The sequence below is a fragment of the Alosa sapidissima genome, chromosome 12 (assembly GCF_018492685.1).
Source record: "Alosa sapidissima isolate fAloSap1 chromosome 12, fAloSap1.pri, whole genome shotgun sequence".
NCBI lineage: Eukaryota > Metazoa > Chordata > Actinopteri > Clupeiformes > Clupeidae > Alosa > Alosa sapidissima.
Window position 1 is genome coordinate 23,343,942 of NC_055968.1, and position 72,089 is coordinate 23,416,030.

Below are 72,089 nucleotides of genomic sequence, written 5' to 3' on the forward strand. Positions count from 1 at the left end.
CACAGAAAGTTGCTAGGTCGGTAATCGCCGATAGAGGGCCGCTTAGGAACTAGTGACACCAGTGTATCCATGGTTCATTTCCCTTACTGGATCAGTACTTAGGTACTTCACATTGATCTTATTCTGTTGGATACATTTATTGCTGTGGCAAAATATGGCAGTTCAATGTAATAACATTTTGTTGGAAAGAAAAACATGTGTTTGTTTAATTTCATGTTCTCTGGTTTAGTAACTTTGACAAACCCTCTTTTCCTTTTTTATCCCCAGTATACTTGACATGATTAAATTAGGAAAATGGATTACTTAATTGGTATGACTATTTGAACGCAATAAGGTTGTGTTTCATTCAAAACTAGACTGTTTCATGTAACTGTAATGTACTATGGTTTGATCAGTTGGACAGCCCTGACTTTTCCTTTTTTACAGTGTACTTGAGGCCAATCACATCAGACTTCACTGATTGTTCTAATGTAACAAAAATACAATACCATGCTCTTAGTCTTGTTAAAATTGGTCTAAGAAACAGCTAGTGGCTTTACTCTGGTTAGGTTAGTGATGTGTCGCAGTGGTCTGGGTGATGCTGGTGACAATACAACAATCTTCACCAGCACAGGTGAAATTGCCAGATGAAATATTGTGTATCAGTCTGATTTTATACAGACACAATTTTTCAAGTGATGTATGAAGGGCCTGTAGCCTGACGAGCCAGACCCAACATCCACCTTCTTTGTTTTCAAGTAGCAGGGAATTCACGCCGAACCGTTGCAACTCTGCCATCAATCATTATCAATAATCATTATTAAGTGTAAGTTCAGTGTAAATTGACCCATAGTCCTGTTGTTCAAGCTCATTGCATGCAGCCCATAGGATAAAGAATGAGACAATTTGGGACAACATGGGCCAAGTTATGGACAGGCAGCTCAAAGCAGACCCATGGGGGCAGTGGGAAGGTACTTTCAGTTTCAGTTTTGATGCCTCTATATAGGTCTGCTTTAAGCTGCCTGTCCATAACTTGGTCTACGTTGTCCCAAATTGTCTCATTCTTTTTCCGAGGAGCTGCATGTGGTAAGCTTATACAACAGGGCTACAGTATGGGTCAATTTACACTGAACTTACACTTTAAGCCCGTCTACCGACTCTATACACGATGTGATTGGCCTTATCAAAGTTTCATTTTTCCAGCTCGCAAGCCAACAGAGAGTTGTTAGACTATCTTGGCAGCCGCTAGGGTGCGTCTAGATTTCTAGGCTAAAGGGCCTGTGTGATGATGGTGAAATAATTCACCAATAGGTGGCAGTGTATACCAGTGTGTTGTCTACAGATGCTCCTCTCTGATTTTGATGATGGTGGCCCACTGTTTCATGCTATTGCCTAAACCTCTTTGATGCTGAGCATGAAGTAGTAACAAGGCTAGTTTGCACATTACAGATACACAGATATGTCCTTTCTTAGTTAGCTATAGGCATGTACAGTAGAGTGGTGGGAAATACTGTGTTGAGTGAATTGGGAGAAAGCTGTTTTATGAACATGCACTGTTCACCGTTATGTACCTGATGTCATTATACATATGCACAGTGGTATCTGTGTAAGTGAAGTGAAAAGAATACAATTAGACAAGATTACATACTTTTTATGTCTCCTGAAATATTTTATTTTACCATGCATTGTTGTTGAAATCATTTTTCAACAGCATTTATGACGTATGAACATAATAATAATTTCCGGGACTTGCAGAGATTGCACACAGCTTTACATCTTTGTCAACAGACACTGCTCAGATAAATATTTACAGCCACCCATACCTGGCATGTCAAGATACCCTTATTTTGTTGACTTTATGAGAATGGCTGGGTCGTCCTAATCTTGAAAAGAAAACATCCGAAAAGTAAAAGATGTTTGCCTCTACACTACTGTCCTACATTTACAGCCTGTCATATACTTTCATTAGTAGTATGTTAGATCTCAGCCATACAAAAGTGCTGATGATAGAGACAGTGGTTATAAAACCTGCTACATAATCGCTAGACGGATCAGACTGATGGATGAGTAGTTTCATGCAAATCCACAGCAACGGAAAGTACAAAAGGTGATCTTAATATTTCAATCAGTTCTTGTCTAATGCAGCTGTCTTACTCGTAGATTACTCGTAACTTGTAGATGCAATAGAATGCAATATGAACATCCTATTAGACACTTCTTACAGTAGATCTTACAGTGTTTTTTCTAGGCATACTGTCTTCCACCACCTTTTAGGTAAACCCCATTGATAATGTACAGCTGGCACATGCATAGGCAAGACAAACTTTGGTATTGTTATTTTAATGCAATACTTATGATAATTGATTCAGATTTCACCACTGTTTCATAATCATTCTCAACATATACATGTTGGATGTGCCTTAATATGTAATCCTTGTTGTACAACTCAGTTTATCAGACAATGCTGTGGTATAATGATAATGGCTAGTGCCTTTATAAAAGAGAAAAGGCTCACTGTGTGCTGTGAGCTTTGGAGGACAACTCCAAACAGTTGCCGCGGGTACTTTGTAAACCTACCCCATCTGCCCAAGCTTTTCCTGTGCTCGGTGCTCAACAGGGCTTTGTCTAAAGTAGCAAATGCATAAAAAAGCCTTTGATTTCTTATCATGTAGCCAAATTCATGGAGTAGTGTAGTGTTGTATTTTTTTTTACATAATGCATAAGTGAACCTCAGTGGACACATATCTCGTAAAAGCTTGCCATGGCATATTTGAGTATTTGTATTTAAACACAGTGTTTCAATGTGTTCAGTAATGTATGTATTTTATGCAGGAACAAAAAACAATATGTGAGTTTTCTTTTGCAGATGGTATCAGTCTACTATATATTATACTGATATGTTTAGTAACAATGTCACAGTTGTAGGCTATGAAATGTGATGCAATTTGAATTTGCTTGTTCGGTCAAAATACAAGGAAATTTAACGATACAATTTACAATTTAAATATTTTATTCTGTTTTCCATTAGAAAGAGAGATGAAAAAGTATTGGACATCTTTTCCTATCTTCAAAGACATTTTCAATCCACGTTCAATGAGCTTTTTTCCATGACTTTATAAATACATTAATAAATAAATAAATACAATTCTATAAAAAAAATCAAAGTTATGTATATGTGTACTCTAGTCTATATGGAGTGCTTCAAGCCTCCATCTTTCAGAGTCCTCCATTTTAGTCAGCTTAGCAGCTTCTCTGGTTGCATAAGTGCTTTTCCTGTTTCAGAACATTCACTCTGTTTGTGCATGTAGGAGGCAGCAGTCTTCGACTCTGCTCCATCACCACTACTTCCTGTCTCGGCCGCTCTTCCCCAGGCATGCAGGTGCTGTCTATCTCCACCTGTCCCATCTTTGGTCAGCCATTGTCCTCGAACCTCCAACTGTCCTCGTAAAACCACCATCCTTACGACGACCAGTGATCCTCTACCATCCTTGTGTCCACACTTCTTCTCTGTTGGACTCTGCTGACCTCTTTTTCTCTTGTGATTAGAAATGATGATTGTGGTCACCTGCTTGGTTCAAGCCTTTTTCTGGCACATCGGACGCTGCTTGTTGAGTGTGTGCTGGTTGACGAGGTCTCGGTATACGGATGACCGCAGGAACCGTGGATAGCAGTCTTTCTCCATCAGGATATAGATCCGGTACTGCGCCATATCAAAGCAGGATGTTGTGGGGTGAAGCAAGTTGGCTTTGGTGATCTCCTGGGTCTCATGGTCAATATTAACCTAGCAAGAAAGGAAAAGAGAGAGAAGGAAGTCTTTAATACAACGTGTCACTTGTCACACACACACACACACACACACACACACACACACACACACACACACACACACACACACACACACACACCACACCTCTGAAACGGAAGTGTATAATTTATAGATAAAAAGTATCAAATTTACCTCTCTGGGTGCTTCAGTCCCAATGAACTCATTGTATATTCTCTCTGCTTTGGATGGTAGCCTGGCTACTAATTTGGTCTTTTTGAAGTCTTCACAGGCGAGGTAAAAGGCGATGTTCTCCTCACTGAACTCTGAAGTCAAGAAGGCCCTGAAGACATACAATCCATCTGAAGAAAAGATAGGATAAGAGGTTTGGTTAAAGGCAGACAGTCACATTTATTTGAGCTTCCTCTTCAGATCCGCAGAGGGATTGCATGAACCTCTGATGGTAAGACACACTGTTCACTCAGACTGAAAATTAAAGTGGTTCTCATCTTTACTTTAAAGAGCATCTGTACTGCAGTGATGTATTCTTTATCTATGCCGCGCGTGTCTGCTACTGAGGCTGATTTCTTGAGATCTGTACATGTTTGTTTCTACACATTTAATGTGATTACTTACGTTTGCTCGACAGAAGCTTTTCAAAAGATTGTTTCCACTGCAAACATTCCTCCAAGGTAGGTCTGTAGATGAAAGAGAATGAACTGGTTATTATGACTATTATTTGCTGCTTTATTTTTCTCCAGAGAATGTTCATGGTAAAAATGTTAAAGTCAGCAGCTTCACAGCATCTATATTTACCTGGGTTTTCCTCCTTTATAGGACAAGCAGGGACGACTCCAGTCTTGCCTCTTGAGAAGGCTCCTAATGCGAGCCTTAAGTTCTTTCACTCTGTGATAAACAAAAGTAAACACATGCTCATTTCAATACTATCATATCATCATGTAAAATTAAGTAAATAAGTAAAGAATCGTTAGTAGACACAAAATCTCTTAAAATCTATTTACTAGCGTTAATGTGTTCATGTATCCATAGATTTCAATATAAATCATTAACACTTAATAGACCTACTTTACTCTGGACATCTTAATACAGGAAAATGGCACAATGAAGAATTATGTACCTTTCAAAGTATGTGGCAGGCAGCACAGCTAGTCCTTTGCACATTGTGACAGTGGTTATAGTCCTTTCAGCTTAGTGTGGCTGGCAAACAGAGCAGTAATGTGCCTTTGAACAGAGCTCTCAGAGCTTATATATGGCAGACAGCAAGCGTCACCAATCTTCAGCCAATGGCTAGTAAGCTCTGCTCTGTGTGCGTGTGTGTGTGTGTGTGTGTGTGTGTGTGTGTGTGTTAGAGAGTATGCTTTGGCTTTGTGTGTATGTGTGTGTATGAGAGAAAGAGAGGGGGGGATTACTGAGACCAAAAGATACAGAGTTATTTTCCCCTGATAATTTGTATGTCCCTAGTGACAAAACATTTGTCCTTCATGTTGTTTGTTTTTTCAGGTGAAAAGCTCTCCTTTACCTAGGAAGAAAAACAAAATGCTCTTCCAGTCATAAGGGGATTTCTTTTCAGTGAATGATTCAGTGGATGACTGTGTTGTAACATTGCTGTAATCAAAAAAGAGGATGCCCTTCCAGTGAATTGATTTTGTCCACATGTACAGTTACAGGCAGCTGAGCTGGAAAAGATAATGGTCAGAAAAGCCACTTCATACTATCATGCTCTCACTATATTAACCTGAATTGGGTGAAAAGAGCAATCAAAAAAGTTCTAAACTTCTATAAAGATTTAGCACTTTGATCTGACCATAGCTACAACCACTGAAGTAGCCTAATTTGCTACGTCTGCATGGAAAGCTAAGGTGTAAATGTAGTATGTCATCATCACAACCCTAGACAACAGTTAGGGATCTATAGTTAGGATTAAACTGGTTTAGTATGCAGGCTCAACAGTCATTGGTGTACAATGTAAATAATGGTAGACTGGTGACACGCTCAATGCTCCAAATATAGTAATGAGGAACAGTAGTGTTGTATTTACTTTCTGAGATGCCTAGAATTAAGCAGGCCAGAATAGTGATACGTTTTCCATCAACGTCATAACATAGGTGGCTCAACATTCTTAGGGAACTTTCAATCTATTTCTAGAGGGTTTACTAACTAACAGAGATACTTTGAAATTAAAATGAATCATAATGCTTTAGCATGATGCTCTACAAAATATTGACTTTTAAAACTTGGTTGTTTTTATGTTTGTTTGTCCCAGGTTACCGGCTCTATGTTGTTTTCTGTGCCACCAGAAATGCCTTAGGCATTAGGCATTAGTTTGTTAATGCAGTTGAAAGAGTCTATACACAGCCTGTGCTTCAGGAAAATCAGTGGTGGTTTATTTCACATATGGATAGGTTATACACCGTGTGCAGTGACTATGAAAGTAATGGGTGGGTAGGTAATGATTAAATATAAAATAATATGATTCATGGATAGGCAAATTAAAGAAAAATAATACAACACCCTGTGGTATCTGTGGTTCAGTGACACCAATGGTTTCTACTGTCGGATAGTATTTTGTTACTCAAAGGGGAAAAGGACAGGCTTACCTAATTTGCTGTGAGCGTATTCAACACAAAGAACATTTGATTAGGTGTAATTTGATAAATAAAAGTTAGCACGGTGGGTTCCTGCTACCTAGAATGATATTGATGATATTGTCACCAGACTGAATGACTAGTGCGGCTCATGAGCCTTTGGGTGTATTAATCATCGTTATGAAGGAGGCCTGTACAGCTGTACAAGGCTGAATGAAAAGGACAACTACCCAGCCTTGAGGCACCATCCAGTGAGCCATGATGTAAGCTCTGTGCAGTCTCCCCTTTTCCAGGAAATCATTTATCAAAAATGGAGCATAGCAGAGCATGTGAGGTGAGAAAAATAGCCTCTTTGTTTACTCTTTGCCTCTCTTTCTGAACTGAAGACAACATCTTTGCACCCTCACAGAGAGGGGTGAGACCCTTCAGATTAGGAGCCATTGAAGCCTGAGAGAGGCATCTCGGCGGGGTGCGCTTTTTGATATATCTGTTTCAACCCTTGTGTGTGCGGACAGGGGACAGTGTCTCGATGCTTCCCCTAGGATCAGGAAACGGGGAGAGGAGATTGTGTTGAGAGAACATCTCACCTGGCGTGTCTACCAGGAACCACCTCAGTTGATCCAGTCTGAGGTCACTTGCTCAGAGTTCTCATGAGCCTGTGGTTAGGGTTTCCTCAGAAGCTCCCTGACTAAGCTAATGTCGAATTGTGTGAAGAGTTATCAAAGAGCCACAAGATTTATTTCAATCACTGAACACAGTCAGTTTGCATATATTTCATGTTGAAGACCTGGACTTTGTTTACCAAAATCGTTCTCTTAAAATGTCATTAAGTAGTAAGGAATACCTAACTAAATGTTGACTTTTGTAGGTGTGATTTTCTCCTCACAAGATGGCGGCAACCCAAAGAAGAGGAAAGTAATGTACTGACTGCACAAAGTCTTTTTAAATACCCTGTCTTTAGTACAAAGGTAAAAATACTTCAGTTTGTCTGCAGAGACACTCTCTATAGTAGCATAGACATGTAATAATTTTGTGAGCCTAGTGAATGGCTTAAAAGAGTGATTTATCCCCAGAGGCTATGCTGTATTAGCCTGGAAAAATCCAAACTCATTCACAAAGTGAATAGTTTGGTGACTCATGATTGGGATTCCTTGCATTGGTACCCAAAACAAATTCCACTAATCTTCATCTAAAAATAGACCCTAGGTAGACTGGAGTTTCCTACTGTACCTATGCCTTCACCTGAGCATGCAGCTCATAAGCAGGTGAAGGTGAAGGAGAAGAAGGCAGATCAGTGGCCTGAAGTTGTTAAACTGGAGCATTAGTGTGGCTAATCTCAGCATTGCAAGCTGTAGCCTTTAGCCTTTGATCAAACAGATATTATCCCATAATCTACAACAATAAATAAGACACAAGGGCTCAATATTAAATATTTCTGTTGTACTTTTTTTTCCATGGCACTCTGAAAGGCCAAATATAACAACGGTTGCTCATAGGAAACTATTTACAATATTTTACAAATGTGGACTTGGATAGATTCAACCCGCTCATAGTTATCATCATGTCACTATGCTCCTGCTAGCCACGTGTGCTACATATATGATCTATTCACTGCCAATGCAGGAGTGTTGGAGATCACTCAGCTATTAGGTTTATTGTCAGAATGCATGATAATTTTAAATATAAACATAAACAAATGTGACTTCCTGTGCACTTGCCGACTGCATCTTTAACGCAGAGAAAACTCGACTGAATGAGAATCCAAGAATTGGTGTAAATCAATTAGATTCGCAAGTCATCTCTTGCTTAGTGTGTTTTGCCCTGAAGGAGTATTCCAGGAAACTGGTATTGAGTTCCATGAACAGCTGCCACAAAGAAGTCTTTCAGCTATTTATTTATACTTATCCTCAATTGATTCCTGTGATGAAACAGTTGTTAACAAAGTGTAACAGACCATGGTTACAGACCAATATGGTTAGTCACAAGGCTCTCACTTGCTCAATAGACCTCTCTGGAATAAGTCCCGCCTCCGAAACATCCGGATCCACCCAACTTCCGGGCGTCGAATGTCTATGGGAAATAACATGGCGTTTCGAAAATATCATACCTGTCAAACATCTGTAGGTGGCGAAGTAGAAAAAAATGGTGGGCCGATTGGCCTACACACTTCTGCCATCTAGTTTCCACTGGATTTTTTGATTGTCATACTTCAATACCAACTTTACGTCACTTTACGTTCGAAAATCGATTGCACAATTGATTGGACCAAACAACACAAGTTTCAAAAACTAAAATGGGGAATTTTAACTAAATATGTACACTACTAATTTTAAACGAATTAAACAAATAAAAAGGATAGATGTAACAAAATTCACAAACAAGAATATAAGAATATAAAAGAATTTACAGTAAAAAGAAAATTCCCACCAATTTTACGCACCGGAAACAGCTAAAAATGGCAAAGGCAGAGGACAACGTGATCAATCTGTGCGACATGAGAGAGACGAGTGATAGGCCCTAATAACTTGAGGAGTTCGATGTGGAAGTACTTCGAATTTTTGGTATATCAAACTATGGAGAAGAACAAAGCGGTAGGCTATGCAAACTGTGCAATCGAGTTCTACGTAGGTGAAATTTGTTTGACATTTCTAATCGTAAACACAGACACAGCTACGTTGAAGCCTGCAGTAATGTTTGTCACTGATGTAATGGCACTTGACTTATTGTTTTTCGACTTGCGTCTACAAGCGCCCACTTTATGTTCGTCCTAATGCCTGTTAGTTGTTTGTGGATTGTCCTATATTTGGCGTTGAAAATGGAAACGTCTTTAGACATGAAAAATCGATTTTACAATCGATTCAATGAACACTTATGTCTCAAAAATCAAACAGGATTTTTTCACAAAAGTTACAGCCCTAATACCAACAGTGACTAATGTAGTCCAAAATGATGATCGAATGATCTGAAACTCCGAAAAGGTATGTGTGTGTGTGTGTGTGTGTGTGTGTGTGTGCGTGTGTGTGTGTGTGTGTGTGTATGTGTGTCTGTGTGTTGGTAATAAACATTATGAGGTATTAATTCTTTGTAGGTCCTTGCAACAATATAGTGGCAAGGGATGGAATTTTCCAGATCATTCTTTTCTCCTCCGTCTCTCAGTCATTTGAGTTCCCTAGCAACGTGAGAAAAGAGCTTAGTGTGAGTGCTGAGCCACACTCCAAGGTTGATGTTGGCTGTTAATACTGTAAATTAGCACCTAGTCAGGGCAACCATGTCCCGGACAAAAACACAGCTAGATGAAGGTGCTTCCTGGCATGACTCAATGCTCTCTTTGTTTTGGAAAAAGCCCTGTAAACATATTTGTCATAGACGAAAAGCACTCAAAGGAGGCTTTCATCCTTTAATATTAGATAATGTTTTTTTTGTACAGTAAGTTGTCTGAAATACCCGGTAGATTAGGCCCAGTATATCTTTATGATCAGGATATTTTGTGATAGTTATTTTGTGACACTCTGTGGTTGCCTCCAGTCTACCTCCACTCAGCACCTTCTCCTCTCTGGAGGTCAATGATGCCACAGACTCGCTCTGCTCCACACTGAGTTTCTGTCTGGACTAACTGTGCCCTCTTACTACAAGGCCAGCTCGATCCAAACACTCTCATCCATGGCTAAATGATACACTCCGATTGCAGCGCACCAAACTCAGAGCCGCGGAGAGGAAATGGCACAAATCTAAACTAACTGATGACCTCAAAGACGACCAGACACTCCTATCTTCCTTTTCAGCCAGCATCACTGCTGCTAAGACAGCTTTCTATAATGACAAAATCAACACAGCCACAGACACTCGAATTTGAATATTTTCTCAACCTTCAAATCACTACTCAACCCTCAGCCGCCTCCTCCTCTGTCCAGCCTTACTGCGGATACCCTTACCTCATTTTTTACAAACAAAGTGGCGGCAATCAGCAATCAATTCTCTACATGCCCACAAGACACAACAGACTCAGATACTGCACTCCTACAACCTCTAGCGGTTGCTGGAACATCTTTTTCAGAATTCGCGCCTTTCTCCGAGAGCGAGGTATCTAGACTCTTGACATGTAGCCGTCCTACCACATGCTCATTGGACCCTATACCCGGGGTGCGATTTGTGTAAAAACCAGAGGGGGGGGATGATTTTGAATAAGTTTGTAACCCCCCCACCCCAAAAAAAAAAAAAAATGAACGAACGATTCATAGCAACATTTTAGTTTTAGTTTACCGTGGTGTACGACTTTAAACAGCGAGTGTGCTGATGATCAGCTCCTCTAATGCAGGGTAGGACTACGTTTTGACAAGCATACAAATTCACCTTGTTCTTGCCCCATCTGAAATGACTCCTCTACTTTTGCTGCCTCCATCCTTTCTGTATTTGTTGTGTAAAAAAACGTTGTATATGATGGCACTGAAGTCTTAAGTTAGTGAATTGGCTAACAGTGTTAGTTGGTAACCAAATAGCCTACACATTGCGCTACACGCTGCGTAGGCTACGTGCATTCTCTCTCTCTGCTGATTTGCATTCAGTAGCCAAGTGCGTAATATTGCAAAAGTTGAAAAAATAAATGTGTTTATTGTAGCCTACAGAAAATAAATAGCCTATCATACTGTCAGTTAATTGCCTACAGTGCAGTGAAGAGTTTGGAGAGTAAAGTTATAGGGCAACTTGAAGTTTTATGAAAATAATTTACGAACCAGAACATAAAGACCATGAAGCTTCTATTTCTTGCAGCTGTTAAAACACCCGCTAGATAGTTTAAATACCCACCAACATTCGTTTTTGCAGTACAGATTATTTCTAAAAGTTATTTGTCTACTAGGCCTAGCCTACTGGCTGATTTATCAAACGAGTGCTTTCTCGTTCGTCCTCCGCAAACTACAGGTGTTTCGGTAGAGAGCCATTGAATAAGCGATGCCAAGCAATTTCTGTAACACTTTTTGTGACATTCAGCAAATATCTCCTCATTTAATGTAAGTTCCTTCGGACAATTGGCCTACGTTCTAGTCTACGTGCAGTTGTCCTCCATCTCAGTTGCATCAGTTTTCTCATTTTGAAGGTTCTAAAACATTATTATGCTTCACTGAATCCTTCTCGTTTTCTTTCATTTGTCCAGCTAACTTTTCCATTGAAACTAGCCATTTATGATGGATTACACACTCGACATTCTGAAATGTCCTGCACGATCAAGGCCAAATTAAGTTATCACGCCGCCACTGTGTCAGCAGCATGAGTGCTGACGGTGACGGTGCGTTTCTGATGTCAGATTATTATGTAGGCTATATGAAGTAGCATTAATCAATATGAGGGGCAGAGGGGGATAAATGTTGTCCCCACCGGGGATAAAAATAATTTAGCAGAGGTAGGGATAGGAAAACCAGAGGGGGGGAAATCCTCACCATCCCCCCCTACAAATCGCACCCTGCCTATACCTACGAGCCTACTTCAGTCCATCAGCCCGACCATCAAACCAGCAATCACACATGTGATCAATGCTTTGCTAACCTCTGGCACGTTTCCAACAACGTTCAATCCTGCTCAAGTTGAGAACTACCGCCCTGTCTCACTCCTACCTTTCCTATCCAAAGGTATCGAACGAGCAGTCTCCAAACAGGTCTCTGAATTCCTTTCACAGAACAACCTTCTGGATCCAAATCAGTCTGGGTTTAAAAGCGGCCACTCTACCAAAACAGCTCTACTGTCTGTAACAAAAACCTTAAAGGAAGCCAGGGCGACCGCTCGGTCATCAGTACTCATTCTTCTTGACTTATCGGCTGCCTTTGACACGGTTAATCACCGTATCCTTCTCTCTATGCTCTCAAACATGGGAATCTCCGGCTCTGCTCTCTCCTGGTTCTCACAGGACGCTCGTTTAATGTATCATGGCTTGGACAGCTGTCCGCACCTCACTATCTCACCACAGGGGTCCCCCAGGGCTCAGTGCTGGGCCCCCTTCTCTTTGCTATCTACACCACCTGTTTGGGACAGATTCGCATGGCTTCTCATACCACTATGCAGACGACACACAGCTCTATCTGTCCTTTCCACCTGATGACCCCCTGGTCTTGGCACGGATCTCGGATTGCCAGCTAAACCTCTCAAAAACTGAACTGCTGGTCCTCCCAGCTAAACCTACTATAAATAATGACAGCAACATCAAAATTGACTCCCTGTCTGTTGTGCTCACCAGGACTGCAAGAAATTTAGGAGTTGTTCTTGACAACCAACTAACCTTCTCCGATCATGTTGCCTCGGTCGCCCAGTTGTGCCGTTTTACAACATACGGAAAATCAGGACTTACTTGACTCAAGATGCTACCCAACTCCTGGTACAGGCAGTAGCCATCTCACGACTTGACTACTGTAACGCCCTCCTGACAGGTCTCACAGCCTGCACAGTGAAACCCCTTCAGATTCAGAACGCAGCAGCCCGTCTGGTCTACACCCAACCCAAAAGGGCACATGTTACACATGTTACCCCACTGCTCATCCAGCTACACTGGCTACCTACTGTATGGCTGCTCGCATCAAATTCAAGTCTCTAACGCTTGCCTACAAAGTAGTCTCTGGTTCTGCTCCCACTTACTTGAATGCCCTCGTACAGGCATATGCTACCTCCAGAACGTTGTGCTCCACAAACGAACGACGTCTAGCTCTGCCACCGGTACACTCAGGCCAATCCAAACTTTTTTCACCTGTTGTTCCTCGTTGGTGGAACTCACTACCAGTTCTTGCTAGAGCAGGGACATCCCTTTACATCTTCAAAAAAACTCCTGAAGACCCAGCTCTTCAGAAAACATCTACTCTTGTAGCACTACTTACAACTAGTCTTGCTGATCCTAGCACTTACCACCTGACTAGAACTGACTCTTGATTGTTTAAAAAACAGCACTCACTGATGCACTTATTCACTGCACTCACAGCACTCACTGATGCACTTTTTTTTAATTGTCCTAGAATTGTTGAGAAAGTTGCTTTAAAAAGCTTAAACTGTTAACCATATTGTTAGTGGCTTTGGTTAAAAATGTGTCAGCCAAATGTAATGCAATGTAATGTAATGTGATAGTGGTATGGTTACAGTAGCATGAACTGCTTCGTTAACCTATAAGCTTGCTGTTGACTCCATCCCTTTCTTCTCGTGTAGGCCTAAAGCACCAGGTTAGAATTCAGCGGTAGAATGAAAACATTCTTTGACTGCCCTGGATTGTAGCTTTGCTGTGCTAGACACCGTGTTTATGACAGACCTTGTGTTGTTCAGCTGTGTAGCGCATCTCAGGGGAAAGCCTTGCCTGGAGGTAGCAGATGTTACCCATGTTCTGAGCAGTACTTACCTGCCTGATCTCCAGAGACTGCTCAAAACTCACACCCTGAGGCTCCTAGTACGTCCCACTCAATTCCTCAGTTCAGCCATCATCTTGTTCTATTAAGTGCTCATTTCATGTGTTAATGTCCACTTATGGTCTATGTAAACCTTTTTTTAATTCACTGAGACCAGAAAAGAGAATGCACATCCAAAAAGGCAGGTGCACAAAAAAGGCCAATGGAACAAAACTGGTCATACTGCTCCTCTCTTAGGAGAATATTTTTTAAGTTTTGACCCTACTCACTTTTCATCAGACATTGAACAAGATCACTTACATGTCATCATACATACGCATGAGATGCATGCTTCATAAAGAATTATCTATATGTCTCTCAACTGCCTTTCAGGCTATGACAACAGAGAGCACTCTCAACGTATCTATACACATGTGCCGGGTTTTAGAATGTCATGTTTTGAGAGCAGAGTTGTGCAGACGGCCTCAAATCTACAGCAATTGTGCTGCACTCTTGCTATGAATGTGGTTGTGCAGAGAAAAATTTGTTTAATCCTCCTAATTTGACATGTTAGCCTGTGAGAACATTTATTTTTTTTAGATTTCTAGAACATTGTCACAGAGCCATGAATATTGAGCTTAGACTATGAATTAAAAGCTGTGATGTAAAAATGCTAGGGTGCAGGTGGTAACTGAAAAAAAAGATGCGATACAATGAAGGAACAGAATAGGCTTGATGTGGAGTGACCTACATATGTCTCCATGCGGTGAGAAAAAAGTCCCACATTTTCACTGCTCTTTTTCTTTCTAAAATGAGTTGGTTGTGAATGTAAGAGAGGTAAAGTGGTAGACTCATGAGTTGATACAGCCTTGTCCCAGTTCCTATAAGTTACAAGAAAGTTTGCTCAGGTAGTACATTTGGGAGGAGGGCGAGTCTCAGCATAGTCTGATATCAAATATGACAGCCTATGCAGGCAAGCTAAAACAGGAATGTAAGTGGCTCAAAAAGGTCTTTCAAAAGAGGAAATGGTTCGCCATAGTCGCAACTAATTTATATGTCAAAGAGGATTGACAGTGCACATTTTGAGACATGTCTGAATTTTGCTCATGATGTAAAGGGATACAATAGCACTCTCTTTTATTTGTATACAGGCTATATTCCATGAGAATTGATAAGCATGAACGTCATAATAATGATAATAATAATAATAATGTGTTTACCGAATACTTCTTGTTGCAAGCATGTTGAAATAATGTCTTATTTGAAATAATGAAATATTTCTCAAACGTTGCCAAAGTCTTTATTGGTAATGAGTTTAAAGTAATAATATTTACATTTGACTAGCATTTAAACATTCCACAGACAGAGCACGCTCTCGCGTTCGCACACACACACACACACACACACACCTGATGATAATATCTACATTCATGGATCAGTGTTTCAGTCTTTACTATGCACCTTAGTCAAGTCTTACATTGAATGCCTTAAGCAAATTGCACACATAATCCATACAATAACATATGCTTGTGGATGCTCTAACTTAAATGTACAAAATTGTTCCATAAATTCATTCTGATTGGTCAGGGGGGCATGGCTATTGACAAAAATAGATATCAAACCTAAATTGAATATTTGAACCAGCCAAAAATAATACTCATGCCACATTGATATTTCAGAAATGTAAATAATGTTTTTTTTTATGAAATGATTAACATTTTACCCCCTCAGTGATCTTACTTCTGCTCAACCCCAGCCATTGATTGAATATTGGTTGACACTATTTATGGGTTGAAGTGTGGTTACAGATTTACAGAACTCTCCAAGGCCTCAAGAGACATACAAGTGAAATCAAAAGGTTGACAAAAATGTAGCCTCTAAAATGTGTATGACTTTTCTTACTCAACCTCTAAGCTCTAACATTAGTGTGTGACTATTTTAACCATCACTGGTTACATTTTAGATTAGATTAGTATGTACTTGACAAGTCACCAGCAGGTACAGGGTGGGCGTTGACAAATGCTAATGATTGTGACCTGCAACATCAAAAATGGTAAACAATCTGTGGCTTATGTGAAATGTGATTTGCAAATTGTTTTAATGAGGTCAACTGTAATGTGAAGTGTAAGAATCTTGAAGGCATTCGAGAAAGCTATGCTGGCTTTCCCCAAGCTAACTGACCTGAATAGCACATAAATGAAAAAAAAAAGGATTTTGGTGTTTAACGGTAGATTTTCTGTCTGGAAACTCAGTATTGATATCTGGTTTGTGCAATCCAGAAAACATGCAGACTGTAGAAATAAACATTGATTGATCGAAGAACATCTGGCTAGGCTACTATATACAGGCACATTGTCTTATTTCATGTAATGGATGATTGTAACATATTTTTCATTTGTATAGGCTCAAGCTATCAATAATTCATTAAGCAAGAAAAATATAGAAAAAGGTAGCCATGAATATAAAAAAACAGAGGAATGTCATTGAAATATCTCCTCAGATGAGGCCTGTCCTTGACTGATGTATGTGTCTGCCAATTAGAAGGGAATGATGGCAGTTCTGTAGCCTGGAGAACCAGACCCAATATGAAAGATTAAGGGTCTGGCCACAAATGACGTAATGGCCCAACTCGAGGGGCGGCACCAAGCACGCATTTGAGAATCTCACTGCACGCAATTGGATAACACTATACGATCGATGTTAACTGACTGATTCCGGACTTCGACGCAATTGGATAGCACTACGTCTGTCATCTGTTTAGCTCGCCCGTGGCCCGCCTATATCAGATACACAGATATGATTGGTTCCCCGCGATGCAAGGGGCAAAAGTTACGTGCATCATTACTCGTTGCCAGAGTCTCTCGCTAAGCAAATGCTTCTGCGAGAACTCTGGATTCCCAGGGTAGACTTTCTGTCCAGTCACCTTCTTTTGAACTCTGTCATTGTGCTCAGAATAGCTTAAAAAGAATAAGCAAAAACATCATATCTGACTAAACTATGAAAGGCTGACCATACCATTAAAAGCAACACATTTAACAAAACCACGTGCATTTTGTTTGCACGTAACCTCTAAAATAAACAGTTACATTTAAATCAGTTGTTCTACTCTAAATGTGAAATCATCCAAAGATTCAGTTCACCTTTTTTCACAAAATGATCGCTAAAAGGTACAATGTATGGTTGTGATGTTTCTTCTCTAAAATAAACTTGTCAGGATTCCATGAAATGCATTTTCAGTACAGTCAACAATTAAATGAACATGGCACATGGATGCTGAATTTTGTTGTCCATCAGTGATATCCATGATACCTTGAAGCTTTTCCTCAAACTGACTTCCTTTGACAGTGTATATGAGTCTTATTAAGCAAGTCTTGATAGAGTTTGGATCGCAGAAATCGTGGATAAGAGTCTTTCTCCATCAGACTATACACTCTGGCTTGCACCAGATTGAGGCTGATTGGAGTTGGCTCTTGAAGACCTAGCTTGGTCTCCTCTCTTGTCCTGAAGTCAATATTTATCTGAAAATAGGCAGAGAAAAGGAAATGTAATATTCACTTGAATAATCTGTAAACTTACTGTGGCAACACTTTACTTGACAGTATCGACATAAGAGTGACATGACACTGTCATGAACACATGACACTGTCATGACATATGAACTCTAACCCTAACCCTTATCCTAACCTCTAACCCTAATCTTAACCCTAACTCTAACCCTAACCCTAATCCTAACCCTAAATTGACAAAAACCGAATGACACTTAATAAAAGAAATGTTGTGTTATGTCATAAACGTTTATGACTTGTTTATAACTATTATTAATTATTATTGTGTCATGTCACTCTTATGTCGATACTGTCAAGTAAAGTGTAACCCTTACTGTTTTCATTCAGTAGAAATAGGAGTGTGAATTTTGAGTGAGTGACTTTCTGGTCTTTTATGTACAATGCCGTAGTGTACCTCTCTTGGTGCCTGAACATCGATGAACTCTTTGTAAATCTTCTCAGCTTTTGACATGAGTTTTGCAGGTGATTTGATCTTTTTATAGTCTTCACATGCCAGCCAGAACTCAATGTTCTCATCGCTGAACTCTGACTTAAGAAAGGTTCTGAAGGCCGTCAAGCCATCTAAAGCAAAACAAACTAATTATTACGCAAATAACAAAAGCAGTCACATGCAACCCTGGAGAACGGAAATGCTCAACATATCATTTTAGATAGGTCCAGATAGGTGGGAAACAGTTGCTTCATTGACTTCAGTGGGATGCGTGGGATTAGTAAAATAACAGGGAAGCCAGCCTACTAGAGCACTAGAACATAAACAAGCTTCCCCCAGTTCCTGAATGAGCTTGTTTTCCTCATTTATCATAATGAGAAATTAGCCTGTCGAGCACCAGTGATAACAAACCTGTCGAGGTCATGTTTTGGTTGAGAAAGGAGGACAGCGTGGTTCCTCCCATAACCATGTTTACCTAGTGACAACACACTACTCCGTGATTTACTCATCATTTCCCATGGAGGAGTGAATGGAAAACTGCCTACAGGGCCTAGCCTTTTGTTATTATGACAACAATTACATGGCAGAAATGTAAAATCACAAAGATTCCCCTTTCCAGTTTGTAACTGGATTCTGGCTCCATTAGAATATATTCCATTCAGAATTTTATGTATACACCAAAGCAGGAAATAGCATAATAGACAGATATATATATATTAATTTTTCATTGATATGGATAAGTCTTGTATAGTGATATTCAACTAAATGTATTTAATGTTTCCGGAGAGCCTTGTGTAAAAGACCTTCAAAGACCTTTACAAGGAGTACCTGAAACAGTACGTATCCAATGGCAATGACAGTGTTTGCAGAGCAGCCTGATTTGATATGATTAAATCACACAGAAATGGGTTGCGCTTGGGGGAAGGGCAGTTTAAATGTGAGGATGTGGCTCCTCGGCAGAATTCAATAAGAGACCAATTGAGAGGTGAGAACAAAGGCTATGTGTTCCTGCTGTGTCACTGGAACAAACAGTTCTACTTGTATCCAATGGCACCTTATACAATAACAGGATTTACCTTTCCTACTCGACACAAAATCCTCAAATCCTCACAATTTTACCTCAGAATCCAGAACATTGCACTTTAAAATACAGAGATGATGGTGTTACAGAGAAAATATGTTTTGCATCCATGTATTATATTTGGGGTACTATAGCTCAAATCAAATCAAATCTGTATTTCTTGCTTAAATGGTATCCACAGAATTTCTAACTCAATGTTTTTATAGATAATTTGCAACTCTAAATCATGAAGCCACTTAGCAGTGTTACAGTAGTTATGAGATTACATTGGTCAGTGTGGCAAGACAATCAAACCTGTAAAACAGTCAATATAAACTGCATATCTAAAATCCTTTTTTTTGTAATAACACAGGCACAACTCTCCTTCCACGAATACCCTTCAATGAGTGCTTCATGTTCCCTGGACCAGAGAGGTTTATTTTTGGTGTTTCATCACAGACCTCTGGTGTGATTTTGATAGAGGGGACATCTACAAGCTGTCCCTGTGGATGGCAATGACAGACCGAGCAAATTAAACCTGTCATTTAGTGTGTGATCTCCAAAGGTGGTCATAACCAACCATCTGACTCACATTGCTGTGAAGAATCCTCCATAACCAAGGGAAAGGCTCTTACATAACAAAACAAAGAGGTGATTTTTTATTCCCTCATGTGTTTTCTTTTAAAGGAATTATCCGGAGTAAAATGCACTTTAGATCAATTTACGGATGATTGGGAGTACATACGTTGAGTTGACATCAAAATCATGTCATTCGGATGTGTTTTGAGAAAGTTCGATTTTACCGTTTTTAGTCAAAACTCGTTAGCCTGGAAGTGACCAGGGCATGTAATGTTGTTTGGAACTGTAGAAGAGATATAAAAATAGCGTTTTGTAGCGGCGAAATTACATGCCCTGGTCACTTCCAGGCTAACGAGCTTTGACTAAAAACGGTAAAATCGAACTTTCTCAAAACACATCCGAATGACATGATTTTGATGTCAACTCAACGTATGTACTCCCAATCATCCGTAAATTGATCTAAAGTGCATTTTACTCCGGATAATTCCTTTAAGTTACAACATAAAGCACCATTAGCCTAAGTGTTCCAGGACAATATGCATTCTCCAGGAAAATGAGGACAACCCAAGGGCCTTGAGACCTATATATCTGTTATGAAAACACATTTTGTAATGTATGTGTATGCCAACTCACACTTGTTAGACAGAAGAATGTCAAATGAATCAGCCCAGCTTGTGACTTCTTCAGTTGATAACCTGAGAGAGAATGAGACCCAGAAGATTACTATTTCCTTGAAAGCACATCAAACTGTAAAAAAATGGTTAAATGTTACGTAATATGTAGATACTGATAATCCTGTCTGATCACACCAGGCACTCACTTTACACATTTAGCCGACCTGTCCTGTGCAGGTGGCAAGAATTCAGAGAAATCATTACAGGAGTCCGACTTATTGGATAGGCAGCCTAGCCTGGTTTTCATGGTGAGTGATCTGAAAGAAGACAGAATAGATATGTACAGTAGGTTTGTTTTTCCCAATGAAATATCAAATGGCATATGGAACCTCTCTCTTTTTGTCTCTACATTTTTTGGGTGACTTGACATATCAGATAGAAAGATAGATAGATATATAGATAGATAGATAGATAGATAGATAGATAGATAGATAGATACTTTATTGATCCCCAAGGGAAAATTCAAGGTCTCAGTAGCAAACAGACATCACACACAACATGCACTTACAGCAGAAAGGGTAAATATAAGTATATACACATAACAAAACTCCACTGTACAATAGAGACAGCAGAAGATAAGACTAACAAAACTAGAAGATAAAACTAACAAAACTAAATACTAAATATACTATATAAATTAAATTAAAAAATCCACAGTGTGCCTGTGGATGATCAAGCATGAGTCGCTTCCAGTGACAGGGCCGGGACTGGCCTGTAGTTCTGTGTGCATGGTAAGGTGCTCAAGAGAGTGAGTGTCATGGTGAAGGTGCAAAAAGCAGTCCAACAGTAGTCTTAACAGTGCAACAGTGCAATAATAAGGTCTAGAGACCAGCATAAATAATATGGACAAATAAGAGAGTAATGTATAATGTAATGTATAATAGAAGGTAATATAAAAACTATGTAAAAAATACGTCAGTGCAAGAATAGGTTGAGGTAATATGGGTTACAGCCATTCAGTATTGTAGCAGAAGCCATTGGTCATGTGTGCTAATATAGCATGAAAAACAGTGTAGCAGTAAAACAGTAGTAAGACACCAGGTTGTGGACAGTAGTAACACAGTAGTAAAACAGTAGTGGGCAGTCAGTACTCAAACATGGAGAGGGTGGAGAGCTTGCAGCTTGCATAAATGCAAAAAAATATGAAAGTGCTAAGCTGTGACTCCAGGGTAACACCTGGGTTTAAGTAATCCCACATCACCACATCTAAGGACATTTGTGACCTGATGTGTGATCATGACCCATCATGTGCAATTTTATATATAGTGCTAAAACAATTGGCAAAAAAATGAAATTGTGAATTGACAAGGTATTAAAACCTCCTAACAGAGCCTGGACCCCCTAGTGTATGTGTGGGTCCATCTGGCTCATCCAGTCAGCATTTTTGACTTCATCCCCAACAATTTTATTCAAACCACAACCCAAATAAAATATAGTGAAAATATAGCATTTCACTTTCACTGAATGTATCTTCCATTCCAACCTAAATAAAAAAATATACCAAAATATATGAATGTCAGCAATCACAGAACATGGTACTTCTTGTCTGTAAGATCCAGCAGTACTGTTACCTAACAGGTTTTCCGAACAACTTTGGTCAGAAGAGGTCATGCATGCCTCAACTACTTACGGCACAAAGAGCTGAGATACACAGTGAGCTCAACAAATCAATTTCAAGCGTAGCCTACAGTACACTCACACAGGGAACATTGCATGAAAATGTTTTGATGAGGTGAAATTGCCACACTGAAAAGGTGCTCATCGCAGAGGAGCAGAACAGGTGCAAAACGGAGAACAGTTGACCCTGTATCTTAATATCATGGAGGAGGGGAACCTTTAAAGATCGCACTGTTTGCTTAAAATTGATAATTCTTTATTTATATTTGTCTAAATTTGTTTTGTTCACTGTGCATTGTGCATTTGTCCTGCTAAACCCCTACCAGGGGATGCACACTTGAATAGTACTTGACTCTGCAGTTTAATTCATGACCATTCTTTTAATATTGGTGAAGAATGGTACTGGGATTTCAGAGGAAATGTAGTGCATACTACTGAGTGTTAGCAGGCCATCCTTACACCGATAGTCAGAAATTCTGTCAAAGAATTTAAAAATTGATGCAACTCAAAATTATACATTATGATACATCATTATTATTTTGTCACCCTTGTACAAGGCAAAACCATCAACTAACATATTTAGTTGATTTAGTTTAATACAGTATTGTTTGTCCTTTTTTTTTTTAAATCTGGTGCAGCACAAAGAATGCTATGGATAAAATCTAATTTTATTTCTATATTGTGTAGGCAGTCTTTAAACTGTGGTACTGGGGGACTTAAAATGGTGGGAAGCTGGATGGAGAGAGAATCTGGATGTTCTCATTATGATGCTCAGAGGGATATATATATACCAAGTTTTAGTCACATGGATGAATAAAGCTTTTTTCGCCTGCATTTAGCTATTTCTGAGGTTTATTGTGTCCCATTATTATATTCCATATAAAAAAAAACATATTTGCATCTGGAACATATATATATATATATATATATATATATTATTATATAAGCATGACTCAGCACATATAGATATTTAATCAGATAAAAATAAATCCAGCCAGCGACAACATCATGCGTGTTTCGATGGTGCCTATATACTTCTTTTGCTTTCGGCTCTGGAGGCAGCACCCGGCACAGACACGTGCCATACTATTTATAAAATCCTCTGACAAATCCTTGTAGTCAGGAAGATGTCAGTTCATGTAGAGGCAGCCATGCAGAAGAAAAGAGGTCCTGGAGGGGTTGCTATAAAAAGGTCCTGAAATTTCTCACCCCATAAAATCTGGGAAGCCTCATGAAAAATTTAGAATAGTTTAGCATTCCCCCGTCTTTTCCATTTTTTTTTATGTCTAAAGCCTGGCTGTCTGCAAGATGATAATTGTGAATTCTCTTTGATGTGGAATTTCGCATTGCAGATGCTTTACATCACGCTGGATGCTCACTTATTGGTTTCGCTCTACTTTTCATAGAGTGTTCCAGACGCAAATATGTTTTTTTTATATGGAATATAATAATGGGATACAATAAACCTCAGAAATAGCTAAATGCAAGCGAAAAAAGCTTTATTCATCCATGTGACTAAAACTTGGTATAGAAGCAATTATTGTATTTTATAGTGACCCAAATTCATGCTGTGTTAACCTTAAACAAATGGAATTACATATGGCCTTTAGAGACATTGTAATAGCTGTACCATTGCATGAAGGCATAAATGTCACATCCTTGTGTGTGGATATTAATTAATTTAATGTGACAGGAAAGTGCACTGCACTTCCTCATTGGTAAGCACCCCATTGGCACCACCTCTACATCTCCACTGCCCACAGTCAATGTGTCGAGCCATCTGAGCTCCAACTCTTGATGTGGTTATTTTTACATGCAAAAGTGCCATGTTCCCATCTCCTCTCCTTTAGCGAGCCACAGTGTGGCATCCACTTTTCTAAACGATATGCTTGGAGAGTAAAAAAAAATAGGGGCCAAAAATACCTTCAGCTGAACTTTTCCCTGTTGCTTTGTCACGGTCACAGCAGTCCACACTTAAAGTCTCAGCTCCTAGCTGGTTGTGACAGCGTGGGAGGTAAAGTCTGGCCATGTCTCCCCCTGTAGGCTGTGCTGCGCTCTATATTTAACTTGACCTCTGGGCCGTGAGGTGTTTGGAGCAATCTGCAGCACCTTTATCTGCAATAATATTTGCCTCATGCTCGTATTATCTCAGCAAAGGTCAGTGTGTTTTATTTAGCTGCTCAGGACATGAAAGGATTATTGTTTCATGGTGCCCTGATTCTGTATGTGTGACTAGTGCAGTTTATACAACATGTCTGCAACTACATGGCCCAAAAAATACTGCAATCAATTGTCTGCTGTAGTGACCCCCTTTTTTCACACTGGCAACAATTATACATTACAACAACAACAATTATATAGAAATTATTATGAATACACAACCAACTTATAATCGATGGAAGAAAATGTTTCTATTGTGTCCCAATATTTTCTTAATTTCAGCCTGTGCTCACGTAGACATTCATGAGTGGATGTTGTGGATGCAGCTGTGTATGAACACCATCGCAACTCTGTCGTTCCACCCCTGCACTCAAAGATGAATGAATGTAAATTAAAAAACGTAATGATAAGTAAAATGCTCTGTTGGAGGGTGTTCAGGTATGAACATGGAGGGTCAATCTAGTCAAACTAATGCAAAATGTTGACAACCGCAAAATGAACGACTCAACGACTACTCTTGACCAGTAGTTCCAACCACCAAACTTTCCACCCATATTTGCGATTGAGTGTTCAAACTACCGTTCTGAATGCGTTTTTTAAAAATCCGATACTGCATAGCGCAGTCCACCTCATCGAAATCACAGAATTCATAGTTTACCCCCTTCTTATTTTACCACTACATCCCAGGATATAGCCTACAGACTGAAAGAGATACAGAGACAGTTTCTATCCACAAGCCATCAGAATGCTGAACCTGCCATACTCTTCCTCATACCTAATCTCATCAACCTCACACCTCTCTCTTTTTGCCTCTCATACACACATAAACACACACACACACAGGTACACACTCTCCCCCACACATCCCATTACCCCCCACCCCCGTTGCTAAACTTATTGTGCGTCCTCAGGATGTAGTCCCGAGTCCATGTGACAAGTTTGGTGTTGATACGAGAAAGTGTTGCTAACTAGAGTTCCCCTAGAGGCCAAAGGTCGCTACATTTATTGTGTGTCCTCAGGATGTGGTCCACAGTCCATGAACCAAGTTTGGTTTCAATATGTGAAAGCATTGCTGAGATATGAGCAAACCTTATGTAACTCTAGCACCCCCCTAGTGGTCGAAGGTCACCACATTTTTTGTGTGTCCTCAGGATGTGGTCCCGAGTCCATGTATCAAGTTTGGTGTTGATACGTGAAAGCATTCATATGAGCTAATATTCTGTAATTCTAGCACCTCCATAGTAGTTGAAGGCCACCAAATTTGTTGTGTGTCCTCAGGATGGGTACCCAAGTCCATATACCAAGTTTGGTTTCTATAAGTGAAAGCGTTGCTGAGATATGAGCCTACTTCCTGTGATTATAGCGCCCCCATAATGGTCAAAATTTACCAAATTTCTTGGGCCTCCTCCTAATTCGGTCCTGAGCCCACGTACTAAGTTTGGTCTTGATATGTGAAAGCCTTGCTGATATTTAAGTCCACTTCCTGTTTGGCAGCTTTGCCACCAATTTCGATTGGCTATGACGGGCAAATGCTTTGGAATATCAATATGCAATGGAATAACTTGTGTGAGGCATGGTCTGAAGATTATCTACACCAAGTTTCGTGAAAATCGGATAAACTTTGTAACCTGTGAAAACTTTTTATAGTTCTTGATGAAATCCAATATGGCCGCCGGATCAATTAAGTTGACATCACAAATTGGGATGTGTCGGCCTTAGGACCTCCCACAGTATTAACAGACACCACTAGTAAGTTTTAATTCCAAACACATCAACTGTTAGCGCCCCCTATACTGTAGGTCTAAGGTAACCACATTTCCTGAGCCTCTTCCTAATTGGATCCTGTACCTACAGGTTAAGAACAAAATTATTCATACCCCTGGCAAAAATTGATTTAATGTTGATTTTCTCTTGACCAGGGCTCCGAACCGGTTCAAGGAACGAAAACGAAAAACGAAAACGAACGGAATTTTACGGAATTTTACGAGGAGCGGAAATGGAAACGAAAACAAAATTGTCTTCAACTGTTCCGGAACAGAAACGTTATTCTGAAATCCACAAAACCGGTTAATAACGTTTTTTTTTTGTTCTCTATATATTTTATAAAATTTCACAAAAGCATATCCTATGTCAGAGAGACTATTTGCGGTTGTGCGAAAAACAAGCCCGCATCTACACTGTTAATGTGAGCTAACAAGCCGCTATGTAGCCAACTACTGTAGGCGAACAGCCTAATAATTTGATTTCTGCAGTTTGAGAAAAAAAAAAAAAACGAATAAATGGACCTTTGGTCCAAATGTGTATATTTTGTCTTGCTGTTGTAATGTAACCTATCCATCTGCCACTTCGGATCTTAGGCCAGCTCGTAGCGTAGGCTACTGAAACTGATTTGGAAATTGTTTGTAGCTTATGCGTAATAGCCTATTTTGCTTGTCCACGCCTTGTCGTTTTAAAGTCGGGATTTGAAATGTTTGCGCAATTATAGCCTATTCTATGTAGAAGAGTTAAACGGGAAATTTGAGATAGGCCTTGTCAGCAACAGACAGGTTCGTTTATAAACAGGGTTGGAATTATAGCACAACCCTTTGAAGATCTCCATATGGATAAAACTTAGGCTACAACGTATCCAGAAATATTTTTGATAAGAAATTATTTATAGGCATAGGTTAGGCCTACAGTAAGTCTGTAGGCTATGGGATGGATAGCCCATCTGAATGTTTTTGGATGCCGCCTGTGATTTATTATTTTTGGGCATAGCTACGGTATAGGCTAAATCAAGGGGGAAATAATGAGTACGTCTATTCTAAGGTAAAGTCCACAAAAATAGACTTGATAGGCCCGCCAAACACTGCCGGAACTTTAAGAACGAACGATATTTTGCGTTCCGAACCGGTTCAGGACCGATATGTTGGTGGCGGAACGCATGCAAGAACGAAAACGTTAAACATAGGCCTACCTGAACTGTTCGGAACGGAACGTTTGAAAAATAATTTAGTTTTCAAGCCCTGCTCTTGACCAATATGTTTGCTCTGACTGAAAATGACACTGCCACATGCCCATAGGTTGTAAGACAATGTGGTAGAAACATGGAATCAAAAAAATAAGCGTTTTTATGTTTTTTAACATTTTTATGAAAAATGACATGTACACAATTATTCATACCCTTTTAAAATAATCACTGGAAACATCTTTATTTGCAATCAAAGCTCTCAATATGATTCTTATAATATGTACCAAGCCGCTCCATTTCTCCACAATGATGAGTGTTTGAGTCAAAACTGAGTTTTTCAGTTTTTCTCTGGCTACAAGACATGCCATAACCTGCAAACAGTCAACAGATCAATATGCTGACCAGGGGCGGAGCCAGACATTTGAAACATTGGGGGCTTAGCCCAGTGTCACACACAGGAAGGCTAGAGGAGTCCGGGGGCATGTACCCCCGGCAGAAAATTTTGAAAAATAACCCCTTAAATAATGACTTCTAGTGAATTCTGTGTAAACTAATGGACACATTGAGACTTTAAAAATGTGAGACTCAAGGTATATCTGACTGGCACTTTGGGTCTTTCAAAAGGGGTCTATAGGCATAGCCTATCTGATCAGCAGGCACTTAGTAAATTAAGCATTTTTTATGAGTTATGGTTTGTATATTATAGGCTAGTATACTATGCTGAGATAACCCTGATGGGATGCTACCTTGTCTCAATACATTTTTACTTTGAACTCTGGCAAAAGTAGCCTTATGGTCAGGTTTAGCACAGCCCCACACATTGTGAACCCACTTGTTATAATGTTCAATGGAACACATGAAGCTACGTTTAATTCAGGGCTTAAAGGAACCATACAGTATGTAAGATTGTGGCCAAAACTGGTACTGCAATCACTTTCAAATTACTGTAGAGCGGTGTATCCCCTCCCCCTCCCCCCTGACTCGAGGTTGCCAACCCACATGCCAAAACACTACTGACTTCGTGATTAGTAGATAGGTGGAGGGTGGCGCATCAGGCCAAAACACAACATGACAAAACACAACATCAACATCAGTTAAGGGCTGCAACTTCACTTTTTAAATGACAATATCCTGGCCGGTCTACTATTGTCAGTGATATAAGTATTTGAAATGAACATGATTTCTTAATGTCTAGTGACATATCAGGGCCATTTTATGTTTAATTGAAATACATTTCTTACATACGGTTCCTTTAAAGCTCATTTTTCAAAATGGGGGGAATTCTCCCCTTCAGTGCTTCACATAGGGGGACTAATTCAGTTGGGGAGGGGTGGGATACATATACATTTTACAAACTGAAATCGCATTTTCCTTATAGGCCTTACAGGCGTCAATGAGAGAACACTTACACTTACATGATTTTGGTTTCGATTTTCTAATTGGAGTAAGTCTTTGTGACAACACTTCATGATACATTTGATAATGTTTGATCGTTGTTTTGGTACTATGAAGCATCTTTTACGTAATTAATGCGCACTCTAGAAAGTGAAAGTAGCCTAACCTAGGCCTATATGCACTGTGTCTGAGCTGTGTCAAAGTTTTTTTTTTTTTTTTCCCCCGTCATCTACTTCCTGAATTTTTGGTCAACGATACCCGGGACACCAAACCACCGGGCACATGAAATTTGGTGGGTATGTAGCCCCACTAGACTTTTACGGAAAAATTTCGTTTGGTCCCCGGGGGCCACTCCCCTCCGCGATGGGCCCCCCGAAACCCAAAAAATGCAGTTTTTCCTAAATAACTACCTGAACCGTGGCACTGAGGATGAAGAAATTTTTATGGTATGTTGGTCTCAAGGGCCCACATCAACCTAGCCTTATGTTAATAATAATATAATAATATAATATAATAATTATAAGTTATGTGTACATTTAGTGACTGTACACTCATTGGCCTGTAGATGGTGGTGCACACATATACACACGCACACACACACACAGGCACGCACATCAGTATCGGCAATTACAACGGGCGATACATAATTACAAATTCAGCAGGATTAAAGGAAAACCAAATATTCATCATAATAATAATTTGGCTGCATTTCCAGTATTGGCGTCACATAGTCGTTTGTCCACCAGATGGTGCATTGTTGCAGTGAGACGTAATTTTGTTGGAAGTTAATCTAAAGTGGGTTGGAAAGACACTATGCTTCCTACAAGGACAGACTGTAGTTTACCGCAGAGAACGTCTAATAAGGGTAGGATGATTTCTGCATGACATGTAACTCCCATTTCTTCTTGAAGCCGAAATGAATCTGAGAATGTTTATCGGACATGCTTGGTTTTTACCGCAGGTAGGCTACGTTAATCTAAAGTTATATCAATAACCTAGAGTAGGTAAAATAATGTTACCGTTAGCATTGGTTGAGTGATGGAGGCCAATTTGATTATTGATGTATTTGTAGAAAACCATGCGGTTATAGGCTACCAAAAAAATTGATAACAGCACTAATTGCATCTTTCGACTGTCATCTCATTTGCTTATGACCATAACCTAGGCTACTAACAGGAGGTAAGTGAGTTAGCCACAACACGTTCGCTACGTGATGGTTTTCTAATGGAAAATATATAGGCTACCTGAAAGATAACCTGTCTATGATGCATCCTAAACACCTGGCTGAGACATTTAGCTCAAAGTCTCAAAAAGCATCTGAGTCAACGTTCATTCCCAAACACCCATATAGGCTACTTCAATCCTCTATTTTCAAAGGTGATTCAAGTAAGGAAGAGCATGGCTCAAAGTAAAGTAACTAGGACTGAAACTACAGAAATTTCTAAGTGAATAATTTGTGTCAACTCGCCGCAATGTAGATTTATTAACGCACCCGTGATCTACATTAGCCTGGCTAGCGCCACCACTTCTCAATGAGACGTGATCTGGGAACCAAACGTTCATTTTCTCGTATTTGAAAAAAATGCCCAGATCCGTTTATTGGGTGCCACGGATGTCTATCAAATGCGTCTGTGCATAGCTCATCATCGTCTTGCTTTCCCCCCTGTTCTGTGATTGGTTCCCTATCTATCTATGCCTAGTGACAATTTATGTTGTGTAATAGGCCTAGCATAGGGCCAAACTTATATAGCTTATAGTTTGTTAACAGTCACGGTTTTGTCATAACTCCCTCTATGCATTTTTGCATTTAGAATAGCTCTGAAACCCGGGGGCGAACAGATCAGCTTCTCTAATACAGGGTAGGACTACGTTTTGACAAGCATACAAATTCACCTTGTTCTTGCCCCATCTGAAATGACTTCTCTACTTTTGCTGCCTCCATCCTTTCTGTATTTGTTGTGTAAAAAAAACGTTGTATATGATGGCACTGAAGTCTTAAGTTAGTGAATTGGCTAACAGTGTTAGTTGGTAACCAAATAGCCTGCACATTGCGCTACACGCTGTGTAGGCTACGTGCATTCTCTCTCCTGCTGATTTGCGTTCAGTAGCCAAGTGCGTAATATTGCAAAAGTTGAAAAAATAAATGTGTTTATTGTAGCCTACAGAAAATAAATAGCCTATCATACTATCAGTTAATTGCCTACAGTGCAGTGAAGAGTTTGAAGAGTAAAGTTATAGGGCAACTTGAAGTTTTATGAAAATAATTTACGAACCAGAACATAAAGACCATGAAGCTTCTATTTCTTGCAGCTGTTAAAACACCTGCTAGATAGTTTAAATACCCACCAACATTCGTTTTTGCAGTACAGATTATTTCTAAAAGTTATTTGTCTACTACTGGCTGATTTATCAAACGAGTGCTTTCTCGTTCGTCCTCCGCAAACTACAGGTGTTTCGGTAGAGAGCCATTGAATAAGCGATGCCAAGCAATTTCTGTAACACTTTTTGTGACATTCAGCAAATATCTCCTCATTTAATGTAAGTTCCTTCGGACAATAGGCCTACGTTCTAGGCTACTCTACGTGCAGTTGTCCTCCATCTCAGTTGCATCAGTTTTCTAATTTTGAAGGTTCTAAAACATTATTATGCTTCACTGAATCCTTCTCGTTTTCTTTCATTTGTCCAGCTAACTTTTCCATTGAACCTAGCCATTTATGATGGATTACACACTCGACATTCTGAAATGTCGGGCACGATCAAGGCCAAATTAAGTTATCACGCAGCCACTGTGTCAGCAGCATCAGTGCTGACGTTGACGGTGCGTTTCTGATGTCAGATTATTATGTAGGCTATCTAGCCTACTAGACTGTTCTCACATTGCAGCACTTTACTTAAATGAAGTAGCATTAATCAATATGAGGGGCAGAGGGGGATAAATGTTGTTCCCCCCGACGATAAAAATAATTTAGCAGAGGTAGGGATAGGAAAACCAGAGGGGGGGAAATCCTCACCATCCCCCCCTACAAATCGCACCCTGCATAGGCCTAATCAAAGCTTGCTCAAAAAAAGTTGGTCGCTCTATATCCTGCAGGCGGTTGCACTAGTTGAACGTAAGATCCATCTTAGATTAGTTCTAACGTAAACTGGCACTACGTTGAAGTTTACGAGCTACTAAAATGTATCGGGTTACACCACTCTAAATAGTTTCAACGTAACACCAGAGAATCCGTAGACGGGCTCTGGCAACAGTTATGACTTAAACTAGATGTACCGCAGAGCGTTACAAAATATGACCGCCGCCCAGTCCAACACATTTTTTCCACAAAAAGAAATCACGCTGAAAGGCCTATATGATTCTAACTGTCTCACTAAATTGCATTATCCACACTCAATTCTCACTGGTATCTGCTAGACAACAAGTACCAAAACATGATTAGTTCATAGATTTAACATGTAAAATTCATTTTATACAACCCCACCTCCATCTTGCCTGTTCATAATTCTGAGAAATTCTTGATTGTTTGTGTTATGTTTATGTTATGTGTGTGGGTGTGTGTGTGTGTGCGTGTGCGTGCTTGTGTGTGCGCCTGCGTATGTGCCTGTGCATGCAAGCGTACATATGTCTACTGTGTGAGTATGTGTCATACATATGATTACTGTGAATGTATGTGTGTGTGTGTGTGTGTATCTGTTTGTGCACATGTGTGCACATGAAATGGGTTAACATGACCCCTGGAGGCAAAGATACGGGAAAAAAATGGTCATCCTAGGCCCTACAGTTCTCAAGATATTCACAGAAAACTGTGTCTGCCCTACCCTCCTTTCGGGGGGTCCAGTCCAGCGGGGGGCTACAGATCAAAACGAAAAATGACGGTTCCATGCTATCCATGTGGGGGTACATGCCCACCAAGTTTCGTGTACCCCGGTCTTTCAGTGTCCCGGGAATCATTGACGGAAATTTGGGCATGCGAAAAAGAAATAGGCTACCAAAATACAAATAGGCTACCAAATAGCTACCTATCATTACCACACAAAGCATACATTTCATTGCTGTGGATTGATCTGTTATCAGAAATTTCATTAGCCATATTTGAAAGAGTGTTTACGTTACCGTTACCTTCACTAACGTTAACGTTATCCACTGCGGTAGCCTACGTTAGTCCAAGTGGTGGCTGAAATATTCCCAAATACAGTGTTATTTTATTCCATACAACAAAGTAATTGCGGAGGTCAAACCTAAATGTGGCTTTATCATACAGCATTACAGTGAACGTTAACGTTGCCCAGAACACTGAACAGTTTTTTTTTCCTTGCGCCTGCCTTTACTAACATGCAAGTTCACCATCGTTCCTCCCCTTTCTCGTTCCGTGAACCTCTGGAGTCGTGAGTTAAGACTTTTTTTTTTTTAACTGTTCCTATGGTGTTGAGCAACTACAATTCCTGTTAATCCTACAATTTTACATTATAATTTATTTAAAGTGAATAAATTGTAATGGAAAAAAAAAAAAGTAAATCGTAAGTGGAAGTGCATCTGTCAATTCATTGAATGTTCAAAGTATTATGAATCTTTATTTAGAGAAAAATACACATTGGTTGGCCTATTCATGAGCATACATCAGCAATTACACATGTTTAGGGGAATAGGGCATTATTAATATACCATGTAAGGTTGTATGTGCTAGAAATGGGTAAACCACTATCAGTGAGTCTGCCCGTGAGGTGGGGGCACCGACGCGCCAGGCAGTATCCCACATTGTCCCTCAGAAACATACCCTTTGTCCCCCCTTGGGCTTATTAGCAGGTGGTCACCCTAATGAACAGTCTAGCAACGCATTTCATGAAGGCCCTTTTGGACATGTCAGTTATTTGCACCACTGGGTAAAACAGCATTTTGTTTTAGACTACTGGTATTTCATTTGTGCATTGACAATAAAGCTGAATATTATATGAACTAGATGACTAAACTTATGCATATGTAGAAGAAAAAAACATTCACAAAAATCCATGACATGACCTCTCTTCTTGATAGCTGTTGAAAACTGCATGGAACTGACAGGGATTGTTTTGTTTAATAATAAATAAATAAATACATTATACCTTCTGCTTTTCCCAAATACAATGTAGCCTACAGGTGTACCTTTCATCAGTCCAGTTGCAATGGATGGACTGTGATGAACTGCCCTACTTGTGATTGTTTAGATATTTTAAAGGTTTTATAACAATGCTACAAATTTTTTGGCAAGTGCTACAAATCTATTCACCTTTGCAGCGCCAGTAGGCTACTTTGTGTGCGGCCCGCAAACACACATTCCAAACAAGCATACACAAAAGTTTCAAGAGTGGGGGATGGAGTAGAAGATGGAGACAAATTCATTAATATGATTTATTTTCGCGGAATGTAGAGGACTGAGCGGCAGTCATATTTTATACCGCTATGCGGTACATCTAGTTTTCATAATATTGGTTCAGTGAACACATACCACCGTCAGTTTGTTCGTTAACAGAAATGTTGTGAATATGACGTTCAGTCGTTCAGTCATAAGTTTTCTCGCAAACACCACCTACTTGTGGAAGAAGATAGTGCAGTGGTCACAGACATGGGTTAGCATGTGGGAGACCAGGGTTCAATTCCTGTGTGGTGCATTTTGGCAGAGTGAGTGTGCATGTGTACCAACGTCTCTGGAGAGAAGGCGCGCAATTTGAACAAGAAATCGGTTCTCAAACGGAAGTTTTGATTGCAACAATTAGCTAGTTCATGCACCAGGGTGTAAATAGCATACAGTACAATATACACCAAGGTACGAATAGCATCCACTTCTAACTATACATTGATACATTGATCAGTCATACACTGATATTTGTACCAGACGGGGTATTACTGGAACACATTGCTGTGTACACCGGGGTACGAATAGCATACATTGATATTTGTACCAGACGGGGTACTAAAAGAACACATTGCTGTTTGCACTGGGGTACGAATAGCATACATTGATATTTGTACCAGACGGGGTACTAACAGAACACATTGCTGTGTGCACCGGGGTACGAATAGCATACATTGATATTTGTACCAGACGGGGTACTAATAGGAAACATTGCTGTGTGCACCGGGGTACGAATAGAATTCACTTCTTATTGCACCAGGGTACGAATAACATACACTGCTAATTGTACCAGGGGTGCAAATAGCCTTACCCTAAAGTTCTCAAGAAACTTGAGGCTGGTATGAGGGAGTGTATTGTGTGTGTGAGCAACCTACAAGTTACTCATCTTCCTGAATGTCAATATTATGATCACAAAAAGTTATTCATTTATTAATAAAGTATTAAATTATTAATTAAATAAAAAATTCAACGTGTTGCTTTAGGCAATATGGGGCAACTTGTTGCAGGGCAAGCACATAACCAGTTCCATGTGTTCGAATTGGATGAAAGTTCTCAGAAACTTGAGGTTGGTGTGAGGGAGTATATATTGTGTGAGCACCCGTACGACATGGAGGAAAGGAGGAATGTTTCACAGCTAATCACAGGGTAACTGGCAACATGATTGGGTTTAAAAAGAATGTTCCAGAGAGGCAGAGTCTCTTAGAAGTAAATATGTAGGGGTATTCATCACTTTGTGTAAACCTGTGTGAAACAATGTAATTTAATGCTTCTTAACATGAAATTGTGAAGTATTTGGGGAATTCATAATCTACAGTACATAATATCATGAAAATATTCAGAGAATCCAGAATAATTGTATGGGCTCATGAAAACTTCTGATAGCTATTGTCTACGAGCACAGTTTGACACTCAATTCAGAAATGCTAGTGTGAACTTTACCATACAATAGCCACAATTGTATTTAAACATGATGCAGAAATACCACCGTCTTATCTGGGCCTGAACTTGTTTAAAATGGACTGAGGTAGTGAGAAAAGGTCCTGTGGTTAGACCTATCAAAATGTGCAATTCTTTTTGGAAATCATGAACTCATCTGGGCTAAAGAGGAGAGGGCATATCCAAGTATCCAACCTATTAAATTAGTTTTAGTGCTCAGTTCGAAACCCAACATCTATGACGGTGTGGAGATGCATTAGCGCCTACAGCATGGGCATCTTGCACATCTGGCAAGGCACAATCAATTCTGAATGATGTATGCAGGTTTGGAGCAACATACTGTATACTGCCATCAAGGCAATGTCTTTTCCAGGGAAGACCTTGAATATTTCAGGAATAAAATACCAAAATGAATTTTGCACATATTTAAACATTTGATATGTTGTCTATGTCCGTTTTGCTACTAAATATGGGTTTATGAGACTTTTTATTTGACATCCCAACTTTTTTCTGATTTGAGGATGTACAAATGATGTTTGTTAAAACCCCTTACTGTCCCTCAGATCCTGCAGACTGGGCCTTTTGTGTGCCAGAATTTAGACTATCAATTAGGAGTGACCAATCATACGCAGTCAGATTACCTAAGCTCTGAAACAGCCTCCATCAGTGTCAGCTTTTAGCGTTTTTTTTTTTTTTTTTTTTTTTTTTTTACAAAATCGCCCTCCTGGTTCCATTTATATCCCTGCTTATTTTATTTGATATTTATTATTACTATTATTATCTTGTGGATAATTGTGGATATTATTATCTTGTCAACTAGACTGGTCAATGTTTGTGCTGTACACTAATGTTTTACAGAGGGATGTAATTTCGATCACATTGCATTTTCAAGACACACAGATGGAATGAATAGCTACAGCTGAGTCCTACATGGCAGAGTTTCCAGAATCACACAAGCCAGATAGCACTATTGCTATGGCAACATGAAATATTGAGGTACTGGGGTAGTGAAAAGCAGTGTTTTCAGTGTGAAGCTACAAAAATGCAGTTCAGTTCTGCAATTTACCTCAATGCATTTAATACAACTACTCTGAAATGGAAAGTCTACAGAGATTTGATTTTAGAGTGGAGTGCCATGTTGGGGTAGGCTGTGTTGATAGCTATCAAATGAAAGTGGAGGTTGAGGGCTTCAACCTGGCTGGTACTGATAGAAAAGCAGTGGTAGGTAGGTGGCATGTGTGGGGGCTTCAAAGTCACCTCACATCTCTCCCCACTTCCTCATGATGACATTTAAGTGCCCCAGAATCCCTATGGGTGATTACTGGGGGAGTTTACAGGAAGTGAGACCTTGCAACAACAAAAGCATGCACACTCACTCATTCACACACGCGCACACACACACATACATTCACACGCACACACACACACACACAATGCAGTGTGTAGTGCTGTGTACTTTATACACACGAGTACAGATGCACACATGTAAATGATGCACATGCACAGATGGTCACTTACACATGCGCATCCACATGTTTACATGCATGTAAACAAAGAGCCTGGGCACAAAGTGTTCATGCATTTTGCATGCACAACAGACATACACATCAGATTAAGATTAAGATTAAGATAGAGGGAGCATATGATGCATGTGATCGAAAAAGCTCAAGATAATATCACCTAAGTATAATCTCATATCATATCTCAAAGCCATAAGCGATGCTGCTGTTTTTGCACTCAACACATTATGAGAAATCAATCTGAATGATGAAAGGTTTAAAGTACGAGATCTCACTGCATAACCCTTTTACTGCCCATAGCATTACATCCTAGGGCTACATCACAAGCATTTCATACATGAGAGAGGAGAGATCTTACAAGGCAGATGGCGAGAGTGGCTCTGAATTATAAACAACACTGGTGCAACTGAGAGTAAGCAACTGAGTGAGTGAGTGAGCGAGCAAGCAAGCAGCACGAGAGCTTGCCTGTTGAGAGCTTATGCAACAAAATCAGAGTGAATATGAATATGGAGACTTTACCTTCAGTGCGTACAGCCCGGGGAACAGGTGCAAGGTGGGTCTCGGCAGATGTCGGCTGGGAGCAGGAGGCAGAAGCTGCTCGCTCGGCTGTTCCACCCAGCAGCGGTTTAGAGGGCTTTTTTTTTTCCTCTCTTGCGCAGAGCTATCTGTTGTTGCCCGGGAGTGGGAATCAGTACACACGCTGCTCGCATCGGTGTGATAGTGTGAGGGAGCGTGGGATAGGGAGAGAGTGAGAGAGAGGGAGAAGGGGGGCGAACAGCAGGGAAGCAGAGATGCTTAACCAACACACGATTGCTCGCGACGCGTCCCCAAGAGCAGTACCATGGCAGCAGCCAATATGGAAATGTCAGGGGAGCTTGCATTGTGTTAATATCCCATGCAAAGGGGATGACAATAGGGATGCTTTGCAGGTGTGCCTGGGGTTTGTTCAGCACAGCGCAGGGAGAGGTGGCTTGGCGAAGGAGGGAAAAAAGAGTGTGAATGAATCATCAAAGCCCCTCTTTTATCCCGCTCTCCTCCAGCTTGCAGCCGGGATGGCCCTTATCACAGGGACACGAATGAGGACATGCTGTCCTCAATTAGGTCCTGGCGTCAGTGCGGTAACAGCAGCAGTGGCTGGGGGAGCAGGCCCACCAATGCACGGCTTAACTCGGTGTCGCCGAGCTCTGATCCCCCACCCCACCCCAGAACACGCGCTCTAATTCTGCGGCTACAACTCACACACGCTTACACGTGATACCAGCCGTCCTCTCTTCTGTCAAGTCATATGGAGTGGACGTGGCAGAATTAATCTGATCTTTTCTTTTTTTCCCAGGGAGATTTGCTCCTTTCCTTATGTTGACTTTTGATATTCTCTGTGTAAAACCATGTCTCCTCTTTCACACCTTTGACCAGGGGTGCTGAATAACAAAAATAATGGATGTCTGACGATTTCTCTCCCCCCTCCCCTGGACATGTTTAGGATTTTGACTGCTAAATACGTCATTTTAGTGCGGTGTGCGGGTGATAGCAAGAAGTTTTAGAAAAGTCCTGGGCAGCCACAAATTCCAATGTTCCGCGACAGCACTCCGAGTCCACTGCGCCCACCCTAACCCCACAGAAGCGCACTTGACATCGTTAGCCTATTTCAGCCCTATAGCTAAGGAAAATGACTTTTCTGATCGTCAAAACCACACCAGAGATGTTAGGCTTTAAATATAGGCTAATAATCAGGCTGCAATGATCTCGCAAATAATTTCTGAATAGCCTAAAGTGTGTCGTCTTCACAGCAAGCATGTGTCCTAATAATTTCTATCTTAGCGACTAGGATAGTGAAATGATTTCACTAGCTATGCATTTATTATTTTTGCAAAACTGTAAAACACAATTAAAGTTTCTTTCAGCTTATCCATGTTTTTTTTGAACGTGTAAATCGCATAGAATATGTAGGCCTATATCAACCGTAGGCCTACACACTTGATCGCTATCACATAGATGAAACCACGCTACGGTTCTTACAGTAGGCTAACTGACTCACGTTCACGTTGATCTCTATAACTGTTAATTTTTAGTAGCCTATATTCAAACCTATCCATAACCCTTTTTTGCTATTTGACACATCATTTCACATACACAAATATAAATAATGTCAGACTCACTCAATTCACTTCTTGAATTTCCCCTGGGGATCAATAAAGTATCTATCTATCGATCTATCTATCTATCTAGACAGCGAATTAGTAATTATTTAAAAATATATATAATATTTTTTAAAAATCTATATCCTGCCAGCAGGGGGTGCTGCAGCACCCTCAGCACCCCCCTTCCCACGCCCTTGCCCCCCCATCCCCCCCCCCACACTCACACATGCAAGGACTCCAAATGTGCAAGGTGCATCTGAAAAGCTCAGTGTGACAATATCAAAGATTATAGGGTCTGGTTCTAAGAATGTTATTGATGTTGAAATTCATTGTCCAAGTAGTTGTACTTGCATCGGAGAAATGACTTGATGGTCTCTTGCGATTCCACGTGCTTAGATTGAGTCTGCTGGCTCTCCACATGTCTTGGCTTACATTATAAGTCACATTGTAAGGTCAACCAGTGGAATACATAATGACTCAGCCTACCTACTGATACCAAAACTGGCATGTCTATATCGTTGAGGTTAGTCATAAAGCAACACTCAAGGATAGTGATTCATTGTTCAATACATTTATATGAATTATGACTGGAATGTTTTAATCTTTTATTCAAATGCAGACTGTCGTCACCAAGCACAAAAGTTTACAGTGTAACATTTTAAAAATGAATTGGCTGTTGCCAAGATTTTTAGAAGTGTGTGTAAGGCATGTTGTAATACGTTCAAAATATATTGTGCGCAATTAGATCCTTTCCCTATATCTGATTGGTTAAAACACATACTAGGCCATGTTTGTCTGATAAAGACACACCAGCAATATGGTTCAGTTTTCAAATATATTGTTGTTCGTGTTATGTTTACTTAAAGGACAATTCCGGCGCAAAATGAACCTAGGGGTTAATAACACGTGTACCGAGTTCGACCGTTCGCTGGGATTTGTTTTCATGCTAGTCGAATGTGACCAGTTTTATTGCAAACCGCTAATTAGCCCCCACCTTCATTCTGCTAACGGGCACTTCTTGTCATTTTGCTTGGACCCCGACAATCACCGCTTGCAGTTATTATTTATTTATATAACTTGCATTGTTATTTTTGTTTTGTTTGTATGTAATGCATAGTTATTGAAATTAAATACTTTTTCATGTTGGAAATATTTTTTCAGAAAAAAAGAAACATTAATTCTGTCAGCAGCATAGCCAACCCCAGTATCAAATTAATTAGGGTAAGGCTATTTGCACCCCTGGTACAATTAGCAGTGTATGCTATTCGTACCCTGGTGCAATTAGAAGTAAATTCTATTACCCGGTGCACACAGCAATGTGTTCTATTACAGTAATACCTCGTCTGGTACAAATATCAATGTATGCTATTCATACCCCGGTGCACACAGCAATGTGTTCTATTAATACCCCATCTGGTACAAATATCAGTGTATGCTATTTGCACTCCTGTGCATTTACTCTGGCATATTGATCACACAATGTAATAATAATAATAAAAAAAAACAAGCAACATGTTTTTGTTGTTACATCACAGGGTGTGAATAGCTCACTAGACACTCTGAATAATGCTGTTTGTATCAATGTATAGTTAGAAGTGGATGCTATTTGTACCCTGGTGTTTATAGTATTGTATGCTATTTACACCCTGGTGCTTGAACTAGCTAATTGTTGCAATCAAACTTCAGTTTGAGAACCGATTTCTTGTTCAAATTGCGCGTCTTCTCTCCAAAGACGTTGGTGAACGTGCGCACTTACTCTGCCAAAACACATCATGCAGAAATCAAACTCTAGTCTCCCACATACTAAACCATCTGTGACCACTGCACTATCTACTTCCACCACTTGAGGGTTGTTTGCAGGTAAACTTATAGTTTATAGGCCTGAGCGACATATTCACGACATTTCTGTTAACTAACAAACTGACAGTTGTATGTGTTCACTGAACGAAGATTATGAAAATAAAACACAACTTTCCAATCTAAAACTTAATTTGAACAGATATTAGTGCCGAAACCATTCAGAATTCTTCACTCTCTGCTGACGGAAAAACAAATGTCCGCCATGTTTTTTGTGCACGTGAGCAACGTCTTTTTGTTGTTATGTCACAGGGTGTGAATAGCTCAGCTGTGTGGCCAAGGCTATTCGTACAGTACCAGGGGTTAAATAGACACTCCGAATTAATTAATAGCAAAAACAGTCAAAATTTCCTTTAGTGCATGACTCTCACAGTTTTACAAAAAACTGCTAAAAATGGCTCAACCAGCCCCACTCTCCACTGTGTAATGTCAATTTCAAACATGACAAGCTGTGCTGCCTTTCGTGACAATACCTAGAATGTCAGAGGCTCACCCAAGACTGTTACACACGCACTAAAGCTCTACAAAAAAGGAAGTCATATTAAGGCCTCTTGTCAGTACATGATTGTTGGCTTGTAGGTCATACGTTAATCTTTTTGGAATAAAAAAAAAATGTGTGTGTGTGTGTGTGTGTGTGTGTGCGTGTGCATGTGTGCGTAACAACTTTAAGTGCATTGTAAAATTGTACATGGAAAAATAAGCTTTGGAGCTTTGGAGAGGCACAGACAGTGTAGGCATATTTGAGCTTTGGTAAGCAGATCTGCACTTAGACAGATGAAACTCTCCGGTTCCATCAGATAAGACAACCACACAAGCTCTTCCATTTAATCAACACTAAAGGTAGACTTTGCTTTCAAATTACTGTGATAGACACAGCAACAGCATTCATAGTTTTTTGGAACATAAAAAAGAAAATCAAAGTACCACAATAATTGCCTCACAGTTAAATTGCTCTTGCTCCTCTGAGGTGTGCTCCATTTGCCCATGTTCGTTAAAACATTAGCCGATTAGTCTGTGGTGCATACATGATCAAGACTCAGTCTGGTATCCAGGATCTCTGAGGCCCCTGGAGTGTTGTGGCACTGTGAGTTGGCAACAGTGTAGACATCCACAAATCAGAGATTCACTCCTGCTATCTATTTGGCACAGTGACTTTGGCAGAATACTACTGTGATAAGATAACCAATATGCATCTAGAAATAAGTGCGGAAATAAATGCGGAAACCTGCACTTTTAGTCGGTAGATGTGAGTCATGGAATATCTCAAAATAAATAAAAAAGGCAAGTGCAGTCTATTTATAACCAAACATCTGAATAAATTAACTGACTTTTCTGACTCACACATGCTCACTTTTGAGGGTGTTTGATTCTGGGCTGCATTGGTCCTGTGTTCACAGCAGCACTTCAGAATAACAGTCAGAAACTTAAAAGATGACATAGAATGTAAAACAGCTAAAATGTGCCATTTTATTGCCCCAACTAATTAAAAGCAGGGGTGTCAAACATAAGGCCCGGGGGCCAGATCAGACCCGCCAGCAGGTTTCATACGGCCCCCCAGATGATTTGGGTAGGAAGGGAAAATTACAAAAAAAAAGATGCACATCCAGTTGTCTTCAACAATATGTAATAAGCAATATCTCTATGATAAATTGATTAAACCTAACACTACAAACCATCCACAGGAAGGAAAAAGCGGAAAAATTAACATGGAAGTAGCCTAGGGCATTTCAAGAGAGAAAGAGCAGTATATGACAGCAGTACATTATTTGTACTTGTTTGCTCATAAGTGATATCATCTAACAACACTCTGATACCCGTGCAGAAAAATGATAATGACCATGACAATGACGGCCCCTCACGAGGTCTCATTCCAACAAATCCGGCCCACTACCTAATATGAGTTTGACACCCCTGAATTAAATGGTTGTAATTGGCCTTGTAAAATAGAATCAGAGCATCAGAACATTTTTAACAGATCAAAGTTGTATACCTTATATGTTCTACAACTACAACTTATATGTAACATCTACAAACAATGTAAAATACTCTGTTCATCCATTCTATGTCATAGAATGCGAAGGTTTTGGTTCAAATGTAATGCAGTTATATGCTGTCAGAATAGTTCCTGAGGCTGCCTTCATAAGCGTTGTTGCAATAGTATCCTCTAATTTCAACTTTAGCGAGCTGTCTTATTTTTCTGTAAAGCTTTGTAAAGGCTTACCAAATAGCTCAATGCCATTCACTTTTGCTGCATGCTATTGAGCAGAGCCTCAGGAATGCATGCACACAGAGACTCCATCAATATATCCTCCCATATGAGTAATGTGCTGAAGCAGGGAGTCTCCTGTCCTTGCTCCCACATGATGTGTCCTCAATAGGTACACTGCAAAAACTGCTTATCTAATAAAATCTAACCAAGATTATTAATCTTATATCAAGAAAGAAACTCATTTTGTATTGTGTTCAGTATAGAGACTTACCTAGTGCTTTTTTGTGAAATCATTTGACTTAATTTAAGAAAAGTTTGACTTATTTTAAGACATCTCATCCTGTAAAAGCATTTTTTTCTGCCAGTGCGTTAAGCAAATTTGTTCAAAAAACAAGCAAATTTGTCTGCCAGTGTGTAAATAAGTAAATTTGTCTTGATAAGACACCTTAAAATAAGTCGAAGTCTTCTTAAATTAAGTCAAAATGATCTTTCTAGAGAGCACTGAGGGCCAGATGTACTAACGCTTTTGCGCCCACTTCAGGCGTATTTGTTTTGCAACGTGCGTGTAAAATCATTGCGAGGTATACAAACAGGCCGCAATGATGTAAAAGCGCAAACTGCCTGTCGCGGGAGCTGAAAGTGGCAGATTGCGTTTTTAATGTCATGCATATGCATTCATGGGAGGATCCAGGGGAAAGTGGGAGTTTAGCGTAAAAAGATGGGAGGGGAAGAGTGAAGAGCGCCTAATTATGTATTCCGCGGTATGTACAAAGACTGCTCCTGAAAGCGCAAGTCTATTCTGCGCCTAAATAGGCCTACTTTCGCCTTGTAAAAGCAGGTGTTAATCCAAATTGCAGTTCAATGCGTCAATAAGAGAACCTTTCAAAGACAACAGAATCGCTATTTAGAGCACCAGTTTTGTAAGTCTTTGTACTATCAAAAGCAACATTAACTTTCGTTGGCCTTTCGAATGTCTTACTTTCACTTTCACGTCATTCACTTAAACTTTCCTACTTGCTAGATTTGACCAATCTTCCATAGCCTACGTGCACAAGTATTTTGAGTAGAACTACTGATCTTCATTATCTTGTTATCATGTATGGTATTATTTCATGATGCTAAACGTTTGATTCTTTTTAATGTTGTCATCAGTTAACTTCATTCAACTGCGCTTGTAGGCGCTGCCATTCAGTTGTGGACGTTCATAAATTGCGTTTATGGGCGGAGAAAGGCAGAGAAAAGTGCAGTTTACACTAAGGATTGAACGATTGATAAATACGAGGGAAACTTGGGTCTGACAGCTTTCGCAATGTGCGGTTTGTCTATGACGCTGATAACGCTACGTTTGCAAATGTACATACATCTGGCCCTAAGTCTTTTCATACTAAAAACAATACCAAATAGATTTTTTGACCTTATCATAAGATTAAAAACACTTGGTTAGATTTCATTTTGTGCAGTGTAAAGCATGAGAGAAGTTCCTGTCTGGGGCCCATAGTAAGGTGCAGCCCTATTATGGCCCTGTCTATGCACCCATGGAAAGATTTAATGACATACACTATCCCAAAATGTCATGCATTTCATAAATGTAAGATAACAATATTTTTATTTATTCTATTTTATTTCTATTGATCTATTTCTATTTAATCCAGAAGGTTTCATTGAGATATATCTCTTCATTCAGAAAGTCCTGGTTAAGATCGGCAGCAAATGAATTAAAAAAAAAAGTTGAATGATTTAGTCATCACTGGTGGAATCAATTGTATCAAATTTTCAAAGCAAAGCTGTTTTCTGGATAGTTTATTCCAACAGACAAATCTTTTTGTCTTACAAATTACAAATCTTATACATAAGACAGATGTTATATGAGAGATGATCATTGAGTATATACATAACCACAGCCTCTGTTGACATGCAGTTGCTGATATAGCTAAAATTTGCCAGGTTAAACTTGACCCGCTGACAAAGCTTTTTTTAAATGTAGCTTTAAATGAATTTCAATCAATTAATTAGCTCGCCAAGATACTTCAACTTTAAGACCAACTGCTATAAGAACACCTGGCTCTGTAAGTGTTGTTTTGACTTGCTAAAAACAAATGGACACATTTAATTGTAGACCATTTTGTTTTAACCATGCTGTAACATGTTGCATCACATTTGTTAACTGACCTGCATCTTGATCTGCACTGCTACTATGTATGAAGATGACTGTGTCATCTGCATATGTAAATGTTGGAATTGGGGCAGACAGTTGGCAGAATGTTGACATAGAGTGTAAATAAGAGTGGACCAAATATGGATCCCTGTGGGACACCTGTGGACATGCAAATGCTGCACTCTAACAAACTGCGACCGTTTTTTTTTATATATATATGACTCAATCCAAATAATGGCATCTGGAAATTAAAATGAGATAATTTAGATAAAAGGAATCTGGGCCTTCTTTAAGTCTAAAAAAATGTTCCAACAACCCCTCCTTGATCTAAATCAGTGGTCTCCAAACTACGGCCCGATTCATTTTGGGTGGCCCCCCAAAACATATCTGTGGTATATAGCATCTGGCCCGCACGGAAGTACGACATCGTCAAACTATAACATCCGTAATTTCCCCATTCATTCTCTATGGCGAGTCTTAACAGTACACATGTAATACTCTTTTTGTCCACTGGTGGTTGTTTTGGTGCTGTTTCGCGTTTGCCATCGAAAACGGAATGAAATAAGTATAAGTATATATACTTTTTTGATCCCGTGAGGGAAATTTGGTCTCTGCATTTAACCCAACCGGTGAATTAGTGAAACACAAACAGCACACAGTGTACACACAGTGAGGTGAAGCACACACTAATCCCGGCGCAGTGAACTGCCTGCTACAATGGCGGCGCTCGGGGAGCAGTGAGGGGTTAGGTGCCTTGCTCAAGGGCACTTCAGCCGCAGCCCACTGGTCGGGGCTCGAACCGGCAACCCTCCGGTTACAAGTCCAGAGTGCTAACCAGTGGGCCACGGCTGCCCCTATGTAGGCCTACCTGCAAACAATGTAAGAGGCCTATGCTGACTGCATCAGTACTCAAAGTATTCTAAAAGTTTATCAATTATTTGTTAATAACTAACTAACTTCTATTCAAGTCATATTTCTGGGATAATTATTTAAATTTTTTATTCACACGTTCTCATCAGGTGAGTGAAAGTTAGAATGGTGGTAATTTCAGATGTGTTTGCCAGCACTTCATAAAACTCTCATAGTTTGATAACTTTAAATTATTTGTAGGATATTGCTTGTTCACAACTTGAGCTATGTATGCAAAGAAACAGAGTCTTTTTATTAGTATTATTTCATTTGAGCTACATTTTACACTGATATGGCATGGTGGCAACATAAACACAGCTAGCAATGGTATTAAATTGCAGTGATGATTAAATGTAATGGAATATTCAACTAAGGTAGACTGCTGTTGTTCACAGCACTAAGCTATTTATGGTTGATGTACTCTGAGTCTCTGGCCCTCTCTTAGAGCCAGGCATAGAGCTGGCCCTCGGAAGAAAAAGTTTGGGGACCACTGATCTAAATAATTGGCTGTCTCAGTTAATCAGTTAACACAGCAGCCATATTGCAGTGGATTTGATCATTTGTCATACTTCTTTTTTATTCTATTATAATTTCATACTATACTATCACTGAAGGTTTTTAACAGCCTGCCAAGAGAAAATGTTCTGATTCACAGCACAGCATACCTCTGGTAGGACATGAATAAAACAAAAAACATCAACATTTTTTAAAATACCTAATTTTAAGAAAATCTACCTGACGTATCTACTGCACAAAACACTAAACATATTTAATTTATCTCTATGTGGGTTTCAAGGCTCATGTGTGATTAATCAGCTGTCAATTCTATAGATTACATGTAGAATACACAGAAGATTTAAGAAACTATGGTAGGAATTGGGGCAAGCAATACACTCAGTATTTTTCCTGGATCTTGCAGTCTGCTGGGGCTTACGCCTCTCCCTTATAATTAACTCAGGCACTTGCACACTCACACATCTCTTGATCAGGATAAACTCTGGATTAGGTTGGTTATGACCATGCATACATTTCTAACCTTTTACATCTTAATCCTGTCTGTTTACCACTACAAGGAAATGTCCCTTTATGTAAATATAGTAATGAGTGATTGGCCTACATATAGCCACCTTTAGAATTGATTGCAACATAATATTTACTTATGCGCACATCATCTGAATGCTGTTGTTGTTGCTCCAGTTTTTGAATATAGCCTGCTGTATGACAAGGCATCAATTCTGCAAACTTAGAAAGGAAAAGCAAACTTAGAAAGGAAATTTAGTTTACAACAGAAAGCTCATTAAGAGCAGAAATTGTTTGACTTGTTTTTTTCATAAACATCTTACATTGTGTTACATCAGTACCATGAATTTCATGTTTATGCATCTCATCCTGTCCCTGTCAGATTTGTAGTTTGTCAGTTTTTATATTGTAAGTTACAATAAAGTCTGTGTTGTCAATTGTATCTTTACTTTGTTAAGTTTGTTTCAGATGATGAAGCATGTTACAACTGTAGCATCATTCCCTAAATAACATCCTTACAATTATGCAGATTATTTCCTACATAGACATACTGTATATTCAACCACAATATTAATGTGAGATGGCATTACCAGTGATGCCAGTAACACGTTACTTAGTAGCGCGTTACTTGCACACTGCACTGTTTGTAACAGTGACTTTAGCATTGCTCACGGCGGGTTAAATGACCGCAAAAGACTTGTTGAGGTGAGTTTAACAAGTGTAATTTCATTTGCATATTACTCAGGCCTATACTAGATGGCTAGTTGCCAAGGCTACATGAAAAGGCCAAACTACCAAAATCTACATATTTTACTATCACCATTTCTATCAATAGGCCTTCCTATTTGGTGTACTGACTAGACATGAACAAACATCTGAATTTCAGTATCTAAGTAGGTTAGGTTGGGATGTCTGCTATACATTGTTGACATTACTGTTAAAATGCACTTCCAGTATAGTGAGTATTGGCAAAACCGGTTATCATTTTTATGTTGAGGTGGTGGGGGTGTTGTCGGCAGCTGCTGAAAGTAACTAATAAAGTAACTTGTAATCTAACTTAGTTACTTTTAAAATCAAGTAATCAGTAAAGTAACTAACTTACTTTTTAAAGGAGTAATCAGTAATCAGATTACTTTTTTCAAGGTAACTGTGGCAATACTGGGCATTACATGCATGAAGATTCATCCATGTTCTCAACTTTTCATTCGAGCTCTCCGTTATCACAAGCTGACAGTTGCCCAGCTGACAGCTTTTCACATTATTTTTTGTACAGGGCTTTCACTTTTGCTTGATTAATCTTTGGAGTAACTAAAGTCAGTATATCTACGATATCAGTCATCTAGGACTTGTTAGATAATGCTGGACTACACATTGTACTGTTTTGTGTGTTGCTACTTTAAGAGATATGTGGGATTTCATGTGGGATTTCAGTGAGTTCATAGTCATTTATAGAATTCACCATAAAATCAAAAGAAATTAGGTTTAGATTAGCATGTGCTTAACAGCAAAGATGAATGTCACATGGCAACGAGAGTGATGTGCGAAGTGACAGATTACTGTATAAAGTACTTATGATCGAATAAACGGCCTTAGTAAATGGACTTGGACATAATCAGTGAGAGTGTAGCATGGGGTCAGTGAGTATGTTTCCTCAGCACTCTTATGCCCTCCTCAAGGGGGCTCAGAGGGAGAGAGAGAGAAGGAGAGAGAGAGAGGGAGAGAGAGAGAGAGAGAGAGAGAGGGAGGGAGAGAGAGAGAGAGAGAGGGTAAAGATTTGTGCTTATCTGACATCCGGACCTTATTCACGTCCAGTTTTGGGGTTCTTGTCTGCCTCCCAAAATGTCTGTCCTATTCATTCTGCTCATGTTGTGACTGTCCTGCAATCATCTGGCAGGCTTTTCCAATAGTGTTTCTTTCTCATATACTCATTGCTGATCTTTTGTCCATGCTTTCATACACTTCAGTATATAGTGTTTATGCACTTACATTGGGACCAGCAAAATCTTCAAATTGCAACCATTAGGTTGGTAATGTTTGTAATGATGGCAGGTATTACTGTCATGGTTGTCTGCTATGTATTTACAATCCAATTACTTAAAAGCCTTCTTCATTATTATTGTTCATGGCAGTTCAGATTACAACAAGATGATGGGTAAAAATTAGAAATGTATCTCCCTGTCTGATGACCTATTATACTTTCATATTCATTGTCAAATGAAATACGAAACCCTTTTGACGGCCACTTATCTGGTGCATAAGATCAGTTTCTATGGCTGTACTATTACATTATGTTTGTTTTGAATCATGCGTTTTCATGTTTTTTAAATACATTTGTTTGAGGTGTTGCCCAGCCTCTTTTATCTCTACTGGCATCCTTCCAAAGGCACATTTATTTCAAGTAGCATCTCAATATTATAGTCACAGACCACAGACATGCAGTAACTATTTTATTTTATTTTATTTGAACTAGTTTATTGTTTATTATTGCTTTTTTCCCTCTTTTTATTGTTTATTTCATTAGGCTATTGATTGAATTGACATTGTTGTTTATTATTGCTATTCTTCTTATTATAGTCTGACCAACATCTTAATGTGTTTGCTGTTAAATTTAAGTATTATATTGTTTTGTATGTCGCTTTGGACAAAAGCGTAACCATAACCATAACCATAACTAGTGGATTTTTATTGTCATAGTGCTCTCTGGTGGGTGCACGTACACATTGCATGTTTAGAGGTCTGTTCTTGACATTGCAATCAGTGGGAGTGTTTCTTTATCACAATTACACATTTGTGTAGGAAGATAACCCAACTGTACTTAATATCTCTTACACAGTGATTAATTGTACAATAGACATAAACAAAATACAAACAAAACTAATGACACATTTGACACTTTATTAATCTGAAATTCAATGTTAATCTGAGGCACATAAAACATTTTAGGTGCTCATGCCTTGAGATGTTAGTGATTGAGTGAAACACTGCTAAACCTCTGTTGCCTCTGGTAAGCCAGTCTGTCCCTCAATGATTTGCTCTTCTTGGCTGTCGCTTTCTAGCAGGGACTGTTTAGTTGCGTACACACTGTACACTCCTCTGATCAGGAATATCAGGGAAATGACTCCAAAGTAGGTTGCATATATAAGGAACTGCAATGAGAGGGGAAAAAAAACTTGTTTAAAGAAAATCTCAATACCTTGCTGCTGCAAGATGTATGGGACACTGGTGATATTATAATTCAATCACAACATGTGGTCTTTGAAATGGCAGGTCAGAGGTTCATTCATTCAGTAGGCATGCAGCCTACCTGGGTGGCCACAGTTAATTGAAGACTCTTGGTGTTCAGCACAACTGCCGTGAGAAGGGCCTGGAGAGCCATTGCTGCAAAGTTGTTGATACCAAGGACCAGCGCATAGTGTTCCTTACTCAGGGTTTTCGCTATCTGAAAACTGAGAGGCAGATAAATCATTTGTACACATTGCATTTACATGATTAAATTAAAATGAAACTACTAAATGTTATCTATTAACCCAATGATGCAGAACATAAAAACATGGTAGAAACATGTTTGTAAACATGCCATTTATTATAATAAAACTAGCAAAACATGTATTGTAATACATTTGTTGTGACCATCAAGGAATTGGGCTATTTACATCTACAGTTTTGCAGGGTAGATGTTACAAGTTTAATCATTTGGTTAATGCCATCTAACTATTGCTAAAGATGTAGTCTATATTTGTAATATAGATTTGAGCTCAACAACCAATGAAATCACACCCTTCTCTTGAAGCAACATACTATTGATTGGAATTGTTCATGGCTTAGGCTTTGAGCAAGCCACTATGTTTGTTTTACATTTTCAGAGCCAAGGCTGTATATGAACATATGAGGTTTTTGACACCACAACAGATAGCTGAAAAAAAAAAACATAAGGAGCAATTATCAGAATTTTACTAAATGTGTATTGGATTTGAATTGTGGACTGCACCTTTAAGGTAACAAAGCTTTATTTCCCCATCAGTATTTTAGTTTACTGATGATCAAGCTCTACCTCACAAGCTCTACCTCATGCACTGGTGTGTTGTGGATGAAGCTCAGGGAGTATGAATGGCATTTCTTACACGCAGATGGTAATGAGTTGCATGTAGATAGACTTGAAGATGATGTAGCAGCCATAGCAAATCCATATGTTACTGGTGAGGTCCATGAGGTAGACAGAACCAGCACTGAGAGTGGAGAACACACCCAGGGATAGCTCCCCCCACAGAGACCAGTTCAGGGTAGTGTGACCCACGGCCACAGATGCTGCCGCACCTACTCCCACACACATTAACAGAGATATGAGCAGCTATATACATGAACAGAGAAGAGTAATTACAAACACATTCTTCGTAATATACTATATATCTGTAGAACGGTGTTTCTCAAAGTGTGGTCCGGGGACCACTGGTGGTCCGCAAGCTATCCCTATGTGGTCTGCGAGCAGACGTGGTAAAATATAATATAGATGAGTTGTTTGCAATATTGAACCAACTTGTATGTAAATCCAAACAGTTCTGCAACATTGCCTATGCAAGCTATGCCAGTTTAAATCATATGAATCCTCTGACACAATAAGCAAAGTGCAAAGACAATAAGCAAGGTAGTCCAGTGAGTAGGCCTATTGTGTAATATATTATTTAAGTAGGTCTCATTTTTTTTAGCTAGGTGGTCTGTGAGTTTTTGTTTTTATTGGTTAAGCGGTCCTTGGTCTGAAAAAGTTTGAGAAACACTGCTGTAGAACAATGTCCCTAATCTGTATTTGCTTTCCTTAAATAAGAAATAGGTTTTCTTATAACATAATTTATTATTGATGAATAGTTGCATTCCTGAGGTGTTGGTACACTATTTCATTTGTTATACAAACTATGGACGACAGTTGTGGCAGAATGAAAAAGGTAGAGACAAGAAACACAAGGATACAAGATACAAGGAAGTTTATTGTCACATGCATATAGTTACTGGAAGTAAGAAATGCAGTGAAATTATGTCTGGTGTCAGCCTATTTGTGCAAAGTGGGGGGGGGGGGGGGGGGGGGGTAAAAAGTGCAGTAGATGAGGGGTTTAGTAGATTAAGTGGCAAGGGCTGCATAAGAAAGGTGGGGGAGGATTGGGATTGGGGGGGGGGGGCACCTGATTAAATAATGTGCTGTGTAGGGAGGGAGGGGGGGGGGGGCAGTGTGCTGTAAGTATGATGAAGGGACTTACTATTGCAAGCAAAGTACTGTATGTATGTGAAGTGATGACAGTGATGATGTAAGTGTGTGTGTTTTGTGTGTGTGTGTGTTGGGGATGGGGATGGGGGTGGGGGGGGCAGAAAGGCTAGGCAATCAAGGACATGGGTAGATAGATGGAGGAGAAATTAAAAATAATAAATAAAAAGTTCTATGGAGATGTGCAAAAGTTGGAGAAAGTCAGATATATGTGTGTGTGTGTGTGTGTGTGTGTGTGTGTGTGTGTGTGTGTGTGTGTGTGTGTGTGTGTGTGTGTGTTTTGACGTGTGATGAAATAAGAAAATAAATAAAAGGTCTGTAGCATAGGGAGAGGGAAGTGCTAAAAGTCATGTAGGTGTGTGTGTGTGGGAGTGAGTGCTGAGGAGTGAATGAGTGCAAATTCAGTATAGTGTGAATTCAGAGTTGGGAAATGTTTGAGAGTGCTGAGGAGTGAATGTGTGCAAAGTCAGTATAGTGTGAGTTCAGAGTTCGGATGGCCTGGGGATAAAAACTTCTCCTGAGTCTCTCAGTTCTGGCTTTGTGACTACATAGGCGTCTTCTTGATTTCAGCGGTAGGAATAATCCATTGTTAGGATGGGAAGAGTCCTTCAGAATCTTTTGGGCTCTTAGGAGTACTCCTCTGGAATAGATATCTTGTAGAGCAGGGAGTTGAGTTCTTATAGTACGTTCAGCTGAGCGCACTACTCTCTGCAGAGTACTACAATCTCTAACTGTGGAGTTCCCATACCAGGTGATGATGCTACCAGTTAGAACACTCTCAACCGCTGAAGTGTAGAAGGCCTTCATGATGGATGTAGAAACTTTGAATTTCCTTAGCTGACGAAGGAAGTAGAGTCGTTGTCTGGACTTCTTCAGAACATATTGAGTGTTAACAGTCCATGTTAAGTCTTCAGTAATGTGGACACCAAGGTATTTAAAACTTGTGACTCTCTCTACAGGTTGCCCGCTGATCATTAGTGGGGTGTAACTGTAGTTCTGCTGCTTCCTTCTGTAATCCACTACCATTTCCTTGGTTTTATTAATATTCAGTGTCAAGCTGTTAGATTGACACCACTGTGCCACCTTATCAACCTGATCCAAGTAGTGCTGTTCATTGTTGTTACTAATCAGGCCCAAGATCACTGTGTCAACTGCAGTGCACTCAAAACACAGCCTTGGGGAGCACCAGTGCTGATGGTTAATGAGTCAGATGTCAGACCCCCCACTCTAACCACTTGTGAACGGTTGGGGAGGAAGTCAAATATCCAGTGACACAGGGTGGTGTTCAGTCCTAAGGCCTTCATCTTTGTGACCAAGGTGAGAGGTACTATCGTGTTGAATGCTGAGCTAAAGTCAATGAACTGCATCCTCACATAATTCCCATTCCCCTCCTCCAGGTGAGTTAAGGTGGTGTGCATGAGGTTTGAGATGGCATCCTCTGTAGACCTGTTGGCTCTGTAAGCAAATTGGAGGGGGTCGAAGGAGGCAGGGAGGGATGAGCAGATAATGTTTTTCACAAGCTTCTCAAAACACTTCATCACTGTAAACGTCAGGGCTACTGGGCGGTAGTCATTCAGACATGATGGACTTTTGTTATCAATACCAATCACTACCACTAGGAGTCACTCTATACTAGCTTTTATATTCTGCCACTTCTGGTGTCAGGCTGTGTTAAACATTTTTGTTTGGGATAGCAGTGATGAATTGCAAAGGTTATACATTCAGAATATCCTTGCCTGTCCCTGCCCCACAGGATGAAATATCAGTCCTTCTACAAAATGTGAAAACTGAGAGCAACACCCGTCTCCAACAAGACAAGGGCATTAAATTATCTCCAAACCTCTTGATGGTAATGGAATATAGTCAGCCGTCCCTGACAAAGATTATAGCTCATCACCCCGTGCCACCTCTTTGGATCAATACTAATTGCATATGGTAAGTCCTAATGACCACACACTGTATTAGGAATGTATTTAATCAATTCTGATAGGGAATCCTAATGGGAATTATGTCATTCACTGCCACCATTGTCCCATGCAAAAAATTGGGTCAGGTTATTGAGCTGCTAATATCTCTATGCTGCTCTTAATCTTTGAAGAAGAAGGCAATAATGACATAAATTGAAACCGAATGAGTATGGCCACATTCCTGGTAATTATTCAAGACATGCCTTAATCCGTATTGGGCGTCAAGAGGTTGATTAATGGAACTGAGTTCACAATAAAAAAGAGAGTGGACATTGCTGGAGGCCATTAAAGCTCATATCATAGATTTCACTATTGACTCAATTAAGAGGAACACTAGTTAAGTGCAAGGTGTTCTGTGCCATATCATTGGATGTCACTGTAGCCATCTCTCCACTGATGGAGCAGTGAGTTTTCATACTGTACCCGACTGCATGCAGGTGAGTGCTCTTATACACTAGACTGAGATTGTGTTCCCTGTGAGGCATTTTTGAGTTCGTTCCTCTTGGGAGAGTCGAAGAGAGTATTTACACTGAAGAAATTGCCGGCTTAATGAGAAATAACCCATGCTTTCAGCATACTGAAATGGCTGGTGCGTTATTTGAATCACTGTGTGAAATTCTCAGTGGTAATTGAACCCTGGTCTTGATGTTGTTTTCTCACTCTCCAGGAAGGAGTGTTCAAACACACTCCACAGAGACTCAAGGTTGAACTGAGACAGTCATTTGGGTGTCAAAGTGTCAAAGCAACAGAAATGATATTTGAAAGGAAACAAGTTACTCCCTTTTCCCGTCTTTCTCTCTGCGGACTACACTTGAAAGTCTGTGAAGTGGAACTAAATGCTATATGAGAGGACTTTCAATTCTCAAGGTGGATTTTACTGCTTCAGCATTCAGTGAATTGAGTGGAAAATTTTAGTCTGCTGTAGGAGAGACAGTCACATCTGAGTAGAATACAGACTGTTGTGAGAGAGAGACTTGTGAAACTGTTGTGTAGAGATAGCGTGCATGTTATAGGTTTGCAACATACCTATATGGTTTTGTTGAATACTCAACTTGTTTTAAATATATTAGGGCTGTGATACAATCTCAGCATGCATTGTTTCTCTTATAACAGAAATACTTTCATCCAGTAGGCTTTTCCGCATTATTGCATATATGTTTATGGGAGGATGTTTATCTTTTCCTACCAATGTCAATGTCTATAAGAGCTGGAAATACACCAATGTGCAATGCCATAATGCTTATTTCTAATGCTGTGTAGTCCAATGCTGTGCACCGGTTTAAAAGACAAATTTTTGTGCCTTACCATTTTACATTTAAATTTACACAAACTAGAATGATGCATTAAAATGCATATATTTTGTTTGCTTTAGTGCTTGGTAGATGACATCACTGTGATGCTATGAAAAAGTAGCGCAATGGAGCTTCAGGAACTTCTGGCACCAAAGGGTTGTAAGGAATCGTGACACCCCACCCCCCGCCCAACACAAACACACACACATACACACAGACAGGGGGACTGTTTTGAATGCTTAGATGGAAGACTCCACATGATGCAATAGTTATTTTACCTGAAAGAGTCGCCACTGCATCAACAGCTCCGTTGTAAACTGTGAAGTTCTCCGGTTTCTTCAGGTTCCACAGAATCTGCACATACTCAGAGATCTGATAGTAGCCACACTTTCCCATCACAAACCAAATGCAAAAGAACAAGAAGGCTACAGAGGAGTAGTGTTCTTTACAGTCCACCAGCATATGTCTCAGCCCTCTCCAAGTCCTTTGGAACCTTTTCCGCCATGCTGTTTGAGTGGGCAAATCTGTTTTTGATTCAGTTTCATCATGGAACTCCGTTAGCAAAACACCTCTTTGGGGCATGGGTAAAAACAAGGAGGTCAACAGTGCCCCACACAGGCAAGTGATTGTAATCACATTCAGGCAGAACAAGGACACTCTCCAAATGGACACCAGCAGCTGGCTAATCAGAGAGGCCATTGCGTAGCCGAGTAAAACCGCTGCCCTGGCATAGCTGGTCACGCGCTGGTAGTGCTCCTGCCCGACCATGCTGTAGATGTAGCAGAAGTAGCCCAAATCACATGCCATTGCCACGCTGTACGCAAAGAGGGCGAGCTGTATGGACCAGAGGCCATGTCCAAAGGAGAACAGGAACCAGCACACCAAATAGGCCAGCGCTTGCAAGACAACAATAGGTTTGTACCTCAACATGTCTGTCAGCAAAAACATGGGGATTAGGAGGAATAAACTGGAGTATGCCCATATTGGATAGATATCTCTTGAAATCTGGAGATGGAAAATGCAGATTGTTTAATGATCGCCAAGTATTTTTCCCCCAGTACAATCACTGTCATGTATCATGGTCACAATAGTTAATAGGTATCTTGTGATGTCACCCATACTCTGTGGTAAATAAATTCCTTTAGAGTCTACAAATAGAATTACAGACAATTGACAGACTGATGAACCCTAGAACAAATTATGAAGAATGTACCTCAATTCTCACAGTATCCTGTGCTAGTGTAGCCTATTGCTTTAAGGGGTTGTACTGTACCTGCTGAACAGTAAAATTTTTCTGTGGTCCAGTGAGGAAGGGAACGAGGAAAGGCTCCGCTGGTCTCATCATGGAAAGAAATCCGTAGACGCACAAGACTGCCGTCGGGTAGAGCCAGCCATCGCCCTGCCTCATGTTCCAACAGGCCATGGCCTCTGAAGTGCGTCTACCCCGGGAATGGTCTCAGCTGGCATGGGTTAGAACTCCCTTTCATTCCTGCCTGTTTGATCTGGGGCCGATATGCAGGCACAGATAAGCTCAAGGTGACCAGTCACCTGCTCTCATTGTTTGCCTTGCAAGTTTTTTTCTCTCTCTCTCTCCCCCCCCCCCGCCTTTTCCCCCTCCTCCTAAGGAGCTGGTGGGTTCTGAGTGCCCCATGAATTAAGATGACGAATGAGCTTCCGTGATCCCCATGAGTGCCCGGTAATGAATATATACCCATCTATCCTGCTGCCTACTCATAGCAAATATATCTCCAATTTAAAGGGGTGTTGCAGCGAGGCAAAGTTAAACAGGAGGACTGGGGGAGCCTCAGAAAGGCCAGAGACTTTGGTGAAATGCCACTTTGGATAAAGATCTTGATGAAAAATGACCAGAAGTTTGTTCTTTCCTGTGTTGCGATATTGGAGCTTTTATGGACACAGCCATTTTAAGATAAGGATATGGCTTGATAATGAGGAAATATTATATTTTGAGAGTCGTAATAGTCAGCGGCTAGCCAAGCTTTATGGCCCATACATTTCTGAAATAATAGCAATTAAATTATACATTTACAAGGCTTTTTTGTCATCTTTACGGAGTGGAACAGAAGTAAGAGTATAAAAAGGGTGGCATTGTTTATAGTGGATATTATTTGAGACTACATCTAATGATATAAATGACCCTAATTTGTATTTGCTGTATTTGCAAAAGTGGATGTTAAAACATCTACCAGGTGCATTACATGAATGCAGTCTTATGTGCGCCTTTATCATTTTAACAATCTAGAAATCTGGAGTCAGAGTTCAGTGCAGTCTCCAAATGGTTCTATTTTTTGTTCATTGTACACCTTCGGAGTGGGAAGGGATGAGAATAGACTCTGATGACGGCTGCCAAGGGAGCAGGGAGTGACAGATAACACCCTTGTTTTAACAGCTGTTGTGGGTAGAACTTAGTGCTAGAATGAAGAGGTGTGTGTATGTGTGTGGGAGAGAAAGAGAGGTAGAGAGAGATGGGAGGAGGGAATCAAAATGGACTTGGACGACTATTTCCAAGGTGTTGAAGAAATGACAGCTCACCCTGTTGAAAAAAAATGATTGGAGCGCTGACCTCGCACAAACAACCTGACACATCTGACTAAGGACCACCTCATTCCATGTCGATGATCTTGTTGCAGTTTCCTTCCACTACACGAAACGTGTTTACTGCAGCGTAAATGATTGTCAGATAATTTAGCCGCTACATGTTTAATTCCATTGTGCTTTGTGTAAGCAAAATTAAGCATTGATTAAGCTGCTCCCAGCAATATTAACCCACTGTCTTCATTTTAATCATGAGCTAGTGGGTAGACCACTGTGACCAACAGTGCTGGTGAAATGTGCAGGAGCTGTGGTTGGTTGCATGCAGTTCACCCTGTGTGTGTTTGCCCCAGTGCCTCGGGTCAAGCTCCTAGAGACAGTCCTCCGGCGATGGCTCACACTCCCGACACTAACAGGCTCAGGAGGCAGGGAGCTGTCACCGTGCCATGTGCGACCTGTCGCACTTCCACCAACCGGCCTGACGGCGGTGCCTGAGTGGCGACATATGCCATTCCCCCGCCATCGTGTGTGGCTGCTGCCTGTCTGCTGCCCCGAGGTAAGTTGTTACAGGAGGGTGAGAATCAGAGTGACGCTGTGGGAGGCAGGTGCGACAAAAACCGGCCCCACATCTGTCACATCCGAGTCTCTCTCACGGTACACACAGAGCGACTTGCACATGCACGCCCCCCACCCTCTTCCCCTACTCACACACACTCTCGCTTCTTCTCCTGACACACACATACGAATACACACACACACACAGGGACATACACAATGTAAGCTCCTCACATTTATGGAGCTCGCAGCTCATTTTAAACCGATGACATGTCCCTGAATAAGCCTACTAACAGAATCCGGTTAGCCCCACAGTGAGGGATGCTATTCCTTTGGTGCTCTGGCACATTTGAAAACCTTCCCACCTCTCTCTACAAATCCGTGGCCAAATGCCTATGACCCCCCTGCTGCAGAAGCTTGTTATTGTTGTGAGAATTCTCCTTGGGATAATCAACGTGCAATTATGCTTGATGGCAGGGCAGTTGAGTGTATGGCATCAAATAATGGGCAATTTGCATTAATTCAAAAATAGTTTGTTGATTGTATTCTTGGTTTGACAAAGGTCATATCCAGCCATTTTATTTTATTATTTTGTTCCACACAATGACTTTCAATGAAGATTTGCATTTTTTTGACAGGCAAAATAACTGTGATTGGGCCATAGACTTTGCTGGGGGTGAAATTGAAAAGTGGAGCTTAAGAGGGGCTTAAAAGTGGCTTTACTATCTAGAAATTATTTGTGAGCACACCACAAGGCACTCACATGAATAATGTAGACCTATATTTGGGGGTGATAGCATGGTGTTAACATGCTGTATGCTGCAGACTGAATTTAGATGAATGCAATATGCCAGCTAACTTAACATTCTGGACATATTGGAAATGCTATGGGTGACACTACTTTTCATCTTAGCTCATACACTTGAAGTTTGTTGGATTGTTTGTTTGTCTGTCTGTTTATCATCATGTCTCCCAAAAACGAACTGCCTGACTTTCCTGAAATGTGGACAGGGTTTGAGGCATGGGCCAAGCAAGAACCCATACAATTTAGAGAGCGTCTGGATCAATTTACAGATCCATGATTTTCAAAATGGATGAAAAGTAAGATACAGTAGGGCATTCTGCTCTCTCAGAGTGCCCTTCTGGTTTGAATGTACTTTCATTTCTGCTATACGCAAAAACACGATTCAAAATGCTTACCGAGTAGTGAGTGAAGTGTCAGTGTGCCAGAAGTGTGTACTGCAGTGCTTTGAAAATATTTCAGGCGTGCATTGCTAACAGAGAACAATCTAACACAAGGACATGACCAAGAGTCCCTTCCCTCTGTTTCACAGGGGGGTGCTGTTGGCACACATTTCTCCTGCTAGTGCCCTTGCTCTTTGCTTTGCAATGATTGCTCTATGAAAACACTATTGGCCGTGAATTGTAGGGAAAGAGGATTTTAAACCTCTATTCCCTCACTGATGCTAGGGAGTCTCTCTTCATGAGAGCACACCAAGTAATAAAATAATAATAACATTACTTAACTAATCAATAAGAACCTCTATTAAATTTGGCTACAGCTGACTTCAAGACGGAGGGACTGTTGTGTGCTCCTATGGCTTAAAACCATACATTCTGTTGTAGATTGACAAGACATTCGTTATGCTTTCCTGTCAAATAGGAGGCAAAAATCTTTAAAGATCAGAGGAGGGTTGAATATCGACCTTCCAGAGCAAGGCAGGCAAGCAAATAACAAATATAAGCAACAGCAACAAGGGAATCCAGTAAAGCTCTTTTGACATTTTATTTGATGCACTGCCGGGTCAGTTAACATTTGCTGTGAGCTGCTGTTATTGACACACACCTGGATGTCTGAAAGCTCTAGTTTACTCAAGACATTTGTCTAATTCTAGGGGAGGTAAAGCTGACTACCAGCTGGCATGTGAAGGATGAGTTTTTTTCCAGAACCCCAGAGACTGCTATCGTCAGTGTCCAAAGCACCATGTGTGTGTTGGGACCATCTGATTAATGTCATATAAATATCCATAAAGGATTCATAGCTAAGGAAGTTTAGGTTTTAATAAGTGAATTGGAAGCTTAACAGGTCAATACATTGTATTACATAGTATGTGAGATTCTGGCAACAATCATAACATTCCCCTTGCCATTGCCACTCTTAGTAATGATATCCATGAGCTTCTGAGGAGACCATGTGATAGTATTTTTCCCTCAGAGACATTAGTTCAGTAGAGGGCTGCATGTTGTCATGCACATGCTTTATGTACAAATCAGGGGGACCTTCAGTCTGCCTCATTTCACTGTAGAAATGTTTATACTTTAATTTTCTAATCATTATATTTTCAAATTGTGAGTCACCAATAAAAAGCAATATTTCTTGTTTGCATCACATGTGTTGTGAGAAATCTTTGAAGAGCCCTAGCTCTTGATAACTTCCAGCTCTGGCTCTGGACTTGATCACTGAATGGCTGCCCCTGATTGTCAACAGGTCCTTGACATTACGAGTTTATTAATCAAGAAAATGAATCGGAAAAATGGATTTGATGTAGTGATATTCATGCCAATTAAAGCATATCAATTAGAAGTGAAGCATTAAATACAATTAGAACTCATTAATGTAGCAGTGAATGGCCAAGTCTAATCAATTAAGGTCATGACCTTGGTTAAGCAGCACCAGTGGTTCTTTATATGGCAGCATTTGGACAGGAATTTGATTCCATGGACAGAAAGAGGTGGGTCAAAAGGCTGAAGGAGGCTTGTGCTAAATCATGGACTTATTTCACATTGACGTTGTACAATATGTTCATGCATCAAGGGCCTTGTTTCCTCAGAACAGCCTTTGAAATCCTCTAATCAGTGTCGGTTTGTGAAGGACTTGTTTTAGTCTCTCTGGGCTGTTTGTTTCCATACAGCTAGAGAGGGCTGGAGTGTTTAGCCCACTCATGACTTGCCTTTGCGCCATTGCTCTGTGTTTTATGAAATGCCTCTACTGTATGGTCAGAGTAGTGCTAGAATCATATGTTCTCTTTTTGCAGCTTGTAGAATGTGAGTATGTTAAAATGAGTGAATGTGGTGGTCTTTTGTCAAGGTACCTTTTACTGTGACGAAAATAAATGCAAGATTTAAAAAAAAAAAAAACTTTACCAGCAGAATGTCATTGCAAAAATAGCACCTTCTCTGCCCTTTACAATTCTAACAATGTATGGCTTAAGTCATCTTGAGGCAATGCAGCCTGGCATTACAGTCAAAGAACAAATCAGTGGAAACATTCATGGGGAATATGTGCAAAGATAGCGAAAAGGCAATTGGTTTTTATATTCAACATTAATGATTATAATTAAAATGGACTGCATTGTGAATCATTAAGGTCAAACTGAGCTTAAGGGGGGTAAATTGTGAATTCAAAATCATTAATTAATCATCTCCCCCCCTCACTGAAAGCCAGCATATGACCCATCTATTTTCCCCCTTATATAATCTTGATGCTAAAAGCATTCAGCTACAAAGTTGCTGTCCCATCAATGGTCAGATGGACGATGTTATAGATATTTAGATGGAGCCACTAAATGGCAATATTCTTCCATTCATTTTTTCTTTATTCCAGGCCTCTTACATTTATATTCTAATGGATGCCAAGGGTTGCCCTCATGCATTTTACATGACTAAGGCCAGAGCACTAGCAGAAACTCACCATATAAATGATCAGAGAATTATATACAGTACTGGATATACACCTTCTCCTTGATACCACTGCTGCAAAGCCACATAATCATAACTGTTGGATTTTCCAGAGCTCTGCCGTGTGTTATTTATTTATTTATTTATTTTGTGACCATGGAAACCACGGAAATCTATCCACTGTAATGGGTGCTAGTGTACACATATTGAGAAGCTGATTCATTGTTCTTGGGGTGAGCGTAAAAGACCTGTAAATAGGGGCTGGGGTTTCAGCCTCCTCTGCTCATCTGTAACTGCCATGCTGGGATGAAAGCTTCCCTTCACTCTCTTATCTTCCTGACAGAGAATTCCAGGGAAAGGGAGTATGTAATTGCTCCACAACATTGGTCACTGAAGAGTGCTTATTAGCTGCCTGTTCGAGTGGAACATAACATTTTCAGTTTCAATTAAACTATATGAGTAGTCATATAATGAATTTTAAGTCTTGGGGAGATTTCAATTCATGGCTGGGTTGGTTGTTGATACTGTACTCGAATTAGTCATTCAGTTGAGGCGCTCATCAGAGACTCCACTCTTTGAGTTATGGCAATTAATTCTGTGGCATACACCCCCCATGCAGATGTATTATTTTTCAGGATTATAGTGAAGAGAGCCAAACTCAGATAGTTTCCCTCTCCCCATAAGAGATAAGACTGGGATTCTTTTTTGCTTGAATTTCATTTGTAAGCATACACTTTGGTTTGCATTATTCAAGTCACAAATACTGGTAATCATTTTAAAAAATGTGAGTGTTAGATCTGGAGTCCATTTATATGCAACTTGATGTGGCCATTCTGGAGTCTTCCATTTAAAATAGAAGGAAATATCCTCAGCTTTAGTTATATGCATTGCTGATATAAAAACTGCTTGCCGCAGTGCAAAACACAAAAACAAAAAGAAAATAGACTAACAAAAATGAGCAGTCCTGAGGTGCAAATGCTGCAAAAAATCAGTAACATGTCATCAGTTGCACTTCATAACTGCAGGTTTTATTTTTTATGTTGCATCTGCACCTCAGGACCACATGATTTTATTTATTTATTTATTTTGCGGTTTCTTTTTGTGGTTTGTGTTTTAGCGCTGCGAGTGTTTGTTTTGTGCTTTCTTTTTTTGTTGTTGTTGTTTATGTTTTGCATTTCAAGGCTGCAGGTTTTTGTGCAATGCGTGTTCCTTGTATGTTTGTGTTTTGCACTCCAGTGCCACCATATGAAATCACTTTTAACATACAGCAATAGTGCCAGATCCACTGAAATGGCATATAAGGAAACAACTTTTTTAGGACTAAGAATATGTAATCATTTCAATTTTCCTTGCAGAGTGTTGCAAAATGTTTCCTGGTTCCAAAAACTGTTGGATCAGATGTGTTACCATACCGATTATTTATACACACTGAGTCGATTGGACATGGCTGCAAGACAGCTCTGGGTAGAGTGAAACTGAAGTCGTTTGTCTTCAGTGCCCCAAAGAGCATGATGGAATCCCTCATTCTCATTATTTAACATAATTGTCATCATACAAACCATGAATCTGATAAATCTGATTATGCTAATATTGACAATGGGCAAAATACCCCCGTAGGCTAACTCTGCAGGCAATAATAGCTTTGCAATACTTCATTACTGAGGTGGAAAACATAATTTTTGCAACAAAGGGCAAGACTGCACTGCAGGCCTCTGTCACTGGAGAGAAAGATGACGTTTTGGATGCAGCTGCATCTTGAAATGTAAATGACTGTGCTCCTGCATTTAATGCTGCACAATTCTAAACTTCTTGCACATGATTAAGAGGACTTAATACCGAGAAAGGTGATGTAACAACCTCAAACATAAATCACTGATTTCAGATGGAAGAAGATTTTATAAAATGTAATGCTTTCGCTGTTAATTTTATCTATGCTGCTTCCACCATTTTTCTAGTGAATGTTTTAAAAAATATAAGTGCTGCCCAGGTATAAAATAGAGAGGCCAGCATAAAATTTAATGGACTTATCTTATGGTCTACTGATTAGATCTAGGACTGCTTTCCTGTGCCTGTGCCCTGCAAGAATCAGTGGACTCTCTGTTGGCGAGCGTCACGCTGTTGCTGCCAACCCCCATATCTCTGCCATCATGTCAACCTACAAGCTAACTAACTTTACTCCTTGGCTGCTCTCCTCCCCTTTGATGTCTATCCCTCTTAGCCAAAGCCATTTGCTGCCTCCTCTTAGGGTTTCTGATAGTGCCTTCCTCTGTGCAACCTCCAGCCGTTCTTTCTCCTTGCCAGTTTCTCCTCCTCCTCCTCCACCTCCTCCTCCTCTCTCTCTGTCTCTCTCTCGCCGTATTTCTCTTTATGTTTCTATCTCTTCCTCCAGCCCCCACCCCCCCCCCCCCCCCCTTCACCCAACCTACCCTCTGCCTCCTGGTTTATCTCCACACTCTTCACTTTATCTCTCCTTCCGTCTTTGAATCTGTTCGCTTGCTCCATTTCTCTCGCTGCGCTCCCCTTCTCCACCTTGTCTGAGATTTTTAACAGCTCGGTCATAGATCACGCATATCCGCTGCACTTGGCCTCACCTCGGCCACTGGTTTCAGCAGAAGCACACTCTCTTCATCCGTTTCGCTTTTGCCAAAAATGCACATTTGTCCTGCACCACTCTGCCAGTAGTACCTTGGCACTGCTCTTTCAGTGTTGAGTGTGTGTGAGCAGTTATCTGTTCGGTTGGGATGAGGTCTCCTCTTCTTGACTCTCCTCTGTTTCTTTAAGTGTATTTGCATCCATTTCTATTTTATTTTATTTTATTGTGTTTTGTGTTCTGCAAGGCGGTACCATGTTATGTAGCGTTCTGTTGTTGCTATTTGCATTACACTGTGTGGAGTTTGAATAGAGGACCTAGGACAAGCTCATCATCTCTCTTATTGGATGTAACCCAAAAAACCCACAACAAACACCTTTAGAGTTGATTATTACCTGTGGTCATTCTTTCAAAAGATCCCACTAAATGGCTCCACTAACAGCCATTAGTATACATCTACACAGGGCCGGATTAACCATTAGGGCACTTGCCCAGGGGCACAGGACCAGTAAGGGGGCCTGGGCACAGTCAAAATTATTATGTTCGATCAAGTTACAAGGCACGTCAGAAACAGTGTCAGCTGCCTCCACAAATGCCGCCTGCCGTCAGCTTTACACTGAAACGGCCAGTGAGTGAGGGCGAGCTATCACGTAGAAACAGTTCATAACATCCAGACTAGGCTACTTGTTGTGTGGAGATGTCATTTTAGCTAATGTAGCGGTTTCTTGAACACAGTTGAGCTGTTAGTCCACACTTTAACAACCTACAAACATGAAATCTACTTCTGTCTTCTTTGTGTGGCGCAGTAAGCACATACATTGTGGGCAGCCGTGGCCCACTGGTTAGCACTCTGGACTTGTAACCGGAGGGTTGCCGGTTTGAGCCCCGACCAGTGGGCCGCAGCTGAAGTGCCCTTGAGCAAGGCACCTAACCCCTGCTCCCCGAGCGCCGCCGTTGTAGGGATTAGTGTGTGCTTCACCTCACTGTGTGTTCACTGTGTGCTGTTTGTGTTTCACTAATTCACCGATTTGGTTAAATGCAGAGACCAAATTTCTGAGATCAAAAAAGTATATATACTTATATACTTTTACATAATTTAGTGGCTTTACGCATAGAGCGAGCGCATTCGTGTTTGTTAATGCCAGGTATAGATTGCAATCTAATGCAGATAAGGCTTACATGCTATTAATATAACATGTTTTGACCAGAGATGAAGCTAAAGGTGAATATATTACTGGATCAGCAGGTAAGACGGGACGTGAGAGTTCCACATAGCTCACATGGCCAGACTCACTAACCCTAAAGCACAATCATTTACAGCAGTTTTGAGAACCACTGATGGGCTGCTTAGAAAGACTTGTAGTTTCTAGATGGTAGCCTACACAAACAAAAATGATTTCTGTCAATTAAACCTCTTATCAGTGCAGATTTATTTATGGGTATCTTCATTTATTGTGATGTCCAAGTTGTTAGTGTTTGTTTCACGCATGCAGTGTGTGGTTTGGATGAGCCAGACAGGCAGCGTGCCTGTCTTCAGCTTAAAGTTTCTGTCCAAAATTGTGTGAAAAACGCTGCCAGAATTAAAACAATTTAAGAACCCCCCGATTTTGTGTAGTCTACAATTCCATCCATTAGGCTACCAAATTTCAGCTTGTAGGCTAGTTGATCAACGTTTTGCCTATTTTTCAACAGTTTTCAAACGTTTTCAAAATGGCAGGCTAATCCATGAGAAAAAAAACAACACCAAAACATACATATCTGTAGCCTGTTAAATTGAGGGTATACTGTATGCGCTGTAAACACTGTGTGTCCTTTGCGAGAGTGAGCTTGTTGCCTACTATTTGCCGGCGTGCGTGCATACACACAGGGTTGGAGGGGGGGGGGGCATTCCGATTTTGTGCCCAGGGCCCGTGGTCATGATAATCCGGCCATGCATCCACACAGTCATACAAAAACAGACATGAAACTGAACTACTGTAAGGCTAGATCTGTAAAAGTGTCATGTTCTGTGTTAGAGACCCACCATTGTGTGCTTGCTATAAGGTACATAGACAAGAGGATGGCTCGTTTATTGCAACGAGGATGCTCAATTAAAGGAGGAATCGTAATAATAACAAAATGTTTCTTAAATGTTTTGATACAGCAACCAAATAACTCCACTTACTCGTGTCAGTGTTCTACTCAGACTCTCCCTCACTAGACGCTGCCACTGAAGCCCCGATTGGTTGAATGCCTCCTTGTCTTTATTGCAGTGATATTGATTCATACCTTGTATTTGTCACTCAACCCTATCAGAAAACATAGGTATGTACAGATAGTTTTCAGCAGAGATACTCATTTATTCATAACTGTGAAATTGTACAGAACGTTTCATCTAATAAGGAGAAATAGTTGTACATTTAACGCTGAAGACCATGTCTTTAGCTTATTTATGTACACAGTACAGCTCTGCTGCAATTTGAATCCATTTTGAGTCCCTAGATAGTCTAGTCTAAGGACATTCCTTAGGGTCCTGTGCTTTACTGATAAATTAATGAGTTTATAGTTGAGCCCGTTGGACACTGTGATGCAGGAGTGATGCCATGAATCTATACTTGGGCTTACTGATGTTTGATGCCATTGCACTTCATTGGGGTTCTTTGAGTTGTTTTAAGATCTATTTTTCTCAAATACATCATATATAGTTGTTTCCTTTCATCTTTGTATTGTTGCACAGTGCACCAATACTACAAAAGTATAGCGCAATACCCTGAAATAAAAAATATCACAATACTTATTTTTATAGGGAGGGAAAGTGAAAACCAGCGCCCCAAGTGGTTGCGTTCCTATCGAAGAGCAGCTCCAATGTTAAGTCCAATAGACCTATTTTAAAAAAAATATTGTGAAGCCAAATCAGCGATGTTATCCACCAAAAATATTTTTCAGTGTCTATACAGTAATAATATTCTAACTGTGAAAATGTCAGACCCTATTTTGCCTTATTTAAGAAAATCGAAATTGCTCCTTTTGTTTCATAAACGAACTACAAAAGAAGTCACGTGACTTTACCCTTCACGGTAGCATGGCTTGTTTATTAGCCTGGTTAGCATTGACACTTAACACTTACAGCTAGCTCTTCATGTGAGTAGAAGCACAACACCAGTTGTCCTGACATAAAGGTTATCACCACGCGGTTTACATCACATTCCGTTATTACAAAAATATGTTAAGCCAGTTAAGCAAATTGCGTATTGATCAGTTAGAGATTTAAGCGCCCAAACATGTGACGTCACATGCAGCTGTAGTTCCTTATCACCGTGTTACGACAAAAACTCAAAACAATTCAACTGATCCTAAAAATAAGGTATGACCACTTGAAGCAATAGAGGTGACCCCAGTGCCTAACATATGGAAGGCATTAAATTAAGATCCCAATGTGCACCGAGATATATTTTTTCAAAAAAAAAAAAACATCCACTCCGCTAAACTCTAGGAACGCAACCACTAGATGGCGATGAGATTACTTTCCCTCCCTATTAGTATCGATATTTTTAAGAATGACCGTGTCCTTTTGAAGTAGGCCTAACATGCGTGTGCACAAGGCATGCTTCTGCCTCCTGTCCATCTTTTCTCCTTACACGCATTATGCGCAGCTGTCGTGCCAAAAACAGTGAGAGATGGCTGCTAGACTATCGTAACACATAATAATAGGCTAATATAAAGTTGATTTGCTCACTTGCATCTCTCAAGTTTGTGTTACTAACCTACCTAGGCTATGGGATTTAGGTAATTTAGGCCTACTATTGGGTTGATGTAATTTTGAAATAGGCTACACAACCTTGGCAAACTTTTACATCTGGATAGAGCGTTTGCTATCCCGCTAGCTCAGGTCATGTCTGTCATTCGTGTAGCGCTCACTAAAATCATTAATGAACATTGCAAGACACTTATCTCTTCTATGATCCCAGAAAGATCGACTTGTTAGTTTTTTGAACATTTATTTTATCTAATAACATATAAAACATAATGAATTGCATCCACATATTCTTACTATATATGCACAACTATTATTCACTAGCCTAAAACCGTGAGACTGAAGGCTAATCACTCTCCGGTATTGACAATGTGCACTCAGTTAGCCCTACACACCACATTAAAGATGTGCCTAAGTGTAATGGTTTAAAAATCAATATGAATATTTTTAGCTACTAGTAATTATGCAGATTATTAAATACTAGTGTCACAGTGTGCAAAGTATCATGTTTCACGTTTGTAGTGTTTTAATGCATTTATTTGTGTCCTTTGTGCTGTGTTTTGTTTTGCTTCACGTGTGGACTTTTGATATTCCCGTCATGGCTGTCCCAAATCAAACTGACAATTACAAAGACTCACAATCGAACCTATAGGAAGGGGGCTGCTTAATTTAATGAGGGGGAACAGGCGTGTGGGAGTGTTCTCCCTATATTTGCAGGATCGACAGGCACAGAGCAGGTATCAAGAACTGCAGAAGACACAGCGGCCGAGCCAGAGGTGGCCTACCCAGTCGGACACACAACCGGACACACAGCAGAGCAGTTCCAGGATTTCGGCATCCACGCAAAAGCTATATTCCGGGTGGCAGATTTGGTCTGCACCCAGCAATGTGAGTAGCTCCTTTTTGCCTCGAACAACAACGTGTATTAGCAGTGGTAGTTTGCTCAGTACTGCCAAAAGTCTCTTTTGTTTCAGCTGAGCGATTACATCGCTGCTGGTGATCGGGTGGAGAGCTGAGTAGCCTACGATCTGTGGAGGACTTAAGGGAAGGTACCGAGCGATTGGAACATTTGTGGGTTGCCATGCGGATGACTGCTTGGCTAGGCTAGGCCGGAGAACACTGAAGCTACTAACTCGCCTGCTGCTTGCTTGCTTGCTCGTTTGTTTACTGCTGTGCTGTGCTGATTGTGGGGACTGCTGTGGGGCCTGCTGTGGGGCGTCTGGCGCTGCTGGTGGCTGGCGGCGGTATTACTGGCTGTGGTCTTGTTTTATTACAGTGTTGTATTTGACGTACATTTTAACTGTGAATTCAATGTGATTGACTGTTTATTTATATTTAGTTTAATACATTTGTAATACGAGTTTGAGCCCCTTTGCCTCATTGATTAATTGCACTGCCTACTGCCGTTTATCTTCAATTACTTAAAGGTTAACCTATATTGCTGTCTGGTCACGGGCAGCCTTAAGGCTACTACTATTCTGGTGACTCTAGTATTAACAAAATATATACACTTTAAAATATGAAATAGAAACATATGATATAAGCCATCATTTTCCATGTGTGTGTGTGGAGAGAGTCAAGCAACATCTAGGATCATACTATATTCAATATTACTGATGACGTCAAGGTGGTAATTTTGCTATCATGACAAGTTGACAACACTCCTTTGTAGTGTGGTCTATACTCTACCCTTTTACCCTACTGTTGTACTATCCTGCTTTACAGTGTATAGTTCTGTGCCACTCTTTTCAAACCCCAAACCATAGTGGGCATCAGTCAGTAAAGGGATGAGCCCAGATGGACACAGTCATGTAGCATCCAGGGTTTTCCATAATTATGCTACTCGACATTGACTCGCCTGAAGGACCCATCTGCCTGATGGTATCATCCTCTTGGTGCCAAAAAAGCTGTCTTGATGACAGACTTTGTTGTCATTGTTTTTTTGTTTGCTTGGTCTGCTTTTATTTGTGTAAGACTGTTGCCATTTTTGGATTGGACAGTCCTGAGGCCATGATCACTGTTAAAACTCAATTTCACAAGACAAGTATACATATGGCAGAGCCCACATATATTTCACAACATGCATTTGTGTGCTGGCACAAATAATTCTATTATCAACTGGAATCAAGCAGACTTGTGTCTCTTGACTTGTACTAATCGTGAATTAGATCTGTTAAGTGACCTAATTTTAGATAATTTTTTGATGCAGTTGTGTTCCCTGAAGAGCTGAATTCCTTTTCCTCTTTCATCCAACAATCAAAACACATTTTTGAGGGGGTTATCTTGTGTCAAACTATTTCACTGATTCATTTGTTTAGATATGTGCTCGGACTTTGCCATGGATACTGCCCAAGGTGCTTGCATGGAGCATTCATGAGGGCATACTTCCAACCCATGAAGTGTTGCCATGGCAGCTCAGTAAAACCACCACAATTAGCAAGACGGCTCATTAATATAATTATTAATAAATGTTGCTTTTGCAAAGTTTAATGCATACTGTATATAGCCTATTATACCTTTAGTAATCATCAAGAAAAGTTAGACACAAAGGTTTGGCCATGTCCACGTGACATACCAATTGAAATTTGAAATAGGCTACACAGTTTTTTTTTTCTTAAAAAAAGTTTTTTTTTTTTCTTAAAAAAAAAAGAAACATTGGGGAATAGGCCTAGTGTTGAAAATATGTTTAGAGCTCTATTTCCAGTATCAGTGAATTCATTATATTCTTATTGGCTCAACTGGGTGTGAAATGTAAGTGTGAAAAGTAGACATGTTACACAATGTGTCTTGAAATAGATGTATTTAATTTAATGTTAATTTTACACATTTCACAAAACACAAGCTTATGAAGGGAGAACATAAATTCTGAGTTTATAAAATAGAAATATTCTCAAGCATTCTCTGTTTCCTTCCTTTCCCAGCAGACTGGATCATTTTCACACTGTCATACAAGTCTGTGTCAATCACCTGCCAGTAGTATCTGTTGGTCTGAAGGACATTGCCACACTCATTTTAGTCATGATTTAATGAGCTGTTTGCTGATAGATAGGCTATTTGCAAATGAGATAATTATGAGTTCCGAACCCCGTCAGTGCCTTTAGGGGTTAATTCTGATTGATGCGGTGGCAGCGTTTGACTGCTCCTTTGTTCCCGGCTCTCTTGCAGCTCTCAGGCGTCAGAGCCTCGAGTTGCGATCCTTTCATTAGAAATTAAGATGGAGGGGATGTTTAATCTCGTCTCGTTGGTGCATGTCAGGATGCGAAGACACTATGTGTGGTGCCGGAGCAGAGTGAAGACCGTGTTCTGCCTAATGACGACAGAGGCACATCATAGAAAGTCCGTCAGAGTGTCACGGTTAATTTTTCTCCTTGCTCGGTGCACCCTGTCACAGACTGACTGCGTTTAAAATGATGTTAATTGCTCGGTTAGACTAATGCATGTGTAGTGAAATCAGTTTGTGCTTTCAGTGCATCTTCGCTAATTTGCTTGCATGCACCTTAGATGGAAAGGTTACATAAACACACAAAATACTCTCTTGTAGTCTGTTAGATGCTCTTACAGAGACATGCTTCTACCCAACAAGTGTACCAGGCCAGCTGACTGTGTTCTGTTAATCTTTAATCCCTCATTTGCAGATGTTGAAAGCCCCCTGAGGCTAACAGCAATATATTTTTTGCAGCCTTAAGTCTCTTAATTGATTTATTTCTATCCTC

The 72,089-nt window shown here is 40.1% G+C and overlaps 3 protein-coding genes across 4 annotated transcripts; all 3 read right to left on the reverse strand.

Moving 5' to 3' along the window:
• Positions 1-2,971: 2,971 nt before the first annotated feature.
• On the reverse strand, positions 2,972-4,971 carry rgs16 (regulator of G protein signaling 16). Its single transcript, XM_042057929.1, has 5 exons — positions 4,881-4,971; positions 4,559-4,648; positions 4,379-4,440; positions 3,938-4,104; positions 2,972-3,760 (listed from the first exon to the last, which is right to left on the reverse strand). The coding sequence occupies exons 1-5, from the start codon at positions 4,922-4,924 to the stop codon at positions 3,554-3,556; spliced, it is 570 nt and encodes a 189-aa protein (XP_041913863.1). The 5' UTR covers positions 4,925-4,971; the 3' UTR covers positions 2,972-3,553.
• Positions 4,972-16,492: 11,521 nt separating this feature from the next.
• On the reverse strand, positions 16,493-37,438 carry rgs8 (regulator of G protein signaling 8). Of its 2 annotated transcripts, none has more exons than XM_042057952.1 (5): positions 36,992-37,438; positions 20,153-20,263; positions 19,966-20,027; positions 17,658-17,824; positions 16,493-17,215 (listed from the first exon to the last, which is right to left on the reverse strand). In XM_042057952.1, the coding sequence occupies exons 2-5, from the start codon at positions 20,251-20,253 to the stop codon at positions 17,021-17,023; spliced, it is 525 nt and encodes a 174-aa protein (XP_041913886.1). In that variant the 5' UTR covers positions 20,254-20,263; positions 36,992-37,438; the 3' UTR covers positions 16,493-17,020. The 2 variants fall into 2 exon arrangements, with proteins under 2 accessions (XP_041913886.1, XP_041913887.1); XM_042057953.1 differs by lacking the exon at positions 36,992-37,438 and adding an exon at positions 23,547-23,582.
• Positions 37,439-49,641: 12,203 nt separating this feature from the next.
• LOC121677963 (thiamine transporter 2-like) lies at positions 49,642-56,693 on the reverse strand. Its single transcript, XM_042057113.1, has 5 exons — positions 56,544-56,693; positions 55,549-56,275; positions 50,882-51,074; positions 50,065-50,206; positions 49,642-49,906 (listed from the first exon to the last, which is right to left on the reverse strand). The coding sequence occupies exons 1-5, from the start codon at positions 56,691-56,693 to the stop codon at positions 49,745-49,747; spliced, it is 1,374 nt and encodes a 457-aa protein (XP_041913047.1). The 3' UTR covers positions 49,642-49,744.
• Between the last annotated feature and the right edge of the window lie 15,396 nt (positions 56,694-72,089).

Excerpts from the sequence above, each read along its gene's own strand:
- rgs16 (XM_042057929.1), bottom strand. The coding sequence starts at position 4,924 with ATGTGCAAAGGACTAGCTGTGCTGCCTGCCACATACTTTGAAAG. Across the intron at positions 4,441-4,558 it reads TATAAAGGAGGAAAACCCAG|ACCTACCTTGGAGGAATGTT; the intron begins GTAAATATAGAT and ends TTTCATCTACAG. Across the intron at positions 3,761-3,937 it reads GGACTGAAGCACCCAGAGAG|GTTAATATTGACCATGAGAC; the intron begins GTAAATTTGATA and ends CTTTCTTGCTAG.
- rgs8 (XM_042057952.1), bottom strand. The coding sequence starts at position 20,253 with ATGAAAACCAGGCTAGGCTGCCTATCCAATAAGTCGGACTCCTGTAAT. Across the intron at positions 17,825-19,965 it reads CATTCTTCTGTCTAACAAGT|ATGGCTTGACGGCCTTCAGA; the intron begins GTGAGTTGGCAT and ends GTTTTGCTTTAG. Across the intron at positions 17,216-17,657 it reads ATGTTCAGGCACCAAGAGAG|ATAAATATTGACTTCAGGAC; the intron begins GTACACTACGGC and ends GCCTATTTTCAG.
- LOC121677963 (XM_042057113.1), bottom strand. The coding sequence starts at position 56,693 with ATGGCCTGTTGGAACATGAGGCAGGGCGATGGCTGGCTCTACCCGACG. Across the intron at positions 51,075-55,548 it reads TGCAGTGGCGACTCTTTCAG|GTGCGGCAGCATCTGTGGCC; the intron begins GTAAAATAACTA and ends GTGTGGGAGTAG. Across the intron at positions 50,207-50,881 it reads CAACTCATTACCATCTGCGT|TTTTCAGATAGCGAAAACCC; the intron begins GTAAGAAATGCC and ends TCTGCCTCTCAG.